The sequence below is a fragment of the Macrotis lagotis genome, chromosome 1, assembly GCF_037893015.1.
Source record: "Macrotis lagotis isolate mMagLag1 chromosome 1, bilby.v1.9.chrom.fasta, whole genome shotgun sequence".
Lineage (NCBI taxonomy): Eukaryota > Metazoa > Chordata > Mammalia > Peramelemorphia > Peramelidae > Macrotis > Macrotis lagotis.
Window position 1 is genome coordinate 473,894,453 of NC_133658.1, and position 72,089 is coordinate 473,966,541.

Sequence of the window (72,089 nt, forward strand, 5' to 3'; positions counted from 1 at the left end):
TATACTGCAGGCATCACTACGACTATACTCAAAATGAAGCAAAATCTTCTTGATCTAATGCAATAGCATTCCAGAATCATGGGTGGTCTATAAGTTAAATGATTCATCAGAGCATGACTTTGGTAGAGAACTATAGGAAATAAAAAGAAAATAAAATGCAAACTTTGTGTAGCTTTTTAATCCAACATGGGCATTAAAATTTATATATATATATACAAAAATACAAACCAAATCGTGATTAAGTTCATAGAAAAGAGATATCAGGGACAATGCTCCCTCAACTCCTAATATAAACACATACAGAAACTTAATTTATTACTCTGTTAGTTGTTCTTCTGTGTTGCATATTAGTCATGTTCAGTCTTTAAGCTATAATAAATGTATTACTATCCAGAATGATGAAAGAATAGCCACATATATTACATAAAAATGAACTTTCAAAAAAACTAGAGTTGGTACTATTGTCACATTACTCCCACTATCAATACTCTTTCCTTTTTATCACATTTTCTAGATAGAAGAATTAATAGACATGCTGATAAAACTTTCAGAGAAGAATATAGGGCAAAAATACAACCAGTATGATCATTTTATATCTGTAAGAAGCAGTATTATTTAGAGTAGTATCTCTAAAAAATAACAAAAAGAGTAGTTTCTAAGTCTTGGACCATACTGGATCTAAATTTTCATGAAGGATTTTTTTATATGAATTTTTTTGTCCTCTTATACATTATACATTATACATTTATCCCCTTATACGTTATACATAATAGATGATAAGTAGCATTTTATTTGGAATACTTAAGGTTTCAGAAAAATAAAATAAATTCTGGTGCCAAATATGGCCTTCAGACATTGCAGAATTTAAGTTGTGAATAAATTTTATAAATCATATTTATAGAAAAATAATAATTGGAGTAAGGAAGAAACTTAGAATAGAATTAATTTTTAAAAATAAATTAAAATATCATAAACTCCACCAAGCATCAAATGGAAAATCCTGTATTTCTCAAAGGTTTTGAGATGTCAGAGCTTTTGTTCAAGACAAATACACTGATATGCTTGTGAAATTTAAATCATTCCTCTGCATATATACTTGGAGAGTCCCTTGAAAAAGAAAAGTTTCATTTCAAGCATACTTTGATGCAAAAATTTCTAAAAAGATAAAATATTCTTGAAACTAATGCCAACCTAGAAAAGAAAATAATATTTCTATGAAAGTAAAATACTAAAAATTCAAGGAACATTTTAAAGATTAAAAGAAAAAAACAGCAACAACTAGGTGATTTACTCTGATTTCACCTAACTCAGATAATGAGACTATTTCCCTCTGATTAATACACTCACATAACTATGTTCTGTGCATTAATTTTTACTTACCACACTTTGTTCTAAAAATAATGGATTCTATAAATAGAAAAATTACACAAATATTTCTCACTTTTATGGGAAGATGCAATTTATCATAATAAATAAATATTTTTTTAAAAAATGCTTAACCTTAGTTCCTAAGCCAATGTTCCTTCTTAGGGGATTAGAAAATTCATCTTTTTCTTATTTAATATATTAGTTTTCTCAATTACATGTAAAAACAATTTTAACATTCTTTTTATTTATTTTCAAATTTCAAATTCTCTGCCTAACTCTCATTCTACCCTCTTGGACAGAAAAATATTTAGACATAGGTTATTCATATGTATTCATGCAAAGCACATTTCTATGTAAGTCATTCTATGAAAGAAAAAGAAGAAAAAAGCAAAGAAAGTCTTTTTGATTTGTAATCCTGCTTTAGTTCTTTTTCTGGAAATGGACAACACCTTTAATCATAAATCCTACAAATGACTAAGCTGCTTATAAAACATAAAACATTGTTACTTCTGTGTACAATGGTCACCTCATTCTTTCATTTCAATTTACATCAGTTCAAGTAGGTCTTACTGGTTTTTCTAAAAGCATCCTACAATCAATATTTTTACGTTTTTGCAAGGCAAATGGGGTTAAGTGGCTTGCCCAAGGCCACACAACTAGGTAATTATTAAGTGTCTGAGGCTGAATTTGAACTCAGGTACTCTTGACTCCAGGACCAGTCTTTATCCACTGCCCCACTTAGCTGTCCCCATAATCATTTTCTAAATAATAGTATTCCATAACAATCATATACCACAACTTGTTCAGTCATTCCTCAATTGATGGACAGTCCCTTAATTTTCAAATATTTGCTTCCACTAAAATACCTTATATAAATATTTTTTGTATACATAAGTCCTTTTTTCCTTTTTTAAAAATCTCTTTGAGTTACAGACTCATTCATGGTATTGTTTGATCAAAGGGTATACATGGTTTCATAGCCTTTGGGTCAATTGATCTCCAAAATGGTTGTATTGATCAGGTATGGTTACTGTGGTTGGTGTACTTTATTCTCAAAGAGGACAAAATGGCAGTCATAGAATCCAGTCATAGAGTGTCTAATTTGTGGTTGATCAGACCAATATGCACTTAGAATACACTACTATGTGAATATTTTAGATGGGTTTTCTAAATTTGCACATCTTTCATTTCTTTTCAGCTACTACTATTTTGCTTTGTTCAGATAGCATATCAGCCTCTCTGATAAGGGTATACCATATTAGATGGTCCTCTAATAATCACACAATCAATTACAATTTTCTTAACAGAAACTTTGGAAGAGTCCTTGTGTTGTTATTTTTTTCTGATCAATAGTACATTAGTGTTTTAATTTTTTTATATCCTCTTCAACATGTCATTCTCCTTTTCTGTCATATTAATATTTGACATATGTGAGGTAGGAACTTAAGAGTTGTTTTCATTTAAATATTTTGAATAGTGATATAAAGCATTTTCCCACATGACTATAGCTTTGATTACTTTGTCTGAACACTGACTGTTCATATCTTTTGACCATTTATCAATTAAGGAATGGCTCTTATTTCTCTAAATTTGATTTCATTTTCTATATTTTTTAGAATTTAAGTCTATATTAGAAAAGCTCACTGGAAATTTTTTACATAGTAATGATTACCACTTATATATTTCCCTCCATCCTATCTTTCTTCTGTTTATTCTAATATCTCTCTCCTTTTACTCTAACCATTCTTAAAGTGTTGTGCTTCTGACTTTTACTCCCCTCAAACCATCCTTCATTTTATTAACTCCTCCCCTTATATCCCCTTCCCTTCCTACTTTCCTATATGGTAAAATAGATTTCTACACCCAAATGAGTATGGATCTTGTTCCCTCTCTGAACCAGTACCTATGAGAGCAAGATTCATGTGCTCCCTTCCACACTTCACCCATTTCCCCCTCCACTATAAAATCTCTTCCACTATATTAAGAAGTTTTTTGCATTAAAAACACAATGCTGTCAAAATTCTGAGGAAAATAGAAAGCTGGGAAACAATCTTCATGGCTAGGAGTTCATTTCTAAAATATATAGAGAACTGCATCAAATTTAAAAGGTTATAAATCTTGGGCAAGCCACTTAACCTCATTTGCCTTGCAAAAACCTTTAAAATTTTTTTTAAAAAGTTATAAATCATTCCTCAATTGATAAATTGGTCAAAGTATATAAATAGACAATCTTCAAATGAAGAAAGTAAAGATATATATATGTATATATATATACGTATATATATATATATATATATATATATGTATATGGAAAAATGTTCCAAATCATTATTGATTAGAGAAATGTAAATTAAAACTACTATGATTGCCTAAGATGACAAAAAGGGAAAACAATCAATGTTGGAGAGGTTGGGGAAGATTGGTACATTAATGCATTGCTGGTGGAGTTGTGAACCTATCCAACCATTCTGGAGCCCAATATGGAACTATGGGTAAAGAACAATAAAATTGTTTGTATCTTTTTTGCCAACAATTCCAGTTCTAGGCCTATACCCAGAAGAAATCATAAAAACTGGGAAAGGTCCCGCATGTTCCAAAATATTCATAGTAGCTTTTTTTTTTTTGCAGTAACAAAGAATTAAAAATTCAGAGCAGCTAGGTGGCACAGTGGATAGAGCACAGGCCCTGGAGTCAGGAGTCCCTGAGCTTAAATCCAGCCTCAGACACTTAATAATTACCTAGCTGTGTGGTCTTGGGCAAGCCACTTAACACCATTGCTTTGCAAAAAAAAAAAAAAAAAACTAAAAAAAATTGGGAATTGAGGGGATGCCCATCAACTGGGGAACGGTTGAACAAGTGATGGTAGGTGAATACTATGGAATATTATTGTTCTATAAGAAATCATAAATAGACTATAGAGAAGTATGGAATGAGTTACAGTATCTAATGCTGAGCAAAGGGAGCAGAATGTACACATTAACAACAACATTGTGAGATAATCATCTATGATGGAAGCAGATCCTCTCAGCAGTTCAGAGATCTAGGACAACCGTATTAGACCAGCTATGGACAATGTTATATCCATCCAGAGGAAGAGAAACAAAACAAAGCAAAACAAAAGTCCTTCAGAATCTGATGAATACTACATTTACTTTTTAAAAAACCTCTCATATTTCCTTCCCTTAATCCTAATTCCTTATACCAAAATGACTAATCTGTAAACATGTTTAACACAAGCATATATGTACAATATTAATTGGACTACTCACCATTGAGAGGAGGGGGCTGGGAAGGGAGGGTGGAAGGAAAATTTGTAACTTCAAAAATATACATAAGCATATGGATGAATATTGAAACTTTCATAATATATATTTAGAAAAACAAAATATCAAGAAAAATTTTAAAAAGACCTCTTTCAGATCTCTTTTATGTCAGATAATTTATCCCATTCTACTTCTCTTTTCCTCTTTTCCCATTGCTTTCTTTTTCCTCACCTCTTAATTTTATTTTTTAGGTATCATACCACACATGCTACTCATAACTCTGCCTTCTATGTATACTCCTTTAAACTTTCCTAATAAGAAGAAAGATTTAGGAATTATAAATATCACTTTAATAAATATACAGTTTAAATTTATCAAATCATTGATTTCTTGTTCCTATTTACCTTTTATGCTTCTTTTGCATTTTGTATTTGAAAGTCAAATTTTCATTCAACTGTTTTTTTATTCAAGAATGCTTGAAAGCCTTTGATTTCATTTAACGTCCATCCCCCCCCTGAATTATTATATTCATTTTTTCTGAATAGGTGATTCTTGACATTAATTCTAGTTCTTTTGCCCTCTGAAACCTCATATTACATGCCCTCTCTGTTCCACTAATGTAGAAACTGCTAAATCTTGTGTTTTTCTTACTAAGGTTCCAAAATTATTTCTTTTTGATTTCTTGATCTGGGAGCTCTGGCATCAGATTTTAATATTTCTGGGAGTTTTCATTTTGGTATCTCTTTCAGGAGGTGATCAGTAGATTCCTTCAATTTCTATTTTACCCTTTGGTTCAAGAATATCAGGGCAGTTTTCCCTTGATAATTTCTTGAAACATGATGTCACAGGGTTTTTTTGTTTTAATCATGTCTTTCAAATAGTCCAATAAGTCTTGCATTACCTCTCCTGGATCTATTTTTTAAGTCAATTGTTTTTCCAATGGGATATTTCATAGTTTTTCCTTCTATTTTTCATTCTTTCAATTTTGTTTGATTGTTTCTTAATGTTCCATAAAGTCATCAACTTCCATTTACCCAGTTCTAACGTTTAAGAAATTATTTTCTTCAGTGAGTCTTTGTGCTGCTTTTATCATTTCACCTACATTGTTTTTTAAATTGCTATTTTCTTCAGTTTTTTGTGCCTCCTTTACCAAACTTTTGACTATTTTTTATGGTTTTATTGCATCATTCTTATTTCTCTTTCTGATTTTTCTTCTATCTCTCTTACTTGATTTTTTAAAATTCTTTTTGATCTCTTCTATGGTCTGAGACCAATTCATATTTTTTCTTTGAGTCTTTGGATGCAAGAATTTTGGCTTTTTGTATTTTCTGAATATGTGTGTGTTTTGACCTCCTTTGTTACCATATTTTCTATGGTCAAATTTTTTTCTATTGCTTGCTCATTTTCCAACCAATTTCTTGATTTTTAACACTATGCTAAAGCAGTATTCTGTTTCCCAAATGCAAGGGGAACTGTCCCAAACTTAAAAGACTTTTATACAACTATTTTCAAAAGTAATTCTGGGTTCATCATTCTTCCAAGGTGCTATTTAAGATGCAAAAGGACCATAAAAGGTAAATAAGAACAAGATATCATAAAGGATTTGATAAATTTAATCTGTTTATATAGTAAAATAATATTTATAATTCCTAAAATGTTTTTTTCCTAATTAGGATAGTTTAAAGGAATATAAATAGAATGACCACAAGTACTCCTTTCCTTCTTGGAACTATGACCAGTGTCTTTGCACCTCTATAGCCACAGGTTCCATTGTGCTAGTGCTCCTTCCACAACTGGAACTAAGACCCAATACTATGACCCAGATCCTGGTATAGGCATCATAACAGATTCCTAACCCTGGTGCCAACACAGAGATCTCTGTAAATCTCCTGACAAATTGTCTTATTCTCCTTATCTCCCATCTCTACCATTGATTCAACTACTCTGAGGCAATCTTTGGTGTGGCCTGCACTGGACTGGTCTTTTCTCGCTTTTCTCTCACCCTAGTGGCACAGGCCTTTCCTGCTGATATTCTAAGATGTCTAGGACTAGAAAATTGTTTTACTCTGTCTTGTTTGGATTATGTTGATCTAGAATTTGTTTAGAGTCATTATCAAAATGTATTTAGGGGAGAACTCAGGCAAAGTCTTGACTTGGCCTCTGGACTAGGGAATTCTAAATTAATGTTTATATGAAAAGAAGTAGTAATTATTTTACTAAACCATTCATAATTAATGTAATATAAAAGACACACAACATATTGAATGAATGAAGATAATTCTATTAATAAAAAACAACCAATTAATTTTTTCCTTTTATATTCAGGACAGTATTAGCAATAAGCATTCCTAGATTTGAGTAAAAGAAGTTAAAAAACTATCTTTACTTTCAGCTGCATTCTACTTAAAATTCAATGCTAAATACAGATGTTAAGAAATCAACTATTTTTATTTCAACTTAAAAGAATCATAAGATAGTTTCTGTTGTGACATAGGGCACCAGCTTCAGTGTACTCGAAGAACTACTAGGTTTTTTTCTCTTTTTTAGGTTTCTTCAAGGCAAATGGGGTTAAGTGGCTTGCCTAAGGCCATACAGCTAGGTAATTATTAAGTGTCTGAGACAAGATTTGAACCCAGGTACTCCTGACTCCAGGGCCGGTGCTTTATCCACTACGCCACCTAGCCGTCCCTCCACTAGTTCTTTGTGGTCATCAATATCATCTTTTTTCTTACTTCATGGTGACTTTGAATCTTAAACACTGGACACTACAAGAATAATTATCTATCCACAAAGAAAAAAATTAGTTTCATCTTCTGTGTTCATCTGTTCTATCCTTTTTCTTCTTTATAACAATCCACAAAAACATGATTGCTGAATTCAGATCTATTTATACAAAACTTCCCTAGATTAGTAGAATCAGATATATCTTGTTTGTCTATATATACAATCAAAAGATGCAACCATGTATGAAGAGAAAATTATCAATATAGTTAGAAAGGAAAATCTTTGAAAAGAAAAATGAAATTTTTAAAACTTTATTTCCTTTTATGAGAAAATAAGGACAATCAATGGTTGTTTTAGATATTATCACTTTCATACCTATCCTGAGGTAAAGTTGCTCCTACTATTGTAGCTAGAGTTGGGTAAATATCCATCAAACTTATAGGTTCCTCAGTAACTTTTCCAGCTGGCAAGATTCCTGGCCACCTAATAATCCCTGGGACTCGGATTCCACTTTCCCAGCCTGCCATTCCTTTTCCACTTATATATAAAAGAAAATGCATCACTATATTCACCTAAAATATTCTTAGCAATGAGAATACTTACAAAACTTAAGTAGGAATAAGACTTTTGATACATTTTATGCACATACATACATGTAGACATCTGCATATATATATATGTGTGTGTGTGTGTGTGTGTGTGTGTGTGTATAAAAGTATATATGTGCATGTGTTTCCAAATGTCAGTCAGTCAACAGACCTTTATTAAGGAGTGGCACTGGACTAAGTATTAGGAATTTAAAAAAAGGAAAAATCCAACCCTGCTTTCAAGGAGTTCACATTCCAATCAGACAGATATGTAAGTTTTGTAAAAAATTTTATACAAACAAGATAAATTGCAAAGTAATGTCAGAGAAAAATCATGAGCAATGACCAGAAATGGCCTCTTGCAGAAGGTGAGATTTCTTTTGAGACTTGAAAGTAGTTAAGGAAACCATTTAGTGAAGGTAAGGAGGGAGAGCATTCCAGCAAAGGGTAAGTGAAAAGGAATGGAATAAGCTAATAATGAGTGCTCAATGAGGAATAGCAAAAATAGCATTGTAAATTCATAGAACATTTTGGGGTAAGTAAAGTATAAAAAGACTGGAAAAGTAAATCAGAGTTCATATATGGTTTTTAGAGGTAATAGGTAACTTATTTGGAAGAAGGGGGTGTACTATGATTAGAGCTTTACTTCAGGAAGGAAATTCATTTTCTTTCATAGATGGAGATAAATGAAACTTTAGGTTATCACTTCTCATTTTAGTAAGGCATGAGGTTTGAGATTTTCTCTTAGTAGAGAATAGATCTATTAGGGAAAAAACCTATATTTACCAAATACCTGATTAATAAAAGAAAATCATTAGACAGTATGTAAAACAACAAAAAGAAAAGAAAAAGCCAACATTACTATACAGTTTTCTTTGTGACCAGAAACATGCACTAGTAAGTCAGAGTTAAATACAGTATGACCCAACTGAAAAATTTTGTGTTGTGCAAATATGAATCCAGCAAAGGAAAAAATAACTAACATATAATGGTACAACCCAGATGTTTAAGAAAATGAATATCTCATTATATTTAACTCCAGAACAGTTTATCTTGGCAGTCTCTTTCTTTTTCTTTTTCACTTTTTCATGTGTCTCTTGAGTCTCCTGTTTGAAGTCCAAATTTTCTATGAAGCTCTGGGCTTTTCATCAGGAAAAGTTGGAAGTCTCCTATTACAATAAATATCCATTTTTTGCCCTGGAAGAGAAGGCTAACTTTTGCCAGATAGTGAATTCTTCGTTGCGTTCCAAGCTCCCTTACTTTTCACAATATTACATTCCAGGCCCTTTGATCCCTTAATGTTGATGTAGTGAGGTCCTGTGTGTAATACTCACTGTCTCTTTAGATTCTAAATTGTTTCTTTCTGGCTGCTTGCAGGATTTTCTCTTTTATCCTATAGTTTAGAATTTGGCTACAACATTCCTTGGCATTTTCATTTTGGGATCCCTCTCCAGAGGTGTTTGATGTATTCATTCAATAATTATTTTGCCCTCTGGTTCCATGATATCAGGTCAATTTCCATCACTAAATTCTGTAATATTGAGTCCAGGCTTTTTTTCTCTTCAATGTTGTCAGGGAGACCAGTAATTCTTAAGTTAGCTCTTCTTGATCTATTCTTGAGGTCAGTGGTTTTACTGGTGAAGTATTTTACGTTTTCTTCTGCTTTTCCATTTTTTTGGTTTTGTTTAACAGATTCTTGTCTCATGAAGTCACTGGTTTCCACAGACTCCATTCTTTTTTGGGAGGAGAAGAATTTTCTTCAATTACCTTTTGCAACTCCTTTTCCAATTAGTCAATTCTCTTTTTGTAAGAGTTTGTAAGAGTTTTCCAGTTGACCAATTGAGTTTTTGACATAATTATTTTCTTTTTGCATTTGTCCAATTTGTATTTTCCAAGGATTTGTTTTCTTGTTGCAAGGTGTTAATCTTCTCTTGGGTTTCTTTTCCTAAATTTTCCAACTGATTTTTAAACTCCTTTCTGATTTCTTCAAGGAAGTCTTTTTGTGCTGGAGACGAAATCATATTCTCCTTAGAGGTTCTAGATCTCTAAATTTTAGGGTCTTTAGCATCTAGGAATTTTTCTGTGGACCCCCCCTTCTGCTGTCCTTTCTTCATTTTCCTAAGATCTTGTGTTGGAGGTGGGGCTAGTTCAAAGAGGTTTGGTGTTGAGATCCCTAGAAATTGTACTCACTGGATTTAGTAGCTGCACATGGGCTGGCCAATAGGGGGAGCTAGAGGCTTTGTCACTGAGTATAATATCTCCAACTGACCAGCAGGGGGTGCTAGAGGCTGGAGCTCTGCCTTCAACCCTTCCAGTAAGCCCAAGACTGTCAGTCTCACTGCCAATGCCTTACTCTCCTGTTCTTTCTCAGCACAGTTCCCACACCAAAAGCCTGTACAACTGATCTTAGGTTAGTCCAACTGTCCCCACCCCCCCGCCTCCTCTGGCTCTCTGCTCTCTGTGCCCGGATCACCCACAATCTCGGAAGACAGACCTTGAGGATTGTGTTGTTCTCCTAGCTTCTCTTTCTGGGTTTTGTAGATCAGATTTCTACTAAGAGGTTTGTTTCATATTATAAATGAGGGAAGATCAGGAGACCTTAACACAGGGCCTGGCTTCTCCTTTGAAATCCCTAATTTTCTTCAAGCTCAGATCAAGTTTCATCATCTGCATGAAGCCATTTTTTATCCCCTTCTTCCTTTTTACTAGTGCCCTCTCTCTTATAATCACTTAGAGTTCATTTTGAATCAATTTAATATATGCCTTTATGTTTACTTTCTATTTCTCCCATTAGAATGTAAATTCTTTTAAGGTAACTGTTTTTTCACTTTTGTCTTCATATATCCACTGCTTAGCACAGTTCTTGTCATGTCATAATCTCTTAATTCATGCTTACTGATTGACTAAATTAGATTCAATAATTCATTGGATTCAATTTAATGACATGTTCAGTGTTGGAGATGGTGCAAAATAAGACTTGGTTCCTTATTTCAAGGAGCTTAAAATACCCCTTCTTCCTTAAAATTCCCAAGTTATTCTGACCATGTATTTAATTCTCTAATGCATTACAGCTGTGCAAGTTTCATTCCTATCCATTCCTCATTAGATTAAAAACTGCTTGAAATCAAAGAATGGGTCTTTTTCCATCTTTATAACCTCAAAACTTGGCAGAGGGCCTTCCATACATACATACATATATATATGTATATACATATATATGTATATTATATATATATATATATATATATATGATAGGAGGATGACTGCTGCTCAAATAATCATAATGCAAACAAAGCACAGTAAAATTAAAGTCATAGTCTAAAATTTTAGTGTTCTTCAAAGAGTAGATCACATACTTATGAGAAAAATCAAAACATAGACTTTTAGAGATGAATAAGGCTTTGAAAGGTAGAGGGAATATTAAATAGGAGTGAAGAGATGGGAAATCTCTCAAGGTCTATGCAAATAATTGATAATCCAGTATATGACAAACATTGGTATTGAGAAGCTAGAGGGAGTGGAGGGGGATGAGATTAGGTTGGAATCAGAACATGGAGAGGCTTGAATGCCAAAAAATGAATTTAGATTTAATTGGCAGTCAGTTAATTAAAAGTGTTTGAGCTGGGAATTCATATCAGCAGTAGAGTGTTTATGGTAATTAAACTAGCAATACTATGATCAGAGACTTAGAAAAGGGAGAGAACAAAGATGGAAAGATTGATTAACCATTGCAATAGGGTCATGCAAGAAAAAATTTTGTCACTGGTAATAGGGAGTCTAAAAAAGAGACTTTAACCCTGAGGGTTTCTAAATGAGATTATCTTCATTCCCAGAAAAGATAGCAGACCCATAGCAACTATACAGACTGAATATCTGACCTGCTAACAATTTTTTTTTGACTGGGCTGCTATAGACATCATAGTCTCATTAGATCTCTCAGTCTTTAATGGATTTTATTTTTCTTATACATTATCTCAAATTTAGGTGATAATGTGGTGAAATTAAGAGTGCTACTCTAGGAATCTACAATCCATAGTTGGAATTTTGGCTCAAGATTCAGCCTACATTCCACCTTAATCAGAAGACCCGTAATGATTTTTGTTGTTGTCATACAATATCATTATATAATTACAATTACTAATAGCTAGCTTTAATTTTTACAAGTTCTTTACAAATATATCACTGCATCCTCACAAAAACCGTAGGAGATAGATTCTGTTGTTATCTTCATTTTACAGATGAGGAAACCAAGGGCTCTGTGAGACCTGAAAAAAGTGATTTTTATCTTTCTTTTATACCCAATGTTTAACAGTGTCTGCCCTTAAGTAAGTATTTAATAATTGTTGTACTAACAATGTGATAGTTTATGGACCAATCATTTAACCTTTCAGAGTCCCTGTTTCTTCATCAGTCAAATAGCAACAATAATGCTCACAGAACTATTCTGAGAAAAGTGTCATTGAAAAACACTATTTAAATGTGAGTGGTTGCTGAAGATAATTAATTAAACAGGACACTCAGAAATGTTTGTCACAGGTAGTTTTTGTCCATGACTATGCATAAACTTAAATCTATATTGTATAAAGGATTCATAGAATTGATATGTTTGATTTCATGTGCATAGTCCTAGTATTCCCTAAGGATTCCACACTTTATTAATACCTAATATCCTACAAAGAGACAGGAAAATAAAAGTTGGGTGATTCTGCTGTTTCCAAGTCATTGGCATTAAACATCAAAGATTTTCCTTTAAAAGACAATAGCAACAACAGCAGGCTATCCAGGGTGCATGAATGCAGGATTCAAATCCAACTCAGCTGCTTTCTAGGCACTACTTATTTTCCTTTCTAGGGCACTGATATTTCTATTATCACTAGAAAGTAGGTCAAGGATTACACTTAATCCTTTAGTGGCATGTGGAATCTGGCAGAAGTCATCTCTACTGCTTCCTTTAACTGTTCTTATTTTCTGTTGTCTGATTTTCCACTTTATATCTTTCTCCATACTCTTTACCTTCAATATTTTCTAAAGCACACCAGAAAAATATCTTTCATACATTCATGAAAACAAGTTAGAAAACTTGCTTATAACCAATCACTCCAGAATTCTCCAGATAAGCTTTTTTCTTTAGCAGCATTGACTGATTTAATGTCACTTTATATTATTAACCAAGCAGAACATAGTATCAAACAGCTTAAATCTAAAATAATCTTCCAACCGTCTTCACTCCTTTTACCTTTATATATTCCATTGAAGCCCCCAATCTGAATCCTTCCATTCATTTTTCTCCAGATAACCTCCATGGTCTGAGGTGAAGTAGACAATTGTGTTATTTCTCAAACCATTTGCATCAATGGTATCAAGAATTTTGCCTTCAAGGAGAACAAAAGGTAAAAATTTAATTGGTGGCATCCCTAAATTATAAAACTTTTAATATTTTTATTACTATCTAATATTAAATTTTGTTTTGAAAACTATCAAATGAACGGCTAGGTGGCGTAGTGGATAAAACACTGGCCTTGGAGTCAGGAGTACCTGGGTTCAAATCCGGTCTCAGACACTTAATAATTACCTAGCTGTGTGGCCTTGGGCAAGGCACTTAACCCCATTTGCCTTGCAAAAACCTAAAAAAAAAACCAGAAAACTATCAAAAAGAATCATGCATGCATTCCAGTAGCTTTGTGCTTTTAATTATTCCCTATTTATCTTGGTATATAGTTAACTTTGCATCTATTTGCTTGTCTGTTGTCTACTCCAAGATTAAGGTTCTTGTAGGTAGGGATTATTTTTTGCTCTTTTTTGTATTCCCAGCCCTAAACACAGTGCTGACACATAATAGGTCCTTAATAAATATGTATTGGTGGAATTTTTGATTACATATGATTACTAAATTCCTTCTCCCAAGGAAAATGATTTGCAAAAGCTACCTCAATTATCAAGTGGCAAAAAATGAAGTTAATTTTAAACCTGTAAAGTTAGTTTATAGAAACTATTGTAAAGTAAATGCAGATATAGAATACACAATTTGATATGGGATAAGATAATTTTATGAATAATACAAAATAGTAAATAAAATATCTTTATTATATAATGAAGATCTAACACATTTGTAAACCCTATCAGCTTGCTAAAGTAATACAACTACTCCATGTGGCCCACCAAAATTACTTACAGAATGCTCCCTATTTATTCCTCAGTCTCTGTAATACAATTCACTTACATATCAACAAAATTCTCTTGAAACAGTTACCAAAGCTCATTCATATGGAGTAATGAAATCAGCCAAGCAAGCTGTATCAGATCCATTATGCTTAGATTATTCATTTAATAATGAATATAAATTCCATTTTACAGAAGATTTTTTTGGCAGACATATGATTATCTATCTACCAGCTTACCTGTGTTGCAATATATAGTTTTACAGTGTGATCTGGGACATTAAGTAACTTGCCCAAGGTCACACAACCTAAGTGTGTCAGAGAAGGTCCTGAATTTAGGTTTCCTGATTCTAAATTAACTCTCTATCCACTTGCCTCTTCCTTCCCATGCTATTTGACAACATATCCATAAATAGGTGAAAGATAATTGTGCATATAATTTAAACTAGTTGATAAACATTTACTACAGCACATAAGATAGATGATAGATGGACAGATAGATGGATGATAGATAGATAGAACAAACATAGATATTTGAGGGGCAGCTAGGTGGCACAGACCACTGGCCCTAGAGTCCGGAGTACCTGAGTTCAAATCTGGCCTCAGACTTTTAATAATTACCTAGCTGTGTGGCCTTGGGCAAGCCACTTAACCCCATTTGCCTTACAAAAAAAAAAACCCTAAAAATAAAACATAGATATTTGAAATCCAGTGCTTCCCTCAGCAATATAACTGATCTTGTTAACTTTTACATAGTATTAAAAATCTAGTGGGAATTCTAATATTTAGAGAATGAGAAACAGGAAAAAATTCATTTTAGTTAGTGAGGGTACAAAGAAATATTGAAAACAAATCTCCCAAGTCCTGGATCAGTTCCACAAAAAAAGGAAGCCCTCATCAACTTAAGACAGTGAAATGATATGAAAACTGACAATATGAAAAAAAGAGCATATTATTACATAATTTTTTCCACAATTATTATTGCTTTGGTGAAGTTTCCAATCATTTTAGGCAATTAATTAGAGTTTTAATTGCATATCATATATCCTTTCATGCTAATTAATAGCTCTATCAGTCAGTGACAGTGGAGCACAATGTATGTCTTCAATTTCCCTACACTGATACAAATAAAAAATCAGGGCAGCAGTGTGAGATACAAAGATGTGAAGTTTCTTTTGCTGTTATGGACTCTTATGGCTGCAAATCCACAGTGTATCCTGAAAGTGAACAAAGGGGATAGAGAGCAGCTCTAAGTGACACTGGCCTTAGAGTCCAGCAGACCTGAGTTCAAATCCAGCCTCAGAAACTTGAAAATTACTAGCTGTGTGACCTTGGGCAAGTCACTTAATCCCATTGCCCAATCAAAATAAAGAAGTGAACAAAGGAGAAAGAGAGAGGAGGGAAGATGCTGGGAACAAAGGAACAGAAATCTTTCCATGACAACACGATGCAAAGATGATTGCTGAAGGAAAGCTTCATAATTTTGTCTCAATAGGAATAGGTTCTTTCACTTACCAACGAGAAAGTCCATCTCTTCTACATTGTCTCCATATAAGCCATGCTTACTTATCCCCCAAAATTCATTTGTTGTGGGAAGAGGTGAATGGACATGTTACAAAGTATAGAATAGAATAGAATAGAATAGAATAGAATAGAATAGGATAGAATAGGATAGGATAGGATAGGATAGGATAGGATAGGATAGGATAGGATAGGATAGGATAGGATAGGATAGGATAGGATAGGATAGGATAGGATAGGATAGGATAGGATAGGATAGGATAGGATAGGATAGGATAGGATAGGATAGGATAGGATAGGATAGGATAGGATAGGATAGGATAGAAGGAAAGATCTATTGTTGTTTCTAAAAAGACAGAAACAAATGGAGTTTTGCATGAGATTTAAAAAATAGTTTAACTATTTACTTAAATAAATATATTATCATATATTATAAAATTGTTACAATATAAATAACATGATTTTTTACAATTCTCCTTATCTTTACATCTATTAGAGTCTTCTTGATGTCTCCCATATAATTATAATAAAATCCTACATAAAAATTTATGAAAAATATTACTGATAACATTTATTCCATAAAAATCTATAAAACATACCAAAACCCCTGTATTTAAAGCTTATAGATAACCATTAATAAAGACCTCTGTACAAATTGTTATTTTCATTGCTACATGATCATAATGATTATGATGATGATATTAGTGTAGACTTAAAACTTTTCAAAATGATTTGCATATATTATCTTAATCGATTCTCATGACAACCCTAGGAGAACAGGTGTACTTAGAAGGGCATACTGGCATACCACACAGAATAGGTATGAGGATCATTTCTATTGACCCTTCCTTTTTTCTTCAGAGGAAGAAGGTGGACAGTCTAGCAAAGTCAATCTGACACACCCTTTCTGACATTTCTATGACTGTAAAGTATTAAAGTTATTACCATCCAGATTTTACACATGAGTGAACAGAGAGCATAAATTCCTTGCCCTTAATCAACATTATTAGAAAAAGTCTGAGGTGAGAATGCTATTTCAGGTTTTTCTCACTCCAGTCATTAGAATTTTCCTACTATCCCTGATCCCTTTTCTAAAATAATAAGTCAAACTAAGAACTAACGACACAGAATTTACCCTCAGTTCTTACCTTAATCTGTTCTAGAAACTACCAAAATACTAGAACTTTCTATCATGATTTTACTTCAGACATTTTGAAAGGGATAAACGTATTGTTGTAAAGATATAGCAACTATGCAAGGGTTTAGTTTGATCTCTTCCATAAAACTGGTTTTGAAAAGATAGACTCATAACCAGAATGACAAATGTTAATGGTATACATTCAAATTCACTTGGAGATTTCTTGAATAAAACCACATAATTAGGCAATGCTAGATATTTTCTCTATAAAGAATACCAAATGTTCATGCTACTACTATTATATAATATCAGCTGCTTGCAGCTAGGAGGCACAATGGACAGAGCACTAGCCCTTGGAGTCAGGAGGAAAGGAGTTTGTATCCAATCTTAGACACTTGCCGCTTACTAGCTATGTGATCTTAGGCAAGTCACTTAACCCTGATTGTCTCGCAGTTAGGACCATCTCTGGTCATCCTGATTCATATCTGACCACTGGACCCAGATGACTCTGGAGGAGAAAGTGAGGCTTTTGACTTAGCACAGCACCCCCTCACTCAAAGTCAATTCATGTGCTCGACATGGCATCACTTCACTAATGTCATGGTCTTCTTCAAAAATGAAGGACAAACATCAAGGTCACAATAATAATCAACCAGAAAATGATTTTCATCAGAAAATGATCATTTATAAAAATGACTAATAAGAAAGAGAAAAGCAAGGAAGTGATGGGGAGATTAGAGATAGGAAAGGAAGAGTCCTTTCAAAAGGTATTGTGAAATGAGAATAAAAAGCATTGATAAAAGCCCTAATATCCTGAAAATTGGTGACTCTAAATTGAGAAAGTATATAGAAACTAAAACCTAGGACAGATATTTAGATTGCAAGTACTTGACTTCACATTCACCTCTGCTTCCTACTAGGTTTAGGTTACTCAATTAACTTTTCAGGACCTCAGTTTTCTTAAATAGAGAATGAAGGCATTTAGGTCATTGGTCTAAAGGTACTATCTAATTCAAAATCTATGATGCAAAGGAGTCTCTCATAATTATAGGAATTTTCTCAGAATTTTCTATAAGAACTTGAACTAGAGGTAAAGTAATAAAACTAATTCATCTTAGGACCTCCCCCGACAGTGCCCCAATTTTGCACACATACAAACATACATATGCACATATATGTATATACCCATATATATATAAATGCATATGCATTATATATTATGCATAAATACACATACATACGCATATCTCTTCATATAGATAGAGATATCTTTTCTGTACATAGTTGTTTACATGTTGTCTCCCATTTGAGACTGGAAACTCCTTGAGAATAAAATCTATAGGATTTCTGTTTGGTTTTTTGTATAGTCAATTCATATCTAGCATATAGCAGACACTTAATAGCTGACTGAGCTGGGTGATGGTTAATGTATGTGTAGAATGGTACAATGACCTAGATGGTACAGTGGATAGAGTACCAGGCTAGAGTCAAAAAGACTTCTCTTCCTGATTTCAAGTCTGACTTCAAGACACTGGTTGTGTTATTCTGGGCAAGTTAATTAATCCTTTTTGCTTGTTTCATTAACTGTAAAATGAATTGAAGAAAATTGGTCATGAAGAGTAAATTAATTGAAATGACTAAAAAACAATGACCAATGTCATTTGAGTTGTTTGTTACTCAAAAACTGGAAGAAATATAAAAAGTTGGATATGAAGAGGCATGGAAAAATACAATATAAAACTATATTTAAACAATTTGATCTGTGCAGCATGACTGCATATGCATGCTAAAATAGAATTCATGAAATTACTGCTTTTCTTGGATTGGTTTTCTGAAGTCATGGCAGTGCTCTATGAAATTTCTGGATAAGAAAACTCTAACTGGATTAAAGTGAAGCTGAATAGTTCTTTACTGGGTTTCTTAGGTATTAAATAATCCATTAGATTAATTCCTCAAAAGAGCAATTTCCATAAATGTTTCTGATGGAATAATGACTGCTTCTTCCATCATTTTTAAGGGGGGTAGGGAGGGTGATTGCTCTTTTTACTTTTGCTACATTAGCCAATGTAGTTACATTTTGTACAAAATGCTAGGGGCAGCTAGGTGGTGCAGTGGATAGAGCACCGGTGCTGGAGTCAGGAGTACTTGAGTTCAAATCTTGTCTCAGACATTTAATAATTACCTAGCTGTGTGACCTTGGGCAAGCCACTTAACCCCATTGCCTTGCAAAAACCTAAAAAATATGCTAAATTTTCATAATACTCTATCAGCAGTAGTAAACGGTTCAACAATGTTAATCTTCCTGTTTCTCTCACTTTCCTTTCTTATTTGTTCTCCAAAGAGCTGTTTAACTCCCAGGTTTGAGTTGGAGCTCAAAGTTCTGTTTTGAACTACAAATTACATTGTAAATAATGACTAATCATTGAAAGAGATTGTTTCTATTTTTAATCATTCCCCAGAGAATTAAAATAACTTTCTGTCAGAAAATTACTTTTAAAAATGTTTTGTTGTAATTAATCAAATATTCATCAAATAAATATTTTGACTGTAAAATAATTTCTAGGTCATTTTTCAATGTCTAGACCATATGCTGCCACTATGATGTGACTCTTATTAAGCAAACCCCTTGTCCAAGTAAAACAAACTAGAACCTAATCTTCATTTTATCTCTTGTAGTACTTATCACAAGGCATTTCAGAGTTGCTTTTCAGTAATTAGAGGGGTAGCATGCCATGGAGAACAGTGCTGTACTGATCATCAGGGACAGATCTCAAATGTCTTCTACTCATATGACCCTAGCAAGTCACTTAACTTTTCTGATCCTCAGTTTCCTGCTCAATCAAATGAGTATGTCAAGAGCGCTCCTTTCACAAGATTGTTATGAGGTATGTAAAATTCTATGAATTTTAAATCATTATATAAATGTCAACTACTCTTATGGTAAATGCCAGTGAGATGTTAGAGGATCATAGGGTTAGAGCTAAAAGAATAATTTTGAATGTAATTAATTGTGAAATCAACAAAATATCCAATGCCATTCCTACAAGTCCACAAAGCCATTCTACTAATACAGCCAAGCGAGTTAGTGAATTCAAATGCAAATTCAAAGTTACAAATTTGTCAAAGTCAAGTAAAAATCTATTGCTATAAGACATCTAAACTAAAGCATGAAGAAGCATGGGATCAAGGAGAGAGGACTCTAAAGAAAATGCAATTTTTATCTTTTGATGAAAGAAATTGCCTCCTTCAGCATAAGTGAGCAAGCTCTTTCTGCCTTCATAGGCTGCTCTGTAATTTCCTTTTGTCTCATGAGAAGGCAGTTCCAATACAGAGAAGATTGAAGTACCAAAAAAGGCCACAAGGAAGCCACATAAAATAATGCAGATAAATAACCAGGGAATAGAGGCCAAATAAATTTGTTTTCCCACAGTCAGAGTAAACACAGCAATGATGATTAGTTCCAAACAAAACGAAAGTTTACTTTCTTTTTTTTACTTTTTTAGGTTTTTGCAAGGCAAATGGGGTTAAGTGGCTTGCCCAAGGCCACACAGCTAGGTAATTATTAAGTGTCTGAGACCAGATTTGAACCCAGGTACTCCTGTCTCCAGGGCCGGTGCTTTATCCACTGAGCCACTTAGCCACTCCACTGCACCACCTAGCTGCCCCCAAAGTTTACTTTCAATAGATAATTCAGTGTCATGGGAGGTAGATAGGGCCAACAAGGGTCAAAGAGTGTATGTGGCATGCCATAGAAATGGTCAAAGCCATAGTGGTAAGGATGATAGCAGTGGTCATTTCGGCTTTTACAGTTTAAACCTTGATGCGATTTACCTGAAAAAAAAATAGAAAATATTACCTTAAATATATTAAAGACATTTTTGGTGAATCTTCCTTTTCTTGAAGACAAAATAAGGGGGGAAAAGAAGTCATTTATGGTTTAAGCATAAAATAAGCATTAAATAAATTGAAATATTAAATATTAACAATTCTTTAAAATTCTTGGAGAATGACACAAGATCATCAGTTTCAGTAGTATGTAAATTCTGCAGAGGTAGGGATTGTTTTTTTAATTTCATATTTGTAATATGATTACCTGTAAAATATTAGATACTTAGCAAATGTTACATTTTTATTTTAAATAAGAATTAAAATAGCATATACACCAAAGGACAATGGACAAATATATAAGTGGATACTTCTAATAAAAACGTCAAAATGTTATATAAAGCTTATCTAAGAAGGAAAAGAATATAATTGGAAATAGAAGTGACCTTGTCAAAAAGTAGCCTTATTTATATATTCAACTGGATTTCTTTGCTCATTTATTTGGGAATACCCTTCCCTGATGCAGATCATAACCTTTCGATGCATGTCCATTATATAATGGCTCTTGTCCATGTTCTTCAAAACTTTCAACCTAGAAAGTCCCTTCAACATATTAGAAACCTCCTTTATTTTCTCTAGATATTGTTAATTTACAAACAATATGCTATACTATCTCCTAACTCTCACTATGTAGTCAGCTCTATCTTTTCATACCTTTTTTGAAGTTCCTTGTTAATTATATGTTGAAGCCCACTCAAAACTACCATGCATTCATTATAATACTTATGATATAAATTGACAATAAATTCTTATGGGGTAATTAGAACAATTTTTATCCCTACTTCAAATATTAGTTTACAATGAGAGTCAAAATTATTCATCAAAGCAGTAAGAATTTTGCTACTCAGAGATATGCATAAAAAGAATAAGAATGATGGAGAAGTGAGGAGAGAATATTCCATAACTTATTTCTTATCCTGGCTCATATTAATTTGCATGCTAAATCAGAGAGTACCTTCGGGAAACATCTTTCATTTAGGGGATAGTTGTTTGCCTAATTATAGAGTCCAAAAGAAAATATTTAATACTAGCCTGAGAGTACTCTGTCAGTCTTTTGTTAACTGGATATGGTGGTTATGACGAGAAAGCTATGAAACTGCTTTTATTTTGCAGAGGTTCAAGACACTAATGTCTATACTAATAAATAGACTGGAGCTAAGATATCTGCAAGTCCTAAAGAGAAAAAAAATCAAACAGATAGTTGTAGTGAGTGATTCTCAACAGAAACCATGACAATTATACGAGTAGAATAAAATCCACTCGATAACATTGAAGCAATATATAACTGGATTTACATTATCAACATTCACCAGCAGCCATTCCAAGACCAGTAAGGAACAGGAGAGTGATATTTCAGACTCAGTAGGGAGTAGGTCCACTGAAAGTCACATGCTTACATTACCAGAAGAGTGAGCTATCTCTCAATATGTATAATTCCCTTATTGTATATTCCTCAATTATGATTTCTATGCATTCCCATATAACTACTAATGAATTTTTCATTTTTGGAACAGTATACCCTAGGTATATAGGGAAATTTTCTATTATGTCATCTATTTTTTTTTGTTAATTTCTTTTCTTTTATTCTGAAGTTAAGAAAAAAAGCATTTTAATAACAAGTAGAATTTTTTAAAAAGATGATTGCACATGAAATTGCAAATCTATTTATAAGTATTCTATTATTTTAAATATATAATAAGGCTATATTTCAAATAATAGGTCAATTTCATTAATGATGTAGATGCAAACATTCTAAATAAAATATTAGCTAAAAGATTATAATATATTGCAATGATTATACATTATATCATTTTTACTATACTTTTGTTTTTTATTATGCTTTTGTAGTAAAATACTTATATCATCTTACTAACTAGAGAAATATAAGTAAATCAATGGGAATTTGTGAGGTATTATTTTCAGTGGTCAAGTTCATATAATAACAAATTTGGGGTAATTATTCTTGGGGCCTCTTCTGACAGAAGGGAATTACAGAAAGATGAGCAAAGACACAGAGAACTTCAGGGAATTATCTAAAAATACACAAAAAATGAGGATGGAGTTTTAACTGGAATTAGGAGACAAGATTTCCAATTCTTACTCTGTTCATTTGCCAAATGATGTTATTGTCTCCATTTCTTACAGATAGGCTTGAAAGAAAACTTAGATGTCATTTAGTACACCAATCTTAATTTTACAAATGAAAAATCTTGAACCCAGAGGCATGAAATTTCTTGCCAAATTCACTTAAATTGGGACATGAATCTAGGTCATTTGTTGTCCATGTTTTTTTTTCATCTGCTACTCCTCAAAGGTTGCCTTGTTATTTAATGATAACCTAGTTACTGAGTTGCTCCATGTTAGCTTTGCTCATTTTTTTTATCTTTAAATTAGAGCTTGCATTGTCTCATCTAGCTCACAAGGGTTTTAGTGAGGATTAAATAAGTACAATTGATAGTAAAAAAACTATTTAAAAAGTGTCACAAACATGCAAGTTGCATGCATGTGCTGATATACTTGCATGCATACAGATAGATACTAGCTAGGTGATAAACAAGAAATATTATTACAGATATTCACATATCATAGTACAATTGGATTGACTTTCTTTTTTAAGATGTGAAGTGAGAAGTCCAGTGAATTTTATTAAGTATCTTTTTGCCACTAATGAGTTGGATAACCTCAGATAACTCATTGAACCTCTATGATCCTCAATTTCTTCATCTGCAAAATGAAGTAACTGGACTAGTTAATACCCAGAATTCCTCTCAGTACTTTATTCCCTTATATTCCTCAATTCCTTAATCCCTTATATTTTCATTGAGGTATAATTTCATTGGAAATTAGTAAAAAAAATACTTTCTTCTCTGACAGTATGGGAGAAGTGGAATGACAAAATCTAGGAAGGTTCTGAGAATATATGAAATAGTAATGTTAGAAAGATATGTAATGTATATGTGTGTCTGGGTCTGTGGATGATTGTGGGGGGGGGAAGGGAATGATCTTGTCATAATTCCTGATTCTCATGAACAAGAGGGTAGAGTGAAATTCCTCATCAGGTGGCCAGCAGTGACTCTTGGAGATACAGTGTACATATGCCAGTAACAGTCCCTGTAATGCAGGGAATTGCAAGCTTAGAGAAATACAGTAGTTGGAAACAAAGTTTTTGTTATCTTTTCTACCCTGTTAAAATGTTTCCTCTTGACCTTTCCTTTGACCCTGAGCAAACTCATCTGTGAATCAAACTAGATTATGCAGATTAGTATATCACCTTAAACCAAGTAGGAGACCTTCCTACAGTTGTTCCACCTTCAGCAACTTCTCCAATAGGAGACACCACCCACTCCACAAAATGCCACCCCTGACACAGTCCCTAGAAGAGCCTTTAAGGGAGCATTTAAAGTGCCTCTCTCTCTTTACCTTGCTCCCTTACCTTGCCTATCTCTATGTGAGTTAATCAGCAGCTGGTCTGTCTGTTTAAACTATTGCACTCAAACCCCACATGGCTTTTAAAGAATTCTTAACTTTCACTTTCCCTACTTTGTATTGTAACTACCCTTTAATAAATCTGGATTTTTTTATACCCACACTCAAGGGTCAGAGGGTGGTGAGTTTTTTACTTAGACAGAAACAATCATCCATCATCAACTCTGCCAATGAAGCACATATAGAATTGCAGGTGAGGCTAAAGGAAGTGGTTTGTCAAGTGGAGCTGATGGGATATAAGACTTCTCAAAACAACAGAATTTTTATCTGACTTGGAGTCAGGTAATGGATTCAGATTGGCAGAAAGGGAGAGCATTTTCAGAAGGAATAATAGTAATGTCATGTCAGGAGCAAAGAGAAAGCCTGATAAAAGCATGCTATTTTATTTGAACCAGTACTGAGGTAAATAAGGGCATTTTTTTTGGTATGAGCAGGTTATAGCTAGGAGTTACAAGAGAGAACAAACATAGAAATGGTTAAGAAAAAGTGAAGCTGTGATATGCACTCCTAGAGGGAAGGGAAAAAGTCTTTGCATGTTTTTGTTTCTTCTGGCATGATGTACATGATGAGTAAATGTAGTTGACTTTTGTAGCAAATTGTGGGATAACTAATGTCAAGCACAACAATCAATCAATTAGTAATGTACTCTACTCATAGAGACAGATGCCAGGACAAAGGGAGAAATACCACCAGGAAGTCAGGTAAAACCTCTAGGACAAACTGATGAAAGATGAGAACAATGGTAGCCAGGAGTGGGAAGGCATGGGTAACTTAATACTTATATAAATGGAGGAAAAACCTACAATGATGAGATCTCAGTTGTATGTATTTTCAGCATTTCTAATATTGTAGTAAAAGAACATAAAGAAACATTTTTAATGATTTATTTCCAGACTCCTAAGTTGAATAATTAATTTCAGTTTCTGAATTTATTAATGTCAATCAACCCTTTTACAATAAATGGTCTTTCCTGAAATGCATAGCCCACCAATACCAGTGCCAAATACCTCTTATAATGTTTCGGGGAATAACAGAGATGATGGAAAGAAGGAATGGGAAGGAAAATTAATTTTGAAGAACTGATTTCCACATACCTATCAGTGCTGTGCTGTAACCATATTTCTTCAGAGTGGCTGCAAATGTGATTTCTTTCTGAGGGAGACCTCCACTGACCCCAAGTGTGTTGAAGACACTATATTTACAGCTGACATTTCTACAGGCCATCCCTGAAATTAGAGTAAAAAATCTGTCAATACAGTCATGAGTCAAGTGACCACAGTTTTTTTTATTTTTTTATCTTCATCACTGAGAGATCATCATCACATTTAACATGTGTTGTATCTAATTACATTCCTTTGATTCACACTGGCACTGGAAGCAATCAATATTTCATGATGCATTGAAATGAGCCCAGGAACTTTTCCCTCACTACCAGTTCCTGTTCCAAACTGCATCCCTTCCCTGCCTAAGGATTTTTTTTAAATTTTTTTCCTGGCCCAGATTTACTCTTCAGTGAACTCTATTTACAAATGCAGAACAGCTAATTTAAAATTTCTAGTCTTAGAGAATTGTGTCCCCTGAAATGAGGGGTAAATTGTCCATGGTTATCTGGCAGCATTTTCAGGGTTTCTAAGTCATTTTGACTCAGAGACTTGTCTTCCATCTACTATGTCAAGCAGTCTTTATTATAGGTGAATGATAGATGCTGGCCAAATATTGATATTCCTCACATTATTAGTGACATCAACTAGGCTTCTCCCAATGGAAATTCAGATTCAGAGAGGTGTTTTTCTATTTTCTATTTGAGCTCTCTATCTCTCTCTCTCTCTCTCCCATTTCGATTCTTCCCTTTTTTTATTTCTTTCATTTCTCCCCCTCCCCTTTCTTCTTCCCTTTCCTTTCTCCCTCTCTTCCTTCCTCCCTTCCTTCCTTTCTTCCTTCCTTCTTTTATTCTTTTCTCTATAATTTTCCTTCCTTCTTCCTATTCTTCCCCTGACTTCTTTCCTTTATTCCTCCCCCCTTTTTTCCTTCCATCTCTTCCTTCTTCTTTCCTTTCTCTTTTGCTTCTTCTCTCCAACCCTTCCTTCCTTTGATTTTTCTTTCTTCCTAGGCAAAGGCTTGGAGATTTCATGTGTAATCCACATATATAATTTCATCAGTACAAGAATCATTCTCTAAGAAAGAGAGAAAATGAACAATTTATCTTTAATTTAGAAAATTGCCTTAGATTTCTGAAGACTTTTCCATGGTCACAGAGTTAGGCTATTTCAGAGGATCATAGATATACAACTGGAAGGGAAGAAAAGCTAGCTCTTGGAGCCTCTCTTCCCAGATTGGGAAACTGGATCTAGCTATGCAGATGAGCACACCCCTGTTTAGATCTTAGATTTTAAGAAAAGTAGGAAAATTATTGGACCTCTAGCCCTCCTTCTGTGTTTAACTTTCTCCAGAAAATGGAAAAAGGTTGTGTTTTATGGAGAGTCAGCTAAGCTGATCCCATGTGATGTTTCACATTAGCCCTGGTGTGGGCCTGCCCTATTTTCAGACTGATGGGAAGAAAGGTAGTTCTGAGGTGTGTTTGGTTTATACACCACTGTAGTGAGGGTTGTTAAGGAAGGACATTTGGCATATGTCCTAATTGACATGTTTGCCTACTGATAAGTTGACCAAGAATTAAAATGTGGGGGAAAAACTTGCTGTGTGCTTGCTCCTTGGAAAGAAATATATTTGACAAAAGCAAAACACCTGAGCTCCTGGAAATTATCTTTTCATCTCTTTCTCTGTTGGCCCTACCCTCTGCAGGGGGTGAGGGAGGGAGAAGGGAAATCTTCCTTTTTAGAACTTAGGAACTCAAACCTATGTCTCAGATGGAATGCATACTTCACTGCAGGAAGGGTAAGACCCCACCCCCAAATTTGACCCCCCCATTGTTTAAGGGAACAACCATGACTTCTTCCTGTTTTGGGGAGGAGGAGGGTTGGGCCAGGATCACGTTTTCCTTAGGCTACATGTGTTTACCAATTCCAAGTCCCATTTAGCTGGGCTCTAAAAACCTCACCCTTGGGAGGGGGAAGGGAAATGCACAGATTTATTGAGAAGCCTCGTGGTCAATTAGTTAAGAAAAAAGTCGAAAAGGGGAGGGGGCAGAGAAAGTGAGGGGTGGATGAAAAAGAGGAACTACCAAAGGAAAAGAAGAGAAAAGGAAAAAATGGAAAGGGGAAAGAAAGGGGAGGAGTGGATATAGGAGAGCAAACACACTGAAGGGGGTGGTATTCAGAGGCAAAAATACTGGGGAATACAGATAAAGGGGGTAAGGGGGAAAATACAAACAGAGGGAAATAGCATGGAGGGCAATAAAGAATTAGTAATCATAACTTTGAATGTGAATGAGATGAACTCTCCCTTAAAATATAAGCAAATAGCAGAGTGGATTAAAAACCAGAATCCTATAATATGCTACTTACAAGAAACTCATTTGAAGCAGAGAGATACATATAGAGTAAAGGTAAAAGGTTGGAGCAAAATATATTTTGCTTCAACTGAAGTGAAAAAAGCAGGGGTAGCAATCCTTATCTCAGACGAAGCAGCAGCAAAAATAGATAGCATTAAAAGAGATAAGGAAGGAAACTATATCCTCCTAAAAGGTACCATAGACAATAAAGTTATGTCAATAATGAATATATATGCACCCAATGGGATAGCATCCATATTCCTAGAGGAGAAGGTGAAAGAACTACAGGGAGACATGGACAGCAAAACTATACTAGTGGGAGACCTCAACTTCCCACTCTCAGATCTATATAAATCCAATCATAAAATAAACAAGAAAGAAGTTAAGGAGGTAAATAGATTGCTAGAAAAACTAGATATGTAGACTTACAGAGGAAATTTAATGGGGATGGAAAGGAATATACCTTTTTCTCTGCAGTACATGGAACTTATACAAAAATTGGCCATGTACTAGGACATAAAAACTTAATGATCAACTGCAGAAAGGCAGTAATAGTGAATACATCTTTCTCAGATCATAATGCAATAAAAGATATATGCAATATTGAGCCAAGGAAATATAGACCCAGAACCAATTGGAAACTGAATAACCTCATTTTAAAGAATGAGTGGACCAAAATACAAATTATAGAAAGAATTAATCATTTTATCCTAGATAATGACAATAATGAAACAACATACCAAAACCTATGGGATTCACTCAAAGCAGCTCACAGGGGATATATTATATCTTTAAATGCTTGCATGAATAAATTAGAGAAAGAGGAAATCAATGAACTAAATATGCAACTAAAAAAATTAGAGGAAAAAACAAATTAAAACTCCCCAATTAAATACCAAATTAGAAATTCTAAAAATTAAAGGAGAAATTAATAAAACTGAAAGCAAAATCTATTGAATTAATAAATAAAACCAAAAGTTGGTTTTATGAAAAAAACCAACAAAATTGATAAACCTCTAGTCAATTTGAATTAAAAAAAAAGGAAAGGAAGAAGAAAACCAAATTGCTAGTATCATAAATGAAAAAGCTGAACTCACCACCAATGAGGAGGAAATTAAAGTAATAATTTGAAATTATTTTGCCCAACTCTATGCCAATAAATTTGATAATCTAAGTGAAATGGATGAATATTTACAAAAATATAAGTTACCCAGTTTAAATGAAGAGGAGATTAAATACCTAAACAACCCTATCTCAGAAAAAGAAATTCAACAAGAAATTATTGAACTCCATAAGAAAAAATCTCCAGGGCCTGATGGATTCACAAGTGAATTCTACCAAACATTTAAAGAACAATTGGTTCCAATTATATATAAACTCTTTGGAAAAATAGGGAAAGATCGAACTCTAACTCTTTCTATGAAACCAATATTCCCTTTAATTTAGAAAAAAAAGAACAGATATTTTATTGCCTGATCTTGTTAGCTCTTAGACTTTTTATTTCTTCCTTAGGATATGATTTCCCTATCATCACACTCAATTTGGATCAATGTATGACATGGAAACAAAGTAAAGACTGACATATTGCTTTCCATGGCGGGGGGGAAGTAAGATGGGGGACAACTGTAAAACTCAAATAATATCTTTAATTAAAAAAAAGTTTGTTAAGTGGAAAAGTTTGAAATGATTTCAGCTGTGAGCTATGTTTTTGTTAACATAATATTGATTGAAAGCTGTATTCAACTAAGGTATATTGTGACTTTAAGGTTTAGTAAATGTGGACTCCCTGCCCTGCCCTCAAAAGGCTTTGAAAAGAGGACTGGAAAGCCATTAATAGGAAAAGGTCAACACCTTCTTTTGAAAGAAAGAAAGAAGGAAAGAAAGAAAGAAAGAAGAAAGAAAGAAAGAAAGAAAGAAAGAAAGAAAGAAAGAAAGAAAGAAACTATCTGAGAGCTAAGTGAGAGTAGTTAAGTCACCTTTGAAAGTTTTATAACAAGTCTTGAGAATTTATATGTGTGTTATTAAGAAGGAAAATATAATTGGGATAAATTGTATCAAAGAATTTGGGAATATTGAATCATATAATTACTGATTTCTTTTGGGAAAAGAGAAATGTACTAAATTTTGTAATCTGATCTTTTTGATGTTAAATTGATATACATTGTCAACAATCTCAAAAGGTCTTTTGTTGATAAAGGAAAAAAGTTTGTAATCTTTGTCTCATCATCTCTCATCGCATGTTTATGGAAGGTAATATATATATGTGTATATGTATTTATCAGTTATATGATATTTTGTAACTTCAAAGAAAATATATTAAGTGTTTGGTTCTCTTGTGAACATGTAAACCATTTGAATACTGTAATGTTAAAACCTGGAATTAACATGTGATTGTTTTCAAGGGGTGGCAAGGGAAATATCACAAATTATGAACCCCTTCTGGGATAAATCTGTGTAAATTTAAAGTTACTTAAGATGTTCTAATGGTTTTTAAATATTCTGAAAGTAATAATTTGTATTTTTGAAGATGGTTAGTAGTTAAAGATTCAAGTATAGGAATTTCTAGCTATATATGTAAACTGGGACTAAACTGTGGTCATTTGCTTTGAAGGGAAAGCACCTATGTAATAGGAGGAAGATTAATGAGGATGATAATTTAAGATTTCTCTGTGGCAATCTCTAACTAATTGTTATGGGAAAAGTCTGGAGATTAATTATTTTAAACATACATCTCAAAATCTCTTATTGCATTTAATTTACAGCACTGTCCTTTTGTAAATGAACAACAATTGAATTATAATTTTCTCCTGGATATCAAATTATAGCCTGGCACACTCTTGGTTCTCTTTAGTGCTCAAGCCATCTGAAACTCTAGGTAATTGCTACATATAATGTATTGATAATTGATCTTCCTGATATCAGGTATGTTAAAATAGAAAGACAATATGCCAATGAAGCTATTTAGCCCTATGATATTTGAGATTAAATGCTGCAGATGGAGTAAGTGACCTTTGAAAGAACCACCCTAGCTTCAACTATAGTAGAATTCTCTTAAAAGTTCCCCCACCTGGCTCACTGAAAAGTATTGTCTGTATAAGGGAACATGTCCTTGTGTCCCTCTCTGTAATAGCAAATCGCTATGATCATTCCTGGTGCATTATAATTAAGTATGAGAGAGAGTCAGTGGATCAGGATAATGCCTATTGGCGTAGTTAACAGCTTTAAAGGAGAGATCCATTCTTCAACTAGAATTTTTGTTCATTCTAAACACGGCCAAAGCTAAAATAGAAAATTTTGTTGCAAATTACTTTTTGGACTTGTGCAGTTTTTAAAATGCTTTTTCAGTACATCTGTTAATACCATTTTTCAGTTTTTTGTTTACAACTTATGTGGCATCCATCAACAAATCTGTTATTTTGGAACACATGTTCTTATAAAAGGTACTTTGATACTGGCTTAGGATCATAAAGTATAATTCTTGCCCCTTATAGACCTTCTAGTTTTTTCCTAATTATTGGACCTCTGTTAAATAGACTTCTCTGTTAGAATATCTCTGGTTTTTGCTTGTTCAAGTTTTTCCTTGAACTTTGCTTCCCTTAGCTGTATGGCTCCAAGACTAGCCTCTGTAGGATGCTAACCAGCTGTGCCAACCAATCATTCTCTGTACCCTGCCTCAATGAAGTAGTCCTCGCTGTAATACATTCATCTCCAAATGGACACTGAAAGGCCCAGAAGAAGCTGGGTCCTGAATAATTTTGAGGGAGGAATGATGCAGGGGAAAGATGAAGAGAATTGTGAATATAACAAAGAAAATTGGGTGGAGATGTAAATTGACTACAATCTACTCTTCTACTCTTGAGATGGAAAAGGGAATTCACCTTTTGCATTCTGGATCAGAGGCAAGACATAAAAACCTAGTTTGGACTAGAGCTCAGGGCCACAGTCTTCTCTGACCATAACCCAGCCAACACTGCTTGGCTGTTCTCCCTCTCCCTCTCCCTCTCCCTCTTCTTTGTAACCTTTTTAAATAAATTTTTGTTTTATTTCCACCCTTGCTTTCCTGAATCTGAATGTTAAAAAATCTAAAATCTCATAAACTGATGCTCATTTACTGAGCCCTTTCATCACACTCTCATCCTAATGGGAGAGAAACTGCACTAGCAGATCTAGTAAATCACAAAAACCTTACCCCCTCACCCTTGTCCATCCATTTTCCCAGGGATGTCAAGACCTAGGTTCCATGCTTCAGAAGTTTCCCAGATTTACTACAGATAGTAAGGAGTACTTTCAGGAGCAAAATTCTGCTAGTGACTATGTTGCAAAATTCTGAACTGCTGATGCTGTGAAGAGCAACCAATTAGCATCTGAGTGGAAGCTCTCTGAACTAACTGCAGGTTAGAGAAATAAGAAATGGAGGGAATTGGACAGAGCATCTGGTGGGTGAAGGTGGGGAACAGCACCACATTAAATTTAAGAAAAAGAGAGGAGCATCCAATTGGAGCCACTTCTGACCACCCAGAAGTCACTTGGAGGAAAAGACCTAGGCTGGAAACCTATGAATTTCCCAAAGTGAAAGAAGTCTGAGATAATGAGGTCTAGCCCCCAAAGAAATCACCATCAGAGGAGAAAGAGTAAGAAGGATTGGGGTAGGGGCGGCTAGGTGGCGCAGTGGATAAAGCACCGGTCCTAGAGTCAGGAATACCTGGGCAAGCCACTTAACCCCATTTGCCTTACAAAAAAAAAAACTAAAAAAAAAAGGATTGGGGTAGTGGGGGCAGAAAGAGGTTGAAATCAGCAATTTCAGGAGAAAAAAGCTAAAAGAACTTGAATATAATAGAAATATAATAGGAAAAACAATAATAGAAGGAAATTTTATAAAACAAAAGAAAATAATTCATCACTTGATGAGACAGGGGACTCTGTGGAATGTGGGGGGAAACCTGGAACCCCAACACACTGTTCCTGAGTGATTCAGAAGAGAAATGAAAATTATAAGAGCAAAATTTGTGGCTAGCAGAGCAAAAATATTAGGTAAAATAGAAAAACTGGGAATCTATGATGGAACAAAGAAATAAAAGAAAGAAAAACCATTTTAGAATTCTCATATAGAGATGTCACGGACAATCTAGAAGAGGCAAGAAGCATTAATATTTTAAAATATGCAAGCAAAATTTACTTATCTCGAAGACAAATGCATACAACCTAAGAATCATAGATCTTCCTTGAATACAAAAGGACAAAAAAAAAAAACACCATGAAGCAGAAAATGACTAAATAGAATTGCCCAGAACTTCTTAATATAGAAAATGAAATAAAAATTTAAAATTGACATATTTATGTCTAGAAAAAACAAACTTGCAAAATCTAGGATATATAGTATTAAATCGAATAATTCCTATCCAAAAACAACAAATACTGCAAATGAACCAGAGAAAGATCTCCAAATTGAAAAGAAAATTTAAATAATACAAGAATATTTTGTATCCTTCGCAAGAATGGAATAATATATTCTGAAGAGCGATAGAGCTCAGGATGAAGCCCAGAATGACCTATCCTGCAAATGGGGGGGAGCATAAAAATCATATTGCAAATGAATAAAATGCAGATATAATTTTAAAATTCTTTACAGATCATAACACACGTATAAATGAAATTGGCTTGGGGACCACAAGCAAAAGATGCCTAAATGGAGACACAATGAAATCCTAAATTATGAATGAGGTCAAAGGAAAAAGAAAATCATGATGAAACAACAGACCAACATTTCTGGTATGTAACTAAAGCAGTTCACAAAGGAAGAAAATATATATTTACAAATGTGTGTGTTAATAAAATATTTTTAAAGGAGAATTATTGAATGGAATATGAATTTTTAAAATTAGAAAGCCAACAAATAGACATATTAAAAAGCAAATGACAAATGGAAGATATTAAAATTAGAGGAAATAGATGTTTATAAAAAAAGAAAAAACAGAAATGATAAAACTAAAGGTGATTCTTTTCAAGAATTAATAAATTTGATAAGGTCTTAATATGATTAAAAAGATCAGGGAGAAAAAAGAAAATGAAAAAAAAAAGGGAAGCCAAAAGAAATAAAAGAATAATCAAAACATATTATTCACAGTCTTATGCTAGAAAACAAAAGAATTATAGAAAAACATCCAAAAATATAAAATATCAGAGCAGCTGCCAGCGCATAGCAAACCTGGTGGATTGAAGCTAGCATGCTCCTAGAGTTTTTTCCCCTACAGAACTTTAAATGAAGCCTCTACACACACATTAAAGTTACTGATTCTACCTAAAAAAAAAAAGAATAAAATAAGTTCTCGACTCAAATATCATGCAAAGACCTTCAGTAAAGATTTGTTTCTTTGAGGGTAAAGGGGATGCATAGCCCAGCTAGGAAGAAAAGCAGGAAAGCCAGTGTGATACTCTTAGTCACAGCACAACACAGATCCAGGTAGCTAGATAGCAGCCTAGGTCCCAGCTAGGCAAGATAGCAGGCCAACAGAGAGGGTTCCAAACCCAGACAAAATTGGAGCCCTGGGAACACTAAGACAATAGACAGATTGGCTTGGGAACAAACCACTGCATAGGCAAAACCTGGCCCCAAAAGAGGAGGAAATAAACCTCTACATAGGTAACACCTTGGTAAGTAATAATCCTGGAACCAGTTCCTAGTTCCCGAGCAAATTACCCAAGGAGTACAACTCTACTATCAAAATGAGGAAAAACATAAAAAATGAGCTAACTATGGAAAGCTACTCTTCAGATAGAGATGATAAGAATACCACCTTAGAAGAAGAAAGCAGTGACAAATTAATTACATTGGAAGTCTCAAAGGAGTTAATGAATTGGACTCAAATTCAAAACCTCAAGGAAGAGTTTTAAAAAAGATTTTAAAAACCAAAGAAGAGAGGAAGGGGAAAAATGGAAAAAATAAATGAGTCATGTAAGGGAATTATGAAATATTGACTGAAGGAATCAACTCCCTTAAAAGTAACAACAATGACCAAACGGAAAAAAAGAAGATGACTCATCAAAAAGAAAAATTAACCTGAAAAAGGAAACACAAAAGCTAACTGAAGAAGATAAAACCCTAAGAATCAGAATTGGACAAATGGAAACTTAAGACTCTATGAGACATTAAGATTCCAGCATATGAAATCAAAAGGTTGAAAAAATAGAAGAAAAGGTAAAGTGCTTTTTAGGAAAAACAAACAACATGGAAAATAGATACAGGAGAGAGGAGAGACAATTCATGAATTATTGTTCTATTCAAAAGCCTATATCAAAAAAGATCCTAGAAAAATATCTTTCAGGAAATTTTCATGGAAAATTTCCCTGATATCCTAGATCAAGAAGACAAAATAATCCTTGGAAGAATACACAGAACACCTTCAGAGAGAAATCCCAAAATAAGACCTACAAGAAACATCATGGCCAAATTCCAGAATTATCAGCTAAAAGGGAAGATACTACAAGCAGCCATAAAAAACAATTTAAATACTGATGAAATACATTCAGAATTACACAGGACTTATCAAATTCAATATTAAAGGATCAGAGGGCCTGGAATATGATCATAAGAAAGAATTAAATACACTGCAAAATTCAGCATATTTTGATGGATCTTCAATGAAATAGAGGACTTTAAAATTTTTCTGTTAAAAAGACCAAAATTGAACAGAAAATTTGTTCTTCAAATACAAGACTCAAGAGATGCATAAAAAGATAAATGAAAAAGGAAAACATTGCTATCAAGAATATTAAGCTATTTACTTCCCTACAAGGAAAAAATAACACTTGTAACTCTTGAGAACTATATCTCCCTAAAGATAGTTAAAAGAAACATACTTAGAGAGAGGGGATGGGTATAAGATAAGCATGAATTTGTTGAACCTTTTAGTCATTAACTCAGCTAATGAAAGTTGAATATTGTTTAAGAGATTATACTTAGATGATATTAACATAAATGATACATGAAGTGATGATTATGAGGGTGATATTTCCTACTAAGATGGAGAATGGGAGAGTACTTAGAGGAGGTATAAATAATTAAATCATGAAATGCTCTTACTTTACTAGATACTTTTTATATCAAATAATACAATAGAGACAGAGAGTGAGAGTGTACTTAGAAGGGTTGGACATAAATAGTTCATGAAGTGATCTTGCATCATTCCATACTGTAGTTAACAAGGGTTTTAGTGCTATAGTTGGAATACTATAGGGACAAAGGGAATGGTTATAACTGATACTTTGATTGGGGATAGTTGTAGTGCTATGATGGGAGTACAAAAGGGACAGAGGGAGAGACTACCCTTAAAGGGATTAAACATGAAAAAAAAAATCATGAAGCAATTTTGTTTTGCTTAATACTTTGGTTAAAATTGGAGGGTGTATGCTTCCTGGGCCAGTATAAATGGTTCATGAAGTGATTTGAGTTTGCATGATTCTTTGGTTAAATGAGGATTATGTACCCATGTAGATACTTGAAAATAGTACATAATACAAATTGACTATATTTTGATGTGATTTATGATTCTTTAGAAATGTATTTCTAATAGGACAGTAGAAGGAAGTGTACTTAGACAGTGATTAAGGGGTAGCCTTGATTATCATTCAATCAAACCAATCAATCAACCTTTGACACATCAGGATAGATAAAAGAAGTATATTTTGGCAGAGGGGTTGTAAGTACAAGTCATGCTTAAAACAATAAAGACATGTAAAGAAGAATTATGCTAGGAGAGGACTAGGCATTACAGGATAAATATTACCATCTGAATAGACACAAAGACCTTTTATACTAGAAGGGAAGAAAGAAGAGTGTGAACAATGAGTAAATCTTACTCAGCAGATTTGATCCAAAGAGGGAATAACACATTACCAATTGGGTTTAAAAAAAAATCCATCCCTCCCTACAGTGGGGGGATAAAGAAAGGGGGGGAAGGACTGATAAAAGGGAAAGCAAAAATAAAAATAAAGTTAAAGTTAAAATTAAAAAGAAAGTTAGAGGAAGGGAGCAAAACATTGGTGAAGAGGAATAAGAGGAAAGGAAAGAGAAAAGTATAAATGAAGAAAGCCTGGAGTAAAATACAGAATTAGTACTCTTAATTGTAAATGTGAATGGAATGAACCCTCCCACAAAATGAAAGCAGATAGCACAATGTATTAGAAACCAAAATCCTATAATATATTATTTACAAGAAATATATTTAAAGCAGAGAGATACACACAAAATAAATGTAAAAGGCTGGAGCAAAATATATCATGCTTCAGTGGAAGTAAAGAAAATAAATCTCATTCAAAGGGATAAGGAAGAAAACTACATCTTCTTAAAAGGTACCATAGGCAATGAAGTTATGTCATTATTAAACAGATATTCGCCAAGCAAGTGGTATAGCTTCCAAATTCTTAGAGAAGAACCTAAATGAATCACAGGGAGACATAGACAGCAAAACTGTAACAGTGGAGGACCTGATTCCCTCTCTCAGATATCTCTTAGATAACTCCCACCACAAAATAAAAAAAAAATTATACTATCAATAAGGGAGTTAGAGATTGAAAAGGAAATAGCTAAATATAGCTAATTAGCTAAAATTCTGATGTTTGTCCTTTGTTCTTGAAGAAGACCATGGCATCAGGGAGGTGATACCATGACTAGCACATGAATTGGATTTGAGTGAGGGGGTGCTGTGCTAAGTCACCAGCCTCATTTTCTCCACAGTCATCTGGGTCCAGGGACCATATATGAATCAGGACAACTAGAGATGGCCCTGGATGTTAGGCAATCATTATCAAGTGACTTACATAAGATGACACAGCTAGTGTCAAGTGTCTCAAGTTAGATTTGAACTCCTGTCCTCCTGGAGTCCTCTGGACTCCAAAGCCAGTGCTCTATATACTGCACCACCTAGTATGAAGATATTGAAAAAAGACAAAAAATATTTTCCTAATGAGTTTTTTGCAGGAAAAATTCTATCAAAATTTTAGTACTCATCCTATAAAAGTTATTTTCAAAAACTGAGAAAGTCTACCAAAATCATTTTTTTATGAGACAAATACAATTTTAGGACATAAACCAGGAAAAGATAAAATATGAACAGAAGAATATAGGCTAATTAATTAATTTTAAAACAAAATCTCATCAAACATCACAAAAACTTATTCAAAAACTCATTCATTGCGAATAAATGAAATTTATATCAGAGATGAAATTAACATAATCAATTATATTGAAAAACAAAGCATCCAAATCCAAATGCTCTTGCTGTCTACAGATAAAGCCTTTGAAGTACTTTTCTACCAAAAACAGTACAAAGTAAAAATAAACTCTTTTAGTATTGCAAAAAATCTATCCTAAACCAAAACCAAGAATAATATGAGACAAAGATACATAAGAACCTTCTTTTAATAAACTTGGAAGCAAAGCAACAATGCTTGATATGATTTTAGAAAAGACAATAGTAATTCAAAAAAGAAAGAAAATAAAAGCATAAAAATATAGAGAAGCTAAAACTGCCCTATTTCCTGATGATATGATTGTTTCCTTGAAAAATCCCATATAATCAACAAAAATAATAAATTTATAACTTCTTCAAACTGCAGGCTAAAAAATAAATCCTCAAAAATCAGCATTTTTTCCTGTCTAATATAAACAAAGCACAAGAAACAACAATAGAAAAGGAAATTCTTTTCCAAATAATGCAAAATGCTTAAAAAATCTGGGATCAACCATTTAAAGTACACAAAATGCATATAAATTTAATTACAAAGTGCTCCTTAAGAAAATGAATTTAAATGACTGAGGAATATTCAGAGTTCATGCCTAGATTGTACCAATATAATAAAAGTTAAAATCACTTTATATTTTAGTCCTATACATATCAATTTACCAAGATGATGCATTGTAGAATTTAATAAAATAATAACAAAATTCAGTTGGAAAAACAAAAGATCCACAATATGAGGGGAAATAGAAAGGAAGTAGAGAAAAAAGGAATTGCACTTCCAGGCCTCAGACTATACTACAAAGGAGCAGTTATGAAACTTATTTGTTATTTATTAAAATATAGACATCTAGATCAATAGAACAGACAAATAATGGAGAATGGAAAACAAAAGAACTCAGTTTGATAAAAGTAGGAAATAGGATTACTCCAAAAAAGAATCCCTCTTTGATAAAAAAAAAAACCTACTGGGAAAACTGGAAAGAAATGTAGCTTAGACCAATACCTTGCATCATATTGCACAATATATTCTAAATGGATATGCAATCTTAGTATTAGTATCATACTATATAGAGATAGAGAAACATATCATATACTTTCACAGCTTTCACATACATTTATATATGTAATATGATGATGATAATGATTAACCAAACAAGAGAAAGAAGCAAATTGAAAAGCTAAAAAAGATTACATTACTACAAATGAAAAAGTTTCTTCACAGAAAAAATCAATATACTGAATATATCAATTCTGTTTCAAATTTCTTTGATAAGTGTTTGTTAATCAGGACATATCAACATTTAGTAAACTTACAGAAGTCCAATAGCTATTTCCCAAAACATAATTGTATGAAGGATAGGAACAAATAGTTCTCAAAGGAATTGAAAAGAATTCACAACCACATCAAAGAATGTTCAAAAACATTAATAGAGAAATGAATATCAAAACAATCTTGAAGTTTCATTTTACATCATGAAAATTGGCAAAAATAACAAATAATTGTCAACAGTCAATATTGAAAGAGTATTTGAAGAATAAATACAATACTACTAATACATTGTTGGTGAAACCATCTTAGAAAGTAAACCCAATATTAGGCTGATACCTCAAGGAAGCAATCAATAAGAAGTATGTCCTCATACACTACAAAATACTTATAGTGGTACTCTTTGTGAGATAGCTAAAAAAATGAAAACAAAGTATACATCTATCAAATAGTGAATGGCTAAATCAATTATGTTACATGAATGTAAGGAAATATCAATATTTTGTAAGAAATGATACATACAATGAATGCACAGAATTGTGGAAAGACCTTTTTGAAGTGATAAAGAGTGAAGTAAACAGAGCTAAGGAAACAATATAGATAGTAGCTGTGTTTATGAAAAGAACATCTACGCATCAAAAAAATCAAATGTAAATGTAACAAGTTGATAAATGACAATTAATTGAAGAGATATGAGACAACATTCACAACCTCCCCTTCATGGAGGTGAGAAAAACATAATTATTATACATTGAATATGTTTTTAACTTTTCAATTTATTATCAGTGTTCCTCTCTATTTATTATAACTTTTCCTCTCTAAAAATACTATTTCTAGTAAGGAAGGAGGAGTAGATATACTTAGGATAGTAACCATAATATAAAGAAACAGAAAATATTAATAAAAACTTATTTAAAAACAAAACCCATGATTAGTTCATATTTCTGTATGATTTTGTAATTTGTCAACCCTTTCTTTCTTACAGTCTGCAGAGGTAAGTGTAATTGGGAAGTCCATAGAGCAACAGATTTTGAGTCAAGAAGAAAAGAATTCAAATTTCTCCTCTTGCAAGTTACAGTAATTTAACCTCCATGCATTTTTATTTAACCACTTATCTTCAAATTCATCATCTTTTAAAGAGGGCAATAATATCTGTAGAACTTATAAGGAGCTAGTATGGATTAGATGAGGTCATTGGATCAACCTTAAAGTCAGAAGAAATCTCAGAAGTCATCAAAACAAGTCCTCTCATTGTACAGATGAGAAAATAAGGAAATAGCGTGAAGTAATTTATAAGCACTCTCTTCCAGTCAAACCTGCATGGTATAAGAAAAAAAAAATTAGTCCCCTTCCCCCCCCCCTCCATTATAGCTAAACTGGTACCTCTCCCTGATGTTTCCTATATTTGCCTGTCCATCTCTTGCATCTATCCTAAACCTAATCACCCTACCTCCACTCCAAACTTCAGTTTCTTCCTATGTCTTTGCTTATTCTTCAGTCATCTCAATCATGTTTGATTCTTCATGACAATTTTGGTTTTCTTGGCACAGATACATGTGTAGCTTGCCATTTTCTTCTCCAGCTTATTTCACAATTGAGGAATTGAGACAAAAAGGAATTTATGTCCAAAGACAAACAGCTAGTAAGTGTATGAGACCAGGTCTGAACTCATGAACATGGGTATTCCTTCCTACAAGCTCAGTAATTTATCTAGTGTGTCACCTACCTACATTTTCACTTTTTCTCCTTAAGTTGCCTCATTAAATTCCTTTGATTAATTATCATCTCTTTTACAAGAAACACACATGTGTATCTCCCAGCTCAAGCTTTCCTATAACCTCTTCAATATCACCAGTTGGATACAGCTCATACTCAGCATAATACTTTTAAGGTTTATAAAGTACATTACTTATATCATCTCCTTTTCTCATGATGACATCAATAGAAACAGGAAGATAAGAAATTTGGAAGAGAAATAAAATTCATTTTTCTATCCACCCTCCCTAATCATATATTTCTATTCCCAATTTTTAACTTCCCTTTTTCCCCTTAATGATTTCACAATCAAATGAGATAATATATAGAATATACTTTGTAAACATTAAAAGCACCCTAATACTCTTATTATTCCCACCGGTCATTTTTGTAAACTTGATTTTATTTTCAATTCCTTACTCTCCTCTCATTCTGCCTAGTCAATAAATTGCCAGTGCTGTCTCTTATCTGACACCTTACCTCTTCTCCCACCATCTTCCTGATTCTCATCACCTAGTCCCTTTACCACTGAAATGGTATGCAAAAATGTATGAAAACCCCCTCCTTAAATTATTCTATTTATATTTGGTTAGAGTAGTTAAGTAACTTTCCCAAATTCTACATTTAGATTGTATCAGAGTCAGGAGCTGAACATAGCCTCCTAATTTTTTTAGTTCCACTATTTTAATCAATCAATGAATATTTACTAAGTGCTTACCATTCATTAGGCACTACATGACAGAGTGGTAAATAGAAAACCAAAAACTACTACCACCTCCAATACATTCTAATTTGGAAGAAAATAGACAGATTTATGATACAAGTAAATAGATACAAGTTCAACTTAAATTGTATAACCTTCTGGAGAAGATACCGAGTCTTAAAAATTACAGGGGATTCTAAGAGGCAGCAATATTGAGGGATTACATTCTAAATATAAGCTATTGATAATGCAAAAGAAGTATTTTCATAAAACTTTTAAAGTTCAAAAATATGTTATCTATTTTTAACCCTAGGAGTTAGGCATGATCACAGTTACCATCCCATTTCACAGATTAATAACTTCTGAATGGTCTAAGCAATACAATTGGCTGTAGGTAGCTTAGTGACTAGAATTCAAACTTACATACTCTTAGGCTTCAAAAAGATTCTGATGCAGTTGAAAGAATGTACAAGCAGAAAACTTGAACTGGTATTCAGGTTCTGAGGCATGTAAACTTAGTCATTAGAAGTTTATCAATTTAACTCATAAGAACAACAACTTTAACAGCATTTTAAAATTTGCATAATATGGCATACATTGACATATTAGAACCTCAAAATGACCTTGTGGAATATGTAGTTTTATTATCATTTTATAAATAAAGAAATGGGACCATAAACAAGTTAATGTTTTCAATATCAAAGAGCTTATATGTCTGTGTTAAAAACGAATTTTGAACGCAAGTCTTTCTGACTTCAGGGACAGCATGATATCCATGATGCAACACTGCCTTTCAATAATCACGGTTTTGTCACTGGGAGTGAGGAAAGTGTACAGAAATAGAAATCATCTTCAGTAAATCCAGTAGTGCATACTGCTTTTAGACATGATTTGAAAAGTATATAAAAGATCATTGGGAGAATGAAACTCCTCAGAGCCAATGTCAAATTCTGAAGATGATGATGTTTGCCCTTCCTTCTCAAAGAAGACAACATGAGGGAGTTGATGCCATGACAAGCATGTGAATTGGATTTGAGTGACGGTGTGCTGTGCTGTCACTAGCCTCACCTTCTCCTCCAGAGCCATCTAAGGTCCAGCGGCCAGATATGGATCAGGATGAATGGAGATGCCCCTGGATACCAGACAGTGTTAAATGACTTGCCCAAGGTCATTCATTTAGTAAGAGTCAAGTGTCTGAGGCTGGATTTGAACTCCCATCCTCATGACTCCAAGGTCAATGCTCTATCTACTGCTCTATCTACCTACCCACTATAACAGATTGTATAAGAAGATAACATTTCTACAAACAAGGACCTCATGGCCTAATTGGGAAAATAAACCAATACTTGACAGTCAGTCCTGAATCTTCAATATTACCACCTATTGCTTTGCCTGAACTATTGAGCTGTAAGAGTTACCATGGTGCAACATAAGAAACATGTTTTTTTCAACCATCAACAATGCATTTTTATTTACAAAATATATGTATATACTGTATATAAACAAAGCCATCCCTAGAGATAGGATTTCATTACAAATCCCTCTCTAGGAAACCCTAACTTTTACACCTGACAGTAGCAAGGGCAGAGTTGAACATGCTGGGACATCTCAGTGTGTGTGTGTGGGGGGGTGGAATACAAACCAAGTTGAGATACTCCATTACCTCCAGTTTTAGGATTTGCCCAGAAGAAAAACAAGTCCCTTGATAGATAGAAAAGGACAGCTATCCCAGCCATTGGGTTAACTTGTGTGTCCAAGGCAAAGGGGTCGGGGGGGGAAGAAAAATATTTCAGTGGGATTAGCAGAAGGATCCAATTCTGGACTTTTGTAACAGGTAGCCCCTCCAGTGGATTTCATGTCTTCACATTCAAAAGTGGCATCCGTTTGTGTTGGTAGCTGCTATGCCACCTGTGTACCACCTTAGGATCCCCCATCTCACATAGCAACTCCTGCTCTGCTTCATGAAGCTCTTCAGCTGGGTCATAGCTGTACATGGGCAATAGGTGGTGCTGGAGCCTGTCCACCCTTTTCTTCTTCTGGATGTACATCATCACAGCTAGCACCAGCCCCACTAGGGTGATGAGGAAGAAGGGGCCCAGCACGTAGCCCACCATGGAGTCACTGGCAGCCTTGGGGGCGCTGGGAGCTGTCATATTGCTCATCACACCAGCAGCTAGGGCAGGGGCAGGGAGGAGCTGTCACCATGGGGCGCTTCGGGACGGACACTTCCACTTGGGTCCCTCCCGCGGCTGTGGCCCTGGCTGACGAGGCCTCTACAAGGATGCCAGCAAGGCCCCTGCCCCCCACCCCCCAGGAACATTTTAATAGCTAGTTTACATCTATAAGCTTAAGAGATACATGGATGTAGTGAGAAGTTAATAGCTTCTAGATGGTTTTAAATGGTCAGATGTGCTCAAGGTGTGCCAAGGTCAAGATGTGCCAAGAATGCCTTGATGTTCAAGGGGATGATGAGGGAGTCCCTTAAATTTATATGATTGTAGGGATAGCTAGGAGGCATAGAACACTGGAGACAGGAGGATCTGAGTTCAAATCCTGCCTCAGATGCTTAATAATTAGCTAGCTGTGTTCCCTTGGGCAAGTCACTTAACCCTATTGCCTTACAAAAAACAAAAAAAAAATTATGTGGTTGTAATTGAGACTTCTATTAGTATCAAGTAATTTGTCCCTTCTGGGAAAGAGGATTCTGTCTTTAAAACAGGATCTCTAATGAAGTATCATTGATAAAATGGAACTTGTCTTGAACTCTTATCCTGGAAATTGAGTAATATCACTTTAGAATGTTCTAAGCATATTCTAAAACTAGAATGACAAATGCAGTCCCAGAGAAACTATATCTTATAACTTATATAAAAATATTAACTAAATGAGTGCATCATAAACAAATGAAATAGAAAATTTCTTTTTTCTCCCCTTAGGCAATGGGATGAAGTGATTTGCCCAAGGTCACACAGCAAGGAAATTAAATCTCTAAAGTCAATTTTAAACCCAGGTCCTCCTGACTCCAGGGTCAGTATTCTATCCATTCTTCCAGGAAACAGAAAATTTCTTATCAGATCTGAAAATAAGAGAAAAGTATATACTCAAACAAGGAATTAAGATAATAAAAAAGAAGGTAAAGTAAGTAATTTTGATTATATGAAATTAAAAATTTTACACAAACAAAATGAAAGTATGAAATTACGGTTAAAACTAATGAAATTATGACTAAAAGGGAAACAACTGGGGAAAATTTTTGAAGCAAATTTTTCTGATAACAATCTTACTTCCAAGATATATAAGGAACTGGCTCCTTATATCATTTTATATATGTATATATATATATATATATATATATATACATAATTTTGGAAAGATGTTGAGCAATTCATAAATGTTCTAGGGATATAAATGGCTATTCCTCAAAGGAACAAATATAGAAGACCATAAGAAAACAAAAGAATATACAAACCATTACTAATTAGAGTAATGAGAATTTAACCATTTCTGAGATTCTACCTCATACCTATTAGAGCAACAAAGAAGTTAAAAAATGATAAATTTAGGAAGAGCTATGGAAAAGCATGTATGTTGATGCACTATTGGTGAGACTGCCAATGGATATTGTCATTCTAGGAAACAATCTGTAATTATACCAAAAAAGTTTCTATACAGGGCATGCCTTTTGATAAAATTTACCTAAGACTATAGAAATAAAAGAAAGTGGAAAATGTATTTTCGTTACAAAAATATTTATAGCAGTTCATATTGTGCCAGTGAAATCTGAAAATTAAGGAGAAGTCTAATGAAGAATGGCTGAATAAACTGTGCAATGTGAATGTGATGGATTTCTATTATGCTATAAGAAATGAAGAAATAGTTGCTTTTGTGTAAAGACATAAAAAATACAGAGTGAAATAGGCAGAACCAGAGGAATAATTTATATTACAACATTAGTATTAAAAAATAAAAAGTTCTGAAGAATTTTAGGTACTAATGAAGAATAAAATAAGTAGAAAGAAAATGCTATATACAATAACACTGTAACAACAAATAACTTTTAAAACTCAAAGAACAATGCTCAATTCAATTATCATATATGTTTAAGAAGACCAATAATATGTTACCCATTTTAAAAACATGATAAATGTCAGGTATAAAGTTTATATACATATATACACACATATACATATGTACATATATATATATATATATATATATATAATACAACAATTGAAAGAATTTGTTTTCCTTGACTTCATATTTGTTAGAAGAAATTTGTTTTTCTTTTCTTTTTCTAACAGGTTGCAATGAGGGGAAGAGAGAAAATAATTTTCTGTGAATTAAAAAAATTAAAGAAGTGTTGATGGGGTTAAGCGAAGTGCTTAACTTGGATTTTCAAATGGAAAGATTAACTGTGATGTTATAGCACCTAGCTTTGTGTAGAAAGAGGTCCCAGACAGAGAATTGCTAATATAAGTGTGTTTTTGTGAACTGACCTCAGTATGACTGTCTTCTCAGACAGAGCATAATCTTGCACCATTTATCTCCAAGGCCCCCTTTTTTGCCCTACCTTGCTCTCAAACTTTTTACTTGAAAACTTCACATATGGTTCTAGCCTCTGGGATGCCTATCTAAGGTTCAAATTCTTTCTTTATCAGTATTCCCTTTTCTGCCTATAGTCAGTCAACTATCTTAAGCTCCTTCTTTCCTTGACTCCTGAGCTTATACATATTACAGACTGGCTGAAACAGGTTCCAATCTATCTGAGTTCTCTCACAATCATTCAGAAACCAGGACTGGGTCCCTACAACCTTTCTGGATCCCTTCCTGCAACAGTGTGGGTATTCTACAGCTGTGAAATATTTCAGGCACCTTTCAGATGAGGTCAGTATTATTAGTTTCACTTCAACATTTTAATTTGTTATAAGAAATTTCTCAAGAATAATGAATAATCTGTTAATGCTTGTAAGATAAAAATAAATCATTCCAATAAAAATGAATTTTTAATGATCCAAAGGAAAGAGTGGATTTAAAGTCATAGGAATGACATTTGAATTCTGTTTCTGTCATTTCACATCTACATGAGCTTGAGAAAAAGTCACTTACTCACTTTGGTCTTCAGTACCCTCATTTAAAAATGAGAGAATTGGACTAGGTGATCTCCAAGATTCCTTTCAGTTTTAAATCTGTGACTCAACCAAACCATGACAAACATTGCTTGAGTGATAGATATATAAACTAAATTTTAAAGAATGTAGCCCCTTTGTTCCTGTCAATTTTAGATGGTGTTCATTGGAGTTAATAAAGAAGTTGATGATGGTTAACATTATGTGCCAAGCAGTTTATGATTATTACCTCATTTGAGGTAATGACCTCATTGTGAGGTCATTGCTATTATCATTTTTATTTTCTAGATGAGGAAACTGAAGAGGTCACACAACTGGTAGGTATCTCAGGCTGGGTTTGGACTCAAGTGTTCCTGATCCCAAGGCTCAATGCTCTATTCATTTCACTCTCTAGCTTTCTCTACTGGATGATTTATTAGAAGTGATCAAGACCAAGACTCTCCTTTTACAGGTAAAACCCTGAGAATCAGGGATGTTAAATAACTTGTGTCTTTCCTGCCTGGTTACTCTAATGCCAGAGCCTGAATTCTTTCAACCCCTTCAGAAGTGTCAACACCATCACCAATGGGCCTCAAATGAACATTTCTAGGTGTGGTCCAAATTAGATAGAAAAAATAATATAATTAGGAAATATTTAACAAAATAATTTAAACATACCATAAGGCATAGACATTTCTTTTCAAAACTCAAAATGTGGTCTATGGCGATCTTTATGTATCAGTTAGCAGTCCCCTGTTCTCTTTGGGTTTGAAACTATTCCACTCTAAGATTTATGCTGTTTTCTGATATCATTTAACTAAAATTCTATAAGCAATTAATGACATAATACTTTAAATATCTTCATACCTGTTCGGACTGGGTTTCTGCCAGTGAGGAAAGCTGATCTACTGGGGCTCCATATTGCCTCTGCAGAAATATACTGAGCAGGTTTTACACCTTCTTTGCAGAGGCGGTCAATATTAGGTGTCCTAAGGAGGAGAAAAGGGAAAAAAAAAACATGTTTAACTAAAGTTACATGACAATTTTCAGTTAAGGTTGGATGAGTTCAGACTCACAGAACAATTAGATAATATAGATTTTCAGTTTGGGGGCGGCTAGGTGGCATGGTGGATAAAGGGGCCCTGGAGTCAGGAGTACCTGGGTTCAAATCCGGTCTCAGACACTTAATAATTACCTAGCTGTGTGGCCTTGGGCAAGTCACTTAACCCCATTTGCCTTGCAAAAAAAAACTAAAAAAAAAAAGATAATATAGATTTTCCAGTATTGCTTTCTCCTACTGCTAGTATGCTACATTACCTGGGGATGTCTTAGAATCAAAGTGTTGGGGGTTCCATTTTATTGTTTTTGGTTTTTTAATTCTCTAATTACTTCAGATTTATAAAAGTTCATTTGTACTGGTGAAAAGAATAGAAGAGTAACTTATCAAAGCTGAAAAGAAACACTGGTTACCCAACTCCTTTTTTTCTAAACCTATGGGTTTAAGAGTGACTTGCCCAAGGTCACACAGGGTTATCCAACTTCTACCCAAAGATTAATTTCCTCTATACTACCTGTGCAAGCGATTATATAGCACAAATTCATTAATCTCCAAAGTAATCTATTCAATTTTTGGACTCCTTTAATCAATATGAAATACTTCTTTTGAACTTTCATCTCTCTCTCTCTCTCTCTCTCTCTCTCTCTCTCTCTCTCTCCCCCTTCTATCTACTAATCTACTAATAAATATTGACCTTCTTGGTTCAAATGAAATACAATAGATTCTTTCTTGGGATGACAGCTCCACAAGTATCTTTATATATACCTTTTATATCTTCTCTCTTTTAGGCTAAATATTTCCCAATTGTTTCTGAATTCAATAAACTTACCCTGAAACACAGCTTTGAGATTAGAGCATCATAATATTTGTAAATCCTTCAAGAATATAGATTTAAAATTTATTGATTATCAAACAGTAGCTTTTTAAAAAAATCATCCCCCCAAGTTAAAAATGAAACAAAAAATAAGAATTGAACTTTCTGATTAACCTTTTCATCTTTTAAATAATAACTAATAAGAGTTGATATTTATATGGCATCAATAGTGTGCTAGACACTGTAATAAGTACTCTAAAAATTTTCTTTATGAAATATTTACAAAATAGTTTACAAATTTTAACACTTGATTCTTATAACAATTTGACAAAGTCTGTGCTTTTATGTTTCCCATCTTACAGTGGAGAAAACTGAGGCCAACAGAAGTTGTGAGTTAGTCCAGATTTCACAGTAAAAAAAGTATCTGAGACCATATTTGAGCTTAAGGTCTTCCTGACTCCCCTATGGGAGTCATTTTAATTTCGTTCAAAACAGTATGTTAATTCTGCAAAACAGTTTTTAAAAAGAAACACCAAGGGGCAGCTAGGTGGTGCAGTGGATAAAGCACCGGCCCTGGAGTCAGGAGTACCTGGGTTCAAATTTGGTCTCAGACACTTAATAATTACCTAACTGTGTGGCCTTAGGCAAGCCACTTAACCCCATTTGCCTTGCAAAAAAAACCCTAAAAAATAAAAAAGAAGCACCAGTTGAGGTGTCATCAATTGAAAAATTACTGAATAAATTGTGGTATATGAATGTGATGCAATATTATTTTTCATAAGAAATAATGAGCAGTTGGTTTTCAGAAAAACCTGGAAAGATTTACATAAACTGAAGTTGAGTGAAGTAGATAAAACCAGTACATTGGACACATTAAGAGCAACATTGTGTGATTACTAACTACAATAGATTTATCTCTTCTCAGCAGTTCAATAATCAAGAACAATTTTAAAAGAATTGTGATAGAAAATTTCATTTACATCCAGAGAAAAACTTTACAGAGCAAAGCATACTATGCTTTTTGAAATTGTTTTATTTTTTCTTTCTCACATATTTTCATTTTTTCATTCACAACATGACTAATATTGAAATATGTAAAACTGAAAATAGTAAATACTTATGTAAAAACTATAGCAGATTACTCCCTCACATTGGAAGGGTAAATTAAAGAGAAGACAGAAAAAACATGAATTGAAAAGTTTCTTAAATATAATTGAAAAAATTAAAGAAGATAAAAATAGCAGCAATTGATCCAGCTATATATATATATATATATATATATATATATATATATATATATATCATCATCATCATCATAGCTTAAAAGCAATAAAACAAAATTAAAACTTTCTAAACTCATACCTAATTGTCACACTGACAAAACAACCAAGGTCACCAATTCCCAGATCATCTGCCATTATCAGTAGCACATCGGGTCTGGAATCAGGTACAGTCACTGATCCACACATTTTCAATAAAAGACCAACTAGGGACAGAATAATCAGGGAGTACTGATGAAGGAAAAAAATATTTTTGATGAATTAAGAGTTTATGAAAATCACTTTTTGATGATAAAAGTGAAAAGGTATATCTAGTTCTGCTGTAAATAAGAGCATGAGCAACATTGATTTTTGTCATTTAGTGAGGGTAAATTTATTTTAAAGTAACTAATCCTGAGGGCAGTTTTGGGCAGGTTTTGTATTAATAAATTTCCTAACTGGGTGACATGACTATTTTCATTTAAAAAGGATAAAAATATATAGCATAAAATTTAGATAAGCAAAAAAATACACATTGGTGCAAGAACCCATGAGAGATTGATAAGAGTCAATCATGGACAAAATAATACCATTTATATCAAAGCAGCTCTTGTAGAATTTTCTTTAATGGTCAGATCTAAACAATTAGAAAAAAATGTTAATTCCTCATGAGTAGAACAAGCTAATATAATGAAAATGACAATTCTTTCTAAATTAAATTACTTATTCAGTGTTATATCAATCAAAATAACAAAACTATTTTAAAGAATTAGAAAAAATAGTAACAAAATTCATCTGGAGTAACAAAAGATTGAGAATATCAACGGAATTAGTGGGAAAGAATGCAAAGAAAGCCTAGCTGTATCAAATCTAAAACTACAATATAAATCAGCAATTGTCAAAAATCTGATGCTGAATGAGAAATAGAGTGGTGGATCAGTGGAAAAGATTAGGTACATAAAATCGTATGTAAATGACTTTATTAATCTTCAGTTTGAAAAATTCAAAGACTAGCTTCTGAGATAAGAATTCACTATTTGAGAAAACTGGAAAATAATATGGTAAAAACTAGGCAAAGACAAACAACTCACAACCTATACCAAGATAAGGTAGAAATAGAGTTTCTACCTTATCTTGGAGTTAGACATAAAGAGTGATACCACAAGTCAATTAGGGGAACAAGGAATAATTCACCTGTCAGCTATATGGAGAGGGAAGAAGCTTATGACAAAATAAGTGATAGAGAACATGATAAAATGTCAAATAGATAATTTTTATTACTTTAAATTTAAAATATTTTGCACAAATAAAACCAATGCTACCAAGATTAGAAGGAATGTAGAAAATTGGGAAACAATTTTCACAGATCGTATTTTTGATAAATGATTTAATTCTAAAATATGTAGAGAATTGTGTCAAGTTAATAAGAATACATATATTTCCCCAATTGATAAATGATCAAAGGATATGAACAGAACAATTCTCATTGACAAAATTCAAGCTATCTTTAGTCACATGAAAAAATTCTCGAAATCATTATTGATTAGAGAAATGCAAATTAAAACAACTCTGATCATTGCTGGAGAGATATGGGAAAACTGGAAAAGTCATATGTTGTTGATGGAGTTGTGAACTGCTCCAAGCATTCTGGAGGACAATATGGAACAATGTCCAATGGTCAATAAAATTATACATACCCTTTGATCCATCAATGCCACTACTAGATCTATATACCAAAGAGATAATAAAAAGAGGGAAAGACTCACATGTACACAAATATTTATAGCAGTTCTTTTTGTAATAACAAAGAATTGGAAATTAACTGGATGTTCATCAATTGGGGAATGGTTGAAGAAATTAGGGTTTAGGAACATGATGGAGGACTTTAGATCTCTAAGAAATCATGATCGGGGGCAGCTAGGTGGTGTAGTGGATAAAGCACCGGTCTTGGAGTCAGGAGTACCTGGGTTCAAATCCAGTCTCAGACACTTAATAATTACCTAGCTGTGTGGCCTTGGGCAAGTCACTTAACCCCATCTGCCTTGCAAAAACCTAAAAAAATAAGTCATGATCAGGTTGCCTTCAAAAATGCCTGCAGATTTGCTTGAACCAATGCTGAGTGAGAAGAGAAGCAGGAGAACATTGTAGACATAAATAGCAATATTATGTGATGATCAATTATGATAGACTTGCCTCTCAGCAGTTCAGTGATCAAAGACAATTCTAAAAGATTTGTGATGGAAAATTCCATCTACATCCAGGTAGAAAGAACTATGGAGTTTGAATACAGACCAAAGCATATTATGTTCACTTTTTAAAACTTGTTACTTGTCTTTTGTATTTTTTTCTTTCATAATATGACTAATTTGGAAATATGTTAAACACAATGATGCATTTACAGCCTTATAAGATCACTCAGTTTCATGGGAAAGATAGAGGAAAGAGAGGATGGTAAAAAATGTGGACTTCAGAATACGACAAAAAGATGAATATTGAAAACTATCTTTGCATGTAATTGGAAAGAAAGAAAATAACAAAAAAAATTTGTCTTTAATGTTCCCAGTCTTTCCTGATTCTGTCCCTTTGTGGTGACCAAGAGTTCTTCCCCCTAGCCTACTTCCAGATAGCTAATGCCTTCTTTTTTCTATATCATCTGCAATAAATAAAAGTTCTTGAAATACTTTAGGTGTTTAATTTAAAGACCCCTCTTTCAAAGTCCCTTATATGTTAAACCTTGATTCTTATAGGGAAAAAGAAATCTTTGTCCCTTATTAGAAAATTTTCATCTATTACTGAGCAAGTGTAGTGGGAAATGGGGATATAGTCCGTGTCAGGTGAATATCTATAGTTCTGTTGAAACCACTTCACCAAATAGCCATCTGATCAACCCAAGGGTAAGGTTAATTCTGGTAGTAAGAAAAGTCATAAAATACACAACATAGACCTCAAATTATATTACTCATATGAGCTGTATTCAGATCTTTTATCAACTCTCAATAATATCATTTCATATTCTGTCATTTGTAAAGTCAAAGGACATCTAAAATAAAGAAGTAGAAATATCCATTTAGGAGTGAACTTCTGTTTAGTATTAAGACTGTGGTATCATTTACTATGTAAACTTATTCCTAGCACAGCAAAGTTGATTGTAACAATAGTAATATCCACACAATTTGTGATTCACTGAATTTTCACAGGCAGCTAGAGTCAAAATAAATTTTTTATGAAAGGCAGAACGATCCCCAGTCTACCAAGATTGCCAGACTAACAGGTACAAAATAATAACCTAATTTCATTTTCAAGTTGCACATAAAAAGGTAGATTTACAACAACCTTGAGTGTTCACTTCTCCACTTGGACTTTAAAAAGAGTTGCTGCAATTGCACTTTTGTTTTGAGGTCTTAGGTTCCTTCAGAATGAAGGATCTGAAGACAAGGAGCCAGAGAAGTAATTATTTCAGAATCTAAGAAATTATGTGGTTCCTAGACTTTCTCCTAATACCCAATGACTACAAAATCTTTAGGAGTATGTGATGAATTTAGTAATCCTGGTACAGATCTGTTCAGATTCAAAAAGTAGCTTTTGTTTCTTTGTTAGTTGCAATTATTAACTTTATTGTCTACTGATTGGTTAGCCAGAACTTCACCATCCTAGGAAATACTGAGTTCATCAGAAGGAAGTATCCCAATATATCATATATTTGTAGGAGTGGTGCTTCAAATGCTACCTAAATCTTGTCCTTTGGATAAAAGAGAATTGGATAAGGAAATTTTTCAATGGCATTGTCTTACCAGAACTCCATCATGTATATTCAATTTTATGTATGTATATATTTCTTTTCTTCTTCAGGAAAGGGAATGACCACCTATAAAAATCAATTAAATACCTTTAAGTAGACTAAATTAGTAATTAAATTTAGGAGCTTCCAGGTTTTTAAGAGTTTTCTACTAATTCCTGTAAATATCAAATGGTTTTTAGTTCTCATACTAAAAAAAGCAATATAATACTAGCTGAATAACTTAATTTTTTTGTTTTCTTTTTTTTCCTTGAAGCATTTGCCAAATACCATGATTCAAATATATAAAGCTATGACAACTCTAAAATCTTTCAGTTTTGCAAAGCACTTTGAGAAACTTTCAACCAATATGGATGTTTGTCTTCATAACCTTCCAAAGTAAAATGAGAATACTCCTAAAGGAATGGAAGACTTTCAGCAACTTTAAGTAGACTAAATTAGTAATTAAATTTAACAGCTTCCAGGTTTCTAAGAGTTTTCTACTAATTCCTATAAATATCAAATGGTTTTTAGTTCTCATACTAAAAAAAGCAATATAATACTAGCTGAATAACTTGATTTTTTGTTTTCTTTTTTATTTTTCCTCGAAGCATTTGCCAAATACCATGATTCAAATATATAAAGCTATGACAACTCTAAAATCTTTCGGTTTCCCAAAGCACTTTGAGAAACTTTCAGCCAATATCGATGTGTCTTCATAACTTTCCAAAGTAAAATGAGAATGCCCCTAAAGGAATGGAAGACTTTCATAACCTTGGAGGCCCAGATATTAAAAAAAGTAACTTTGAAACATTAGGACTTCTCTCCATTTTTATAGTGTTATTGTTCTCTCTTTGGTTACAGTAAGTTTTTGAAGTCCTAAAGCTATATGAAGGTTAAGGGTCATTCAGTGTTATAGTACACGAATATATGAGAACCCTTAGAAACTCAATACCAAAGACTTTTAAACCTCTATATGAAGAAATATCTCTCTCTCTCTCTCTCTCTCTCTCTCTCTCTCTCTCTCTCTCTCTCTCTCCCCCCCGCCCTCCCTCTCCACCTCAGCATATCCATATCCATTTCTATAGCTTTCTATCTAGATATGCTTTCTATCATTAGTAATTAATTCTAAAAGAGACCAGTATTCCAATTTTCATCCCACTGAGTACACCCAACAATATTAATTCATATCCAAGAAGCTAGCTAAAGGAAATCATCTCTAAATTATTCTAATTATTCTCCTCACCCTGATAAAATTAAATTGAACCATGTTTATTGAGGAACTATTGGCCTCCTCCTCTTGTATCTGACCGTGACAATAATTTTTGAGAACATGTCAATTGAATTTTACCATGTAAAATAATTTCACCATCTCTGCCCACCACAACCACAAAAACTGAATTTCTCCAGTGAATATTAGGAGAATCAAATATCCCTAGTCACCTGTTTTAAGTTTCCTAGAACAGAAAATAAATGGACAGAATTAATCTTTCTTCTTGAATCTGACAGAAAGAAAGGCTACTTAGATCTTTAGCGGTATGGGGAGAGGTTACATGTCTGATTCAGACCTAAGTATGTATGCATTTCATTGTAAGTCTAGAGATAAATCCATAAGGATATAATTAAATATTTTGCCAAGTCCTGCATTGAAATATATTAATAGTGTGTCTATGACATTACTTTTATTTTACAGAAAACTCATCCAAAAAATAATTAGGTTAGTCAAGCATGATCTGTTCTTGAAGAAATCATGCTGTTCTTGGTCATCAGCCCTATCACAGTACCACTAAACTGTGATAACTTTGGAAAAAAAAGAATGAGGCTGGCAACTTCATGCAACTCTGCCTCACTTAAACCCAATTAATGTACAAATCAAAAGATAATCATCCATATCATTTAGTTAACCAACCAATCCACCATTAGATAATAGAATAGATATTGGATAAAGCAAAGTTTTTTTGATTTATAGCAAATGTAAAATAGAATAGAATTAATGGCATGTTTCCATATTATTATGCTTTGATCTTAAGGTATGAGATAAAATGTTTTTAAAAGACTCCAATGTATCAGTGCTACTTTTTTATACTGTTTACCTCTTACAATTGTGGGGAGATAGTTTTGTGATCTTTCTATGAAGAAGAAAAAACACTAGTAGATACTGTAATACATTAATAACACAAGCAAAAATTACTAAGTCACAGGCTTAGGCTGTGCTTAAAGTCATTTAATAAAATGACTGACCCAGAACTCTATGACTATTGTTTTTATATTTGATTACTAAACAGTCAAGAATGGTCAACTGATCCTGTTGCCTTTGAAGTTGAATGCAGTTGATTCATTCCATGATGACTCAAGAAAAACCATCTTTCAATATTTGATTAGGTGTTAGAAGAAGATATAAAGGAAATGGAAGAAAGTTTCTCTCTCCTTCAGGAACTCATAGTTACCAACCAATTGTTTTAAAGGAAGATGAACTTAGAATTGTTTCCAGGAAGACTGGTCATGACTAGCACAAAATATTTTTTAACAATATATAAACAATGTAATAATGTATTGTAAAAATCAAGATTTTACTATTTTTTATAATATGCTTATTAAAAATCATCCATTTGTTGTTGTTCAGTCATTTCTGTCATGTCCAACTCTTTCTGACCCCATTTGGCATTTTCTTGGCAAACATACTGGAGTGATTTGTGATTTCCTTCTTATAGCTTATTTTACAGATTAGGAACTGAGGCAAACAGAGTTAAGTGTCCAAGGCCATATAGGTATTAGGTATGAGGTTGAATTAGAACACCTGAAGATTCCTGATTTCAAGCTCCAGGTTCTATTCACTGCACTGCCTTATCTATTATTAAATTACAGAGGGCAATTATGAATTATTAATTTACAGAGGGCAATTATGAATTCAGAATTTTGTGTTGTCAATGTTATTGAACAGATATAATATCTGAAGACATTCTTTTTTTTAATTTTCTAATTTTTTTTATTCTCATTTCATACAAATGTTTTTTTTACATTAATAAAATATACTTGTTTACAAGTAAACAAAATATCCCTCCCCCCATGAATATAGATAGACTTGCTTGGGCAAAAAAAATCTTTGATTTTGTAGTCAACCTCTTTAGTTTTAAACTTTCTTTACTCACCTTAACCCCTTTGTCCTGTTGCTGTTCATTCTTTTTCGAACCCCACCTCTAATTTAATATTAGCAGTTGTCCTCTTTCCATCTAGGTGTGAATGCAGAAGGAGAATAATAAAACTGTGCAGATTTAGCCCACTAGAAATTTATATTGTCCCCTGTCAATATTCCATCCCTGATTGACTCTTAGTTCCACCTCTCTTGGCATCAGTTTCAAAACCTCTTCTTCCCTTACTTTCAACAGAAGACCTCATGAATTACTTCACCAAAAAAGGAGTTCATCAGTCAGAATTTCTTATTCTTCCTAACTCTATAATGGCAATTCACTCCAAAGTTATCCTCTACTTCATTTCCTCCATCTTCAGATATATCCTCTTATCCCTGAACAGACTAGTCCCTCTACTTGACTACACTCTTTTTAGACTCCTTTAGGAATTTGCCTATATCCTTAATTTTTAACCTTTCCTTATTCATCATCCATTGGTTCAGTCCCAATTGCTCAAAAGTGTGTCCATTATCCTTAAAAAAAATCATCAACTATTTCAACCATCCCCTCAAGCTCCTTACTACCCTATACAAGTTAACTCAAAAGATTTAAAAGGCTAAAATAGAACTAAGACATTTGAGACAATCTGTAGAAGCTCCTATGTTGAGTCCCTTTATGGACTCCCTCAATCTTCCCCAGGCCAGCATTGAAGGGTCAGGAGACAAGGAAGACAAGTTCTCCCTTTGTACACTATGGTCTCAATTTATTCACCAGAATACAAGTATTAAATATCCTTCTTAGTCCCTTGATCCATTCCCACTCCTGTGGCACTTTGTAAAACAAGGTTTTGATGGTCAAGGACACCTAGTGATGAAGGTTCACAGCCCTCCCACACACAACAATCCCTAATATATCCCCCTGCTTGTCTTTTTTTGAAATAAAATTATGACATAATGAATGACACATAAATTGTAAAAAAATTTCAAAAATAAACAAATGTCAATAGTAAAAACCAATATTCCTAAATTCCTTGAAAAACATTTTATCCTCAACTTACAAAGAGACAAAGATTACAAAGTTTTTTCTTTAGCCAACAAAAACCTTTCAAAACAAACAAATTCCAAACCTAAAATAAAAGGAGTAATATTTAATATAAGTAATTGTTTGACAATTATATCAATTTAACATCAGGTAAATTTAACAAAGGTCATATAGTATAAATATATCTTTCCCAAAAGAAATTGATAAATTATATGATTCAATGGCCCCAAATTCCCAGAAATATAATTTATCCCAATCATATTTTCCTTTTTAACACACACAAATTCTCAAGACTTGTTACAAAACTTAGATGATTAAATTACTGTTTCTTTTTTCTTTAACTACAAGGTATAGACCTTTTTCCCTCCCTCTTTTCAAAACCTCCTGAGGACAGGAAAGCTACTCCACTTTAGGCTGTTTTCCCAAGCAACCCAACTCAATGGACTTCCAGTGGAAATGCACCAGGCTGCAGCTTTCCTAATCAATAGCCTAAGAACAACATAGTCATTATCCAATCCACCCCCCCCCCAACCAGGAAGAAGGCATGGGGGCCCCTTAATTTCTAAAATAAGTTTTTTGAGACATGGGTTTGAGTTTCAGAAGTTCCAAAAAGGAAGATTTCCCTTCTCCCTCCCTCCCCAGAGGGTGAGGGTGGCAGAAAATGAGAGACAGCATTTGAAATTACTTAAGATGTTGACAGTACAATTTGGAGTTGTTGCATTTTGTGAGCAGTAGCCATCAGCACAACAAACTGTCCAATAGCATGTGACACCTTTGCTCTCAACACAGAAAGCACAGCTAGTGTGCAATTCACAGCCCTCTGCTGCCGCAGCAACAGATAAGGTGCACCTGGCTGTGGTCTGGAAAGTGAAACTTGTGGCTTCTGATGTGAAATTTTTTGTCAGTCTCAGGGTCTGTGTTGGGGTCTGCAGCAGGGTCTGAGTTAGCAAGAGGGCTCTCTGCAAGCAATAGTAGATCTAGGGGTCTGGGTCGTGCCCAGCATTGTCAGGCAAACAGCAGTGTCCACAAAAGAACAGCAAGCAGGTTCTCCCCATCCTGTTCATGGTACTGGTACAGACTGTTTCTGGGGAAGAAGCTCTGTCCCCTGCAGCACTGTCTCAGAAACTCCACTTCCTGCTGATTCCTCAATGCTGAATACTATTTGTCTTTTCACTTTCACTTTACACCTTCTTGTTTAAAATCAACCAACCTGTTACTTTCTCTGAAGTCCTCTGCTCCAGGATGTGCCTGGATTTTCTTGCTTGTATCTGCCGGTCCTTATCCAGGACTTCACTTAGAAAACTTTGCCTTTGTGTCCCTGTACTGGTGCCATATGTTGAGTCCCTTTCTTGATTTCCCCAGGCCAGCATTGAAGGGTTGGGAGACAAAGAAGACAAGTTCTCCCTTTGTACACCAAGGTCTCCATGTCCACCAGAATACAAGTGCTTAAATATCCTTCTCAGTCCCTATCCACTCACACTCCCATGGCACTTAGTAAAATAAGGGTCTGGTGCTCAAGGACACCAGGTGATGAAGGTTCACAGCACTCTCACACGCAACAGTCCCTAATACTCCTACATTTCACAAATTCAAGGAAAAGCTATTTTCACCTCCTGCTCATTTCTCAGACCTTGTTATTCAATTGTAATTTATTTCTCAGTTATTGATTATCTTTTAATTAACATTTACTGTTTTTCTTTTTTCTATGTCCTTATACTTTTTCAGTTCTGCAGCATTTGATGCCATTGCTCATCTCCTTCCCCTAGAAACCTTCTCCTTGGGTTTTCATCCCACTTATCTTTCATGGTTCTCTTGTTACATTTTTGGCAGCTACTTTTCAAACTCTTTTGCAATATCATTATCTTTATTCTACTCACTATGTGGAGATGTATAGCAAATGTTTTTTCTGGGCCAGCTTATTTGTTTATCTATACTCTCTCTCTAGGTAATCACATCAACTCCCTTTGCATTACTAACTTCTTTTTGAAACAACTAGATAGCAGTGTGTATTGGGATAAGATTGGAGTCAGGAGATCAAATTCTGCCTCAAATATTTACTAGTTGTGTAATGATGGACAAGTCAGTTAACCTGTGTCCCCTTCAATTTTCTCAACTATAAAATGGATATAATGCAGCACCTACCCCCTCCCCCAAGTTGTTGTTATGATCATATGAAAAAATATTTGTAAAGTGCCTAGTACACCTCCTAGCACATAGAAAGTACTTAATACCTTCCCCAATGGTTGTCCCTCCCCCAAACTCTTACTGGACTTCCCCTTCTGGATGTCCTATAGAAAATGTCCAATTTGGGTCAGTTAGGTGGTACAATGGTTAGAGCACCAGACCTGGAGTTAGGAGGACCTGAGTTCAAATTCGACCTCAGATACTTGATTTTTATAAACTGAGTGACCTTGGGCAAGTCATTTAAACCCCACTACCTCACCAAAAAAAAGAAATCTTAAATTTAATTTATATAATGCATAATTTTTAACAAACATACAACTTCCTGCTTCTCTTTACTGAGGTTATCATAATCCTGTCAGTCACTGAACTACACAGCTTTGTAGTCATTTTTTTCCTTGACTTTCCCTTTTCCTTAATCTTTATATCCAACCAGTTGCCAAATTTTATAATTTTATTTTCACGTTATCTCTTTTATCTGATCATTTCACTCAAATAGTCAGCACCCTAGCTCATGTCTTCATTATATATCTTCTGGATAATTGCATTAGTCTTCCAATTAGTTTGTATGCCTTCTGTTCCTTCTCTCTTCCATCTCCACACAGATTTCAAAACTTTACTGTTAAAAAACAAAGTCTGACCAGGTGGCTCTCCTGTGCAAGAAATGCCAGTGACTCTCTTATCTTTAAGGTTATATGCAAGCTGTTTGGGTTTTAATAGGCCTTCACAATTGGACTTCAGTCCACTATGCTTTTTCAAAAACTCAGTGTTCCACCAAATTCATCTTGTTCCCAATGTATGTTTGTCTATCTCTCATCTTTGTGCTTTCCCATGGACTCTACACTATGCCTGGGGCAACTAATTTTACTGAGCACCAGTACTGAAGTAAAAAGGATCTGACTTGTGACCCTGGGCAAGTTACTTGATCCTGATTGACTAGCATCCAGTTATCCTAATTCATATCTGACCACCAGACCTAGATGACTGGTGACTTAGCAGAAGGAATCACCTCTATGATATCATGGTCTTCTTTGAGAACAAAGGACAAATAATATTATCATCACACTGTGTATAGAAAACATTTAATCTTTATCTCTTCCATAAAAAATCTGTAGCTATTTTCAAAAAAGAAAAAAATCATATCTAATTCCAGTTTTTATCAGAAGTTAATTATGAGACCTCCACTTCATGCTCTTTCCCAGAAAATTGCATTGTCTCTATTAGTTCCCTGAAAGCAAGGACTTTTTTTTTGTTTATTTTTAACCTAGCAGTTAGTGGTCAAGTCAAGCATGTATTTATTATATTGAATCATAAATACATTAGAAGTATGTATGATGAATGTGTATGAGGATGGTCAGGACCTTTTGCTTTAGTGGACTAAGCTATCTCCCACTTATTAAACCTGGACATTTACCTTGATAAGAATAATGCAGGAAAGTTCCCAGTTGGGAAACTCCCAATGTTTGGGTGGAGAAAGTCTTTTCTAATAAGTCCTTAGGAAGACTCCCTTAGGATATGCAAAAGTCCATTAAAAGATAGAAAAAGGAGATTTTAAGGGAGATAAAGGTTACTCTATAGTCTCCAAAATGGTCTAAGATAGAGATAACCCTCCCAACTAGGAGAAATTTAACTCTCACTAATTCCCATAGGTCAAGCAAGTATCATATTTTAAATTTTTCTCTCTTTTCTTTCTAAGTATTTATCTGTCAATTGCAGAAAGCTTCTTCTTATTGAGAATTAGGGAAGAAAACTTTGCCACTGGACATTTAAAAGGGACTTTGGAAACCAATATTAGAGGAAAAAACCTCAGCTGACAAATTACATTAAATTTCATATGGGTTCCTAATCTGGCCCAAAGGAGGGATTTCATGATTACTACAAACTAAAACCTTAAGATTGCTCCAAATCTTTTTGACTAGACTGATTATAGATAAAGAAAAAAAAAATTGGGGGGGAGGGGTAACCAGACCAGAGACATAAAGAGGCAGGAATCTTGGTTCTCCTAGATGCAGAAAAGAAATTTACATCATGAACTAATTAGAGACCAAAGGTTGCTTCCTATAAATCTTTTTTTTTAGGGTTTTTTTTTTTTGCAAGGCAAATGGGGCTAAGTGGCTTGACCAAAGCCACACAGTTAGGTAATTACTAAGTGTCTGAGGCCTGATTTGAACCCAGGTACTTCTGACTCCAGGGCCAGTGCTCTATCCACTGCGCAACCTAGCCACCCCCCTATAAATCTTTTAATTGTGGCTTGCCTGTTTTCTTAAACTTTGTTTTTATCACTCTCTTTTCCCAGAGTGTTCACTGATTAGAGAAAGCAAATTGAAACTAGTGAATTCTCACAATTTTCAGTATGATCATGAGCAAGGAGAAAGATTATTTTAAAATTAGGAAGCAACTGAAAAGTAAGTGAAAATTTGAAATGCCACTGTATTTTAAATTACTTGTTTAATTAATTAACAACTTTGTAAATGTACTAAAATCAGTGGAAGCAAAATTAGGTCAGAATTGCATATTTCAGTAGAACTAAGTCTATAAGTTAAGATATAAATTATTGAAGATAGAATTAAATGAGAACATAGCATTATAGAAGATTAGGAGTCAATTAATCGTGTGCTCACCTAGTAAGGATGGTGTTCAGATTCGAAAAGATCAAATTAAAAGGAGTATAATAGCCTACAACTATTAATAATAAATGCATACTTCTGAGAAAGCTTTTATTTTTCAAATTATTTCAGTAGGTTCTTTGACTCATTGACTTGGGAATTAAAGCAAATAGACACTTTATAGAATACAATTAGGAAGTTTACAATGTAAAACAAACATTTGTCTTTTCCAAGTGTAACTTTATGTTTTCCTAAGTCCAAACTTATAAAGTAAGTCATTGTACTTTGAGAGAGAACAATCTATCTACTATCAAAGAGCTAGGGAAACTGATATGCCTGTTTAAAAATTTTTTTTAAATTCTTCTAAGTTACTAGTATATGCAAAGTCATAAGTTATTATTGTTTAAATTGCATTTATTTTAATTAGAAGTAATATGTTTACTGTTGATTGCATATCAACACTGATAATCTCAGCATCAATTTTCAATTTGTATGGTTAAGAAGTTTTGCAATATATATTTAAAAGATAATTTTGAAAAAAGAAAATATAAAGTGAAAATAATTAGCTCTGGGAAAAATTAATTTAAGTAATATCATTGGAGATTATAAATCTGGATTTGATCTTGTCACAATTTTGTTCTAAAATTTAGGGAAAAATTAGGAGGTATAGAGGATGGAGCATCAGTCCTGGAATCAGGAGGACCTGAGTTCAAATGTGACCTCAGACACTAAATAATTACCTAACTGTGAGACTTTAAGTTACTTAACCCTTTTACCTCACAAAAAAACAAATAAAAAGAATGAAAATTGTAATATGTTAGAGAATTTAATCAGTCTTCTTTATATGTAAAGAGGATAATAAGTAATAACACCTCAACAGGGTTGTTAGAGAAGTAAAGGTAGTGAGCACTGCATGAATGTTGAATTTTGTTAATGAGTTTTGGTTTAAACAGCATATCAAAAATAATTGCATAAATAATTTCCATAGATTGATGACTTTAACAAACTGTATAGATAAAATTTGAATTAAGAATTTAGGAGGTTTGTCATTATTAAAGAAAATATTCTTTTGGTTTCCTTTTTCTTGTATCATGGAATTGGGGAGAGTAACAGATGAGATTAGCAACATGAATTATCTTTTAATTAGGAGAATATGCTTTTGATTATATACCATTATTTGAAATTTCTCAAAAATATTGCAAAATGCTGTTAAAAATCTACTTCTCTATTGAGTTGTTAAAATGTTTATGATAACAGTCTTTAAAAAATTTTAATGAAGTACTTTTTGTTATAAAATGTGTAATTGTTATGAATTAATAAGAGGTATAGGGACCCACTGCACAAAGGCTGAGATTTAAATTTATAACTGTGTTTAGTAAGTAAAGTTATAATAGAATACCAATGCTATGAAAGAACTTAGTTTGTAAAAATCTAATTCATCAGAATGATTACTTTGAAATTAACTAGACTGATATCATTTGACTAAAATAAGTTCTATATTTTTTGGACTTGACAGTTAACAGATAGCAAGGTTATTTTAAAACAATTCAGTATTAAATAGTTGAATTTTCTTCTAAACTAATCTCCTGAGGGAAAAGACTTTAATCTTAATATTCATAAGCACACCATAATGTAAATTAGTGGTTCAAAGCCCTTCAAATATTAACAGAGAAATCCAAAACTAAACGTTCTTAAATACTAGAGAAGCAGACCTCTATAATTCTTTAAAGTAATATTTATTTATTGGAGGAAAAAAGTCTGGCATTTAGTAATTATTCTATAAGCGAACAATTATTTCTTCTTTAATTGATTGCAATTGCTCCCTACTACATTCCTTTTTTACTACATTTTAGATGACATTGGGATATGATTTATAAAATACCAGATTTAAGATAGATGATTTTCTCTGCATCCTAATTTTAAAATCCATTCTGTTGAACTGTTTTCTTTTAATAACCTATGTTTTAAATATATGTATGTATATATATATATATATAAATATATAAATAATTAGGTTAATATTTAATTAGGCATTTTTTCTTTAAAGTGAAAATAATAATAATAAGTTTTTTTAGGTTTTTGCAAGGCAAATGGTGTTAAGCGGCTTGCCCAGGGCCACACAGCTAGGTAATTATTAAGTGTCTGAGTCCAGATTTGAACCCAGTTACTCCTGACTCCAAGGCCAGTGTTTTATCCACTACACCACCTAGCCACCCCTAATATTACTAATATTAATGATAATAATAATAATAATAATAATAATAACAATAAATGACTTGCAAGACTTACCTTTGGGAGAAAGGCAAGAAATGTTTATGTGTGAAGTTACTTAGCACTTCCTACTTCACTTAATTTATAAGATTTTACCATCCCTGCTGACAACATGTTGTGAAACACTGAGGTGCTGCAATTTAAGTAACTAGGACTTCTGCCAAACAAAGTAAAAAAATGTACAAGCTAAACTTTAAATAATAAGCCTATTTCATCCAAGGTCATTTAGAAAATATTTTAATTGATAGATAATGAAGTTATATTTTTGAACCAACTTTTAACTGTGTAAATGACTAATGTTCCCTAATGACATTTGTGATGCTTGTCCAATTTATCCAACATTTGACCACCTTGACTCTACACTATTCACTATTTCCTGTGATAGTTACCCTTCACCTTATATTCCATGTAAACACTTACACATTGATTTCATATGTATGTCTGTTCTCTATAAAGTATCCTTTCAACCTACTTGAGAGGTTAAAGCTTTTACTAGGACTTAAAACTTCTACTGAAAAGCTGTACTCAGAAGCTCACCTCACATGGACAGATATGCTTTAGAACAAAAGTACATATAGTGAATTTTGCCTCCAATAACTATATTGATATATGAAAATTTATCAGTTAAAGAATACTGTATAAAATTGAACCAATAATGATCATAAGAATATAATAATTGCATCCTGCTCTTAAATAAGATTTATGAAGTTTTTCTATTTAAAATAAAACATGACTTTAATTTTTTAAAATAATATTTTATTTCCCCAATTACATGTAAAAATAATTTTTACCATTTGCTTTTTAAAAAAAAATTAGCTCCAGATTCAGTTTATAAATGTGCAGTCATGTAAAACACTTCTATATTAAATATTTTGTCCAAGAAGACTGGAAAACAAAAAGAAGAGGAAAGAAAGAAAGAGACAGACAGACAGAGAGGGAGGGAGAGAGGAAGAAAATAAAAGAGAGAAAGATAGAGAGAGAGAGAAAGAAAAAGAGAGAAAGAAAGAAAGAAAAAGATCAAGAAAGAAAGAGAGAGAAAGAAAGAAAAGAGAAAGAAGGAAAGAAAAGAGAGAAAGAAAGAAAGATCAAGAGAGAAAGAGAAAGAAAGAAAGAAAGAAAGAAAGAAAGAAAGAAAGAAAGAAAGAAAGAAAGAAAGAAAGAAAGAAGATCAAGAGAGAGAAAGAAAGAAAAAAGATTGAGAGGAAGAAGAAGGAACAAGAAGGAAAGGAAAGGATGGAAGGAAAGAAAGGGAAGGAGAAAGGGAGAGGAAAAAATATAAATAGTGTACTTCAATCTGAATTCAGATAAAAGCAGATTCTTTTGTTTTTTAGGAGGTAGAAAGCATTTTTCATTGGGTCTTTTGGAATTGTCTTGGTTCATTGTACTTCTGAGATAGCCAAATCATTCATAGTTTTTCATTGTACAATATTACTCTTATATGTACAATTGACTCCTGATTCTATTCACTTCACTTTGGATCAGTTCATATATCTATCCAGTTTTTTTTCCCCTGAAACCATATTGTTTAACATTTCTTATAGTACAAATTATTTCATTACAATTGCCTGCAACAACTTTTTTAGCTATTCCCCCAATTGATGGACATACCCTCAGTTTCCAATTCTGAATTGCTACAAAAATTTATAAGTACTTTTGTACAAATAGATCCTTTTCCTGCCTTTTTGGTCTCTTGGATACAGACCTAGAGTGAAAATGCTAAATCAAAGTATCAGTTTTATTGTCATTTGGGCATAGTTCCAAATTGCTTTCCAGAAGGTTGGATCAGTTCACAACTTTGCCAGCAGTGCATTAGTGCTCCAGTTTTCCCATATTCCCTCCAACTTTTATCATTTTCCTTTATTGACATAACAATCACTGGTGTGAGGCAATACTTCAGAGTTGTTTTTAATTTGCACTTGAGATTTAATTTGATATTTTTGAATTTTACCTTTCTCAAAGCCAGTGACCCATCATTTTAGGAGCTGTCATGTCCTGCAGTCCAAAAACCATTATAGATAGATATTTACCCCTTGGAAGAAAGCTGAGGAGACCTTTATCAGTTTTATCAAAAAGTTACAGGTAGGATCTTCTTGATTTGGTTTTTCCATTGAGCTATTTCCTTTCTTCAAAGGAAATTGTCCCATCTAAATAATTTTGAGCCTGACTTTTGAAGAATAATATGGAGTTTTAATTGACTAATTATTCCTTTTTTTCCTAAAAGCAAAAGAGAGGCAATTTTTACCTTACTATAGCTTCTCCATATCAATATAAGCATTTTCCCACCCTTTTTTTCTTTCATAGCAAATTTCTTCAATTAGTACTTGGAAAATTGGAAGTATTTATGCAAATGAAAGCATTTCAGCTTATAAAATGGAACCACAATCAAAAGATTTAGGGCATACAGTGAATAATTAGTACTGAAACACTTGAATTGTCTTTATAGTATATATATATATATATATATATATATGTATATATATATATAAATATAATTTCTTCCATGATTTTTCTCAGGATTAAAGTTTTATTCATGTATATGATTGAGAAATAATAACACCATAAGGGGGAAATTAGAGGGATATGTAACATGGTTTTCAAAATTGGATTAAGGATTTTATATGTAAATTTGCATTTATAATTGTGTAGTATAAAATTATTTTTTTTCCTACTTGAAACATTCATCTCATAATTTTTTTTAAGCTTTTGCAAGGCAATGGGATTAAGTGGCATGCTCAAGGCTACACAGCTAGGTAAATCTCATAATTTTAAATGAGAGAAAGATTCATTTTCCAGTTCAGGTCCTCTGAAAGTATCTGAAGTTTCAGATACATTATATGTTCTTAATTTGATGTTCTTTCAGTTCTATTAATGAAATCAGAATCACAAAGCAAGAAAAGTTATATTAAACTATATTGAGTTTGTATTAAACATTCCTATTTGCTTTTAGAATCTAAGAAGCAGATCTGAAAGAAAGATTTTCTTCAAAACTGCTTTGAGAAAGAGACTTGCTCCAGAATTGGACATCTGTTGCTTTCTAAACCTAAGAATTACAAAGCAGCCTGAAAGAACTCCATAGTATGTGGGCTAAGTGCAAAATAGTCTTTTGAACTTTTACATTAAAGAGCTTTCAACAGACCAGAGGAACTTAAACCACCTGAGGTCTGCTAAACTGCTGACCACTTCAACAATCATTAAGAAAAGAACTTTTGGGCTTTTCAAATATGTGCTTTTTCTTAAATAACCTCTGTCTTAAGTAGAGTGTCTTAAGTGCATGAGCTTGTCATATTATTTCAAATGAATCAGAACCATGATACCAAATCTCCATTATTCCTATATTACTTTTACAGATGATAGGTTTTTAAGATCCTAAGTATACTTTGTAATATTAACAACACATACAGTTGTCTTTTGACTTTTGATTGTACTGATAGCAAGCATTAGAGGGTTGCTTTGAGAAGCATCAATCAAACTTCTTTTAATTAACTATTTTTCTTTCTGTAATTATTACTTTTATAATATTAGAGTAAACTGCATGAATACTTGACTGCTGACATGAGTCATCCACTAAGGAAATTTCCTCAAAAAATCAAAGTGTGGAGAAGAAATTGTAGAATTTAAAATTAATTGCTCATTAATTCATGGTGAACTGAATGAGTCTTAATGTGTTTCAATTCAATTTTAATGGACTTGCTTAATCTACTACATATGGTTGGATTCCTCATTGTGTCAGTTTGAGCTCCCTAAAGCCTGTAACTTCATTTGTATACTCTACCCTTGTAGTTTGCCAACCATGTCTTGCCAGCTGCTTGACTACATTGGCAAGAGAGGAAAACAATTCCAGATGCCTTGTTCTCAGTTCCTCTTTTCTCATTCTTTCCAACCACAAATATTCTAACCCCATCCCTAAGTACTAGCATGAAGACCTCAAACCTCCTGTTCCCACTCCTCCCTCCTCAGAAATTGCCAAATGGGAGCAATCTGGTCACAGGATATTTGACCACTTGGGACTTTCCAGAGGATGTTAGACAGATGATGTTATACTTCTTAGTGAGGTACTGCTGTAAGAGGGCACTAACCAATCAGAAGTGAAATATGTCTAAATATGTCTAACTGTTCAAATTCTATAAAAAATTTACTCTGCCTTTGACTTTTGTCCTTGGTTCTTGATGAGCCATGGATCCCTATTTTTGACAACTGGTAGGCTTGCTAATAAATTGATTTTGCTAGAAACCCTATGCCTCAGTTTCTCTTTTTTGGAGATTTTTATAACCTCAGTGGGTTTATTTCACTTGACCATACTTCTATTATAAAGGAGAATTGTTTTTGGAAGGGGTTACTATTATTTAAGGTAGTGATAGTTACTGATAGCAATTCAAAGGAAAGGAGAGAAAATGGATGCCACTGAAATATAAAACACAAAAGGAGTCAAAAAGAAGGGCAAAAAGGAACATTAACTCAACATGTAAAAGAGTGTTAATACTTTTGTCTTAAGTTTAAAATGTTGCATTTTTAAAAATAGGTTGTTTATAAGAGATTTGCACATATATATATATATATATCTCCTATTTTTCTATCATTTTTTATGGGATTTTTGTAAATGGACTATATTTAAGCTAGAAATATGCTATTATCACTACCAGTGTTAAAAACTAGGCCATCTTTTATAAGAATTGTTTTCAATAGACTAGGGAACATGGACACGAATGACCAGGTAAAATTCCAAAAAGCTTATAGCATTTGGTTATAGATGTAGTCTGGAATTCTTTCCATCTGCTTTCATTGTTCAGTCAACTGACTGCTTATCCTCTGAAAAAGGCAACCAAGAGCTTAAGTAGCATAGCATAAGCTCACCACAATGTCTTCATATGAATTTGTAGTCAGATTCCTTCTAGCTCTGAAGCCTCAATGCAGGCTGCAGTAAAGAGGGAATATGTGGCAATATGATGACATTTCTTATGTATTTGATCTGGAATTAAAAGATGACATAGGTCATTCTCCCTGATGGGGTTCAATCCCACTTCCTTTGCTTTATCCATGGTAGAGTAATGATCTCTGGAATGTAACATTATAGGCGACAGAAGAAACAAAGACGTCAAATTTTTGAAAGATGGGTTAAAGCATTTCTGAATGCTGTGAAAAGGTGATTTTTAGTCTATTAGCATTGATCTATAGAACGAGTGAACTATGAATCTTAGAATGGGAAGGAACATCAGAAGCCATTTAGTCAGACTCATACATAAACAGTAGAATCCCAAAATAATATTTATATAGCAACCATTTAAGGACCTCCAAGGTTAAAGAACTAACTAGTTTTTAATATACACCATTTTACTTTCATATTAGCTCTGTTTAGGAGGAAATTTTCTTCCTGATATAAAATTGAAAATTGATTCTGCAGATTCTATCCCTTCTCTGAATACTGGGACCCTCTCTCTTCAACTTGACAGTCCTTCAATTGCTTGAAAGTAAAGTAAAACATACTAAGTATTCTCTTCTCAATGTTACAAGGGTTCGAGGATATTCTCTTGGTATGTCTATCAGTTTCAAAGGACTTGTTCTACCTGTTGATGGAATCTGATGAAAATGAAACCCTTTATCAATCTATCATCTTCCTGGGGCTATATAGTCATCATTATATAATGGAATATTTTTCTTGCCTCTGCCATAAGATTTCTCAAGCTATAATTCTTTCATAAGTGACAACAGTGATAAAGTCTTTTTAAAGAAAATTGGCAACTTTTCACTGTTGTAAATAGGCAACTAAAATATAACACATTTTGAAAGAGTATAAATATTATCAGAAGTTACTAACTATAGTCTGTTATATACAGAGGAATAGATATGTTGTTCACACCAATCATTAACAACAGCAGCAGGAGCAGCATAATTGTCAACTTTTATATAGAATTTATTGAGTTCAAGGCACTGCACTAGCTATCACTTTTCAAAGAAGAGTCACAGATTAATTAACAGAATTCCTAAAAACCATATCCATTCATTTGGCATGAAGGAAAAACTTTTCAATTGAATATAAGCTTCCTGAAGTTAGAAATTGCTTCTGGTTTTTTGGTTTGTATTTTTTTTTATCTTTGGATCCCTAGTATCTAACCTAATGCTTGGTTTATGGTAATTCTACAACTCACATTGGTTGAATTGAACTGAATTACATTTAAGATTAATAATGACTTTATTTTCTGACTATATTCAACTGACATTGTAAAAATCATCTAGATGTCATACCTTGCCACATGAGAAAACTAAGAGAATGACTCAAAATCTGAGGTTTCTTGAAACCTAGAAAGCTTTAGAAATGTCAGGGATTTGAAAAACAAAAGAGAAATCAGCACTGCATAGGATAATTACCTTAAAAAATAATTATGGAAGGAATACAAACACTTTAATTAGATTATAAACTCCTTGAGGACAAGGCCAGTCTTCTATCTTTCTTTATATTCCCCCACTAGTATGTGGTAGGTTTACTAAATATTTATTGATTGATTGGCTTTCCTATGTGAAGACTTGTTCAGGTATCCTTAGTTGAGACCATGTGTAAAATGATGTATTATAAAGAGGACTGTGGCCAAGGTGGAAGAGTGGAGGCAGGAACTCCCATAAACTCTCCTCCAAACCATTCCAGATACCTTTAAATAATGATTTAGTCAAATTATAGAGTGACAGAACTCACAAAAAGACAGAGAGAAACAATTTTCTAGCCCAAGACAACTTAGAAGATCAGTGGGAAAGGTTTATTACATAAGTTTAGGAAGGGCCCTCAGCACAGCACAGCCACACTGGAAGGAATCAAGTCCAATCAACCAGGAAGAGCCCATAGGGTGTCTGGGTCCCTGGGGATGCCTGGGGTCATGGAATCTGTGATGGTACACAGCCTCTCCATTAGGGAGGCACTCAATAGCTGCTTCCAGAGGCTTTGCCTATTGACAGTAAGAGGGCCTGGGAGACTGCAGAGGTCTCTTTGCTGTCCCTGAGACAGAACTGTGGCTTTGCCCATACCCACATCCAGGTGGCAGTCTGGGGCACCAGGCTCAGGAAAAGGAGCTTTACTGCCATAGCAGAGCAGGGTCTCTTCTCACAGTTTCAGGGCAGAGAGAAATGTGTATGGTCATCCACAGACCAGAGAACAGGCCAGGAGAGCAGACTCTGAAGGAATTGAGGTCCTTAAGGGGTGTATCGCTGAAAACAGCTTCAAAAACCCTCAAAAGTTTGAGACAGTGCACCTTCCATCCCAGAAGCAGAACCCTACCTTAACAAAGAGTTAAAATCAAATCAAAAACTGGGAAATGAACAAAC

The 72,089-nt window shown here is 33.5% G+C and overlaps 1 protein-coding gene and 1 pseudogene across 1 annotated transcript; both read right to left on the reverse strand.

Moving 5' to 3' along the window:
* Positions 1 to 7,708: 7,708 nt before the first annotated feature.
* On the reverse strand, positions 7,709 to 49,989 carry LOC141504765 (arylsulfatase F-like; annotated as a pseudogene).
* LOC141519932 (small integral membrane protein 29-like) lies at positions 43,328 to 43,746 on the reverse strand. The gene has a single exon (XM_074231883.1). The coding sequence runs from the start codon at positions 43,704 to 43,706 to the stop codon at positions 43,398 to 43,400; it is 309 nt and encodes a 102-aa protein (XP_074087984.1). The 5' UTR covers positions 43,707 to 43,746; the 3' UTR covers positions 43,328 to 43,397.
* Positions 49,990 to 72,089: the final 22,100 nt, after the last annotated feature.

Bases quoted from the DNA above. Each gene is read 5' to 3' on its own strand.
- LOC141519932 (XM_074231883.1), bottom strand. From the start codon at position 43,706: ATGAGCAATATGACAGCTCCCAGCGCCCCCAAGGCTGCCAGTGACTCC.